Genomic DNA, 72,089 nt, shown 5'->3' with positions numbered 1-72,089 from the left:
ACGCTCACTGACATTTCCCCTATCTGAAAGTCTGATAAACGCCGGAAAAATGACAGTCCAAAAAAAAAATGTTTTCAACTTTTTTCAATTTTACCCCCGTGGGATATATATTCTACTCACACACATTTGAAACTCTCCTGGGGTACCCTCACACATATTATTCCCTCATTTAGTGGATATTTTCACAAAAAAGTGAAATTTTCAAAAATCTAGAAAATTGGCTGAAAACGACTAACTATCAAGGACTCATTGGGCGAATCGCTCTGGAACTGAAATCGGAGCGCTCACTGACATTTGCCCTATCTGAAAGTCTGATAAACGCCGGAAAAATGACTAAGTCAAAAAAAAAATGTTTTCAACTTTTTTCAATTTTACCCCCGTGTGATATATATTCTACCCATACACATTTGAAACTCTCCTGGGGTACCCTCACACATATTATTCCCTCATTTAGTGGATATTTTCACAAAAAAGTGAAATTTTCAAAAATCCAAAATATTGGCTGAAAACGACTAAATATCAAGGACTCATTGGGTGAATCGCTCTGGAACTGAAATCGGAACGCTCACTGACATTTGCCCTATCTGAAAGTCTGATAAACGCCAGAAAAATGACTAAGTCCAAAAAAAAAATTATTTCAACTTTTTCCAATTTTACCCCCGTGGGATATATATTCTACCCACACACATTTGGAACTCTCCTGGGGTACCCTCACACATATTATTCCCTCATTTAGTGGATATTTTCACAAAAAAGTGAAATTTTCAAAAATCCAGAAAATTGCCTGAAAACGACTAAATATCAAGGACTCATTGGGCGAATCGCTCTGGAACTGAAATCGGAACGCTCACTAACATTTGCCCTATCTGAAAGTCTGATAAACGCCGGAAAAATGACTAAGTACAAAAAAAAAAGTTCAACTTTTTTCAATTTTACCCCCGTGTGATATATATTCTACCCACACACATTTGGAACTCTCCTGGGGTACCCTCACACATATTATTCCCTCATTTAGTGGATATTTTCACAAAAAAGTGAAATTTTCAAAAATCCAGAAAATTGGCTGAAAACGACTAAATATCAAGGACTCATTGGGCGAATCGCTCTGGAACTGAAATTGGAACGCTCACTGACATTTGCCCTATCTGAAAGTCTGATAAACGCCAGAAAAATGACTAAGTCCAAAAAAAAAAATTATTTCAACTTTTTTCAATTTTACCCCCGTGGGATATATATTCTAACCACCCACATTTGGAACTCTCCTGGGGTACCCTCACACATATTATTCCCTCATTTAGTGGATATTTTCACAAAAAAGTGAAATTTTCAAAAATCCAGAAAATTGGCTGAAAACGACTAAATATCAAGGACTCATTGGGCGAATCGCTCTGGAACTGAAATCGGAACGCTCACTGACATTTGCCCTATCTGAAAGTCTGATAAACGCCGGAAAAATGACTAAGTACAAAAAAAAATGTTCAACTTTTTTCAATTTTACCCCCGTGTGATATATATTCTACCCACACACATTTGGAACTCTCCTGGGGTACCCTCACACATATTATTCCCTCATTTAGTGGATATTTTCACAAAAAAGTGAAATTTTCAAAAATCTAGAAAATTGGCTGAAAACGACTAACTATCAAGGACTCATTGGGCGAATCACTCTGGAACTGAAATTGGAACGCTCACTGACATTTGCCCCATCTGAAAGTCTGATAAACGCCAGAAAAATGACTAAGTCCGAAAAAAAATATTTTTCAACTTTTTTCAATTTTACCCCCGTGGGATATATATTCTACCCACACACATTTGGAACTCTCCTGGGGTACCCTCACACATATTATTCCCTCATTTAGTGGATATTTTCACAAAAAAGTGAAATTTTCAAAAATCTAGAAAATTGGCTGAAAACGACTATCAAGGACTCATTGGGCGAATCACTCTGTAACTGAAATTGGAACGCTCACTGACATTTCTCCTATCTGAAAGTCTGATAAACGCCGGAAAAATGACTACGTCCAAAAAAAAAATGTTTTCAACTTTTTTCAATTTTACCCCCGTGGGATATATATTCTACCCACACACATTTGGAACACTCCTGGGATACCCTTACACATATTATTCCCTCATTTAGTGGATATTTTCACAAAAAAGTGAAATTTTCAAAAATCCAAAATATTGGCTGAAAACTACTAAATATCAAGGACTCATTGGGCGAATCGCTCTGGAACTGAAATCGGAACGCTCACTGACATTTGCCCTATCTGAAAGTCTGATAAACGCCGGAAAAATGACAGTCCAAAAAAAAAAAGTTTTCAACTTTTTTCAATTTTACCCCCGTGGGATATATATTCTACCCACACACATTTGGAACACTCCTGGGATACCCTTACACATATTATTCCCTCATTTAGTGGATATTTTCACAAAAAAGTGAAATTTTCAAAAATCCAGAAAATTGGCTGAAAACGAATAAATATCAAGGACTCATTGGGCGAATCGCTCTGGAACTGAAATCGGAACGCTCACTGACATTTACCCTTTCTGAAAGGCTGATAAACGCTGGAAAAATGACTAAGTACAAAAAAAAAAGTTCAACTTTTCTCAATTTTACCCCCGTGTGATATATATTCTACCCACACACATTTGGAACTCTCCTGGGGTACCCTCACACATATTATTCCCTCATTTAGTGGATATTTTCACAAAAAAGTGAAATTTTCAAAAATCTCGAAAATTGGCTGAAAACGACTAACTATCAAGGACTCATTGGGCGAATCACTCTGGAACTGAAATTGGAACGCTCACTGACATTTCCCCTATCTGAAAGTCTGATAAACGCCGGAAAAATGACAGTCCAAAAAAAAAATGTTTTCAACTTTTTTCAATTTTACCCCCGTGTGATATATATTCTACCCACACACATTTGGAACTCTCCTGGGCTACCCTCACACATATTATTCCCTCATTTAGTGGATATTTTCACAAAAAAGTGAAATTATCAAAAATCCAGAAAATTGGCTGAAAACGACTAAATATCAAGGACTCATTGGGCGAATCGCTCTGGAACTGAAATCGGAACGCTCACTGACATTTACCCTTTCTGAAAGGCTGATAAACGCCGGAAAAATGACTAAGTACAAAAAAAAAATGTTCAACTTTTTTCAATTTTACCCCCGTGTGATATATATTCTACCCACACACATTTGGAACTCTCCTGGGGTACCCTCACAAATATTATTCCCTCATTTAGTGGATATTTTCACAAAAAAGTGAAATTTTCAAAAATCTAGAAAATTGGCTGAAAACGACTAACTATCAAGGACTCATTGGGCGAATCACTCTGGAACTGAAATTGGAACGCTCACTGACATTTCCCCTATCTGAAAGTCTGATAAACGCCGGAAAAATGACAGTCCAAAAAAAAAATGTTTTCAACTTTTTTCAATTTTACCCCCGTGGGATATATATTCTACTCACACACATTTGAAACTCTCCTGGGGTACCCTCACACATATTATTCCCTCATTTAGTGGATATTTTCACAAAAAAGTGAAATTTTCAAAAATCCAAAATATTGGCTGAAAACTACTAAATATCAAGGACTCATTGGGCGAATCGCTCTGGAACTGAAATCGGAACGCTCACTGACATTTGCCCTATCTGAAAGTCTGATAAACGCCGGAAAAATGACAGTCCAAAAAAAAAAAGTTTTCAACTTTTTTCAATTTTACCCCCGTGGGATATATATTCTACCCACACACATTTGGAACACTCCTGGGATACCCTTACACATATTATTCCCTCATTTAGTGGATATTTTCACAAAAAAGTGAAATTTTCAAAAATCCAGAAAATTGGCTGAAAACGAATAAATATCAAGGACTCATTGGGCTAATCGCTCTGGAACTGAAATCGGAACGCTCACTGACATTTACCCTTTCTGAAAGGCTGATAAACGCTGGAAAAATGACTAAGTACAAAAAAAAAAGTTCAACTTTTCTCAATTTTACCCCCGTGTGATATATATTCTACCCACACACATTTGGAACTCTCCTGGGGTACCCTCACACATATTATTCAATCATTTAGTGGATATTTTCACAAAAAAGTGAAATTTTCAAAAATCTAGAAAATTGGCTGAAAACGACTAACTATCAAGGACTCATTGGGCGAATGACTCTGGAACTGAAATTGGAACGCTCACTGACATTTCCCCTATCTGAAAGTCTGATAAACGCCGGAAAAATGACAGTCCAAAAAAAAAATGTTTTCAACTTTTTTCAATTTTACCCCCGTGTGATATATATTCTACCCACACACATTTGGAACTCTCCTGGGCTACCCTCACACATATTATTCCCTCATTTAGTGGATATTTTCACAAAAAAGTGAAATTATCAAAAATCCAGAAAATTGGCTGAAAACGACTAAATATCAAGGACTCATTGGGCGAATCGCTCTGGAACTGAAATCGGAACGCTCACTGACATTTACCCTTTCTGAAAGGCTGATAAACGCCGGAAAAATGACTAAGTACAAAAAAAAAATGTTCAACTTTTTTCAATTTTACCCCCGTGTGATATATATTCTACCCACACACATTTGGAACTCTCCTGGGGTACCCTCACACATATTATTCCCTCATTTAGTGGATATTTTCACAAAAAAGTGAAATTTTCAAAAATCTAGAAAATTGGCTGAAAACGACTAACTATCAAGGACTCATTGGGCGAATCGCTCTGGAACTGAAATCGGAACGCTCACTGACATTTGCCCTATCTGAAAGTCTGATAAACGCCGGAAAAATGACTAAGTCAAAAAAAAAATGTTTTCAACTTTTTTCAATTTTACCCCCGTGTGATATATATTCTACCCATACACATTTGAAACTCTCCTGGGGTACCCTCACACATATTATTCCCTCATTTAGTGGATATTTTCACAAAAAAGTGAAATTTTCAAAAATCCAAAATATTGGCTGAAAACGACTAAATATCAAGGACTCATTGGGTGAATCGCTCTGGAACTGAAATCGGAACGCTCACTGACATTTGCCCTATCTGAAAGTCTGATAAACGCCAGAAAAATGACTAAGTCCAAAAAAAAAAATTATTTCAACTTTTTCCAATTTTACCCCCGTGGGATATATATTCTACCCACACACATTTGGAACTCTCCTGGGGTACCCTCACACATATTATTCCCTCATTTAGTGGATATTTTCACAAAAAAGTGAAATTTTAAAAAATCCAAAATATTGGCTGAAAACGACTAAATATCAAGGACTCATAGGTCGAATCGCTCTGGAACTGAAATCGGAACGCTCACTGACATTTGCCCTATGTGAAAGTCTGATAAACGTTGGAAAAATGACTTAGTACAAAAAAAAATTTTTCAACTTTTTTCAATTTTACCCCCGTGGGATATATATTCTACCCACACACATTTGAAACTCTCCTGGGGTACCCTCACACATAATATTCCCTCATTTAGTGGATATTTTCACAAAAAAGTGAAATTTTCAAAAATCCAGAAGATTGCCTGAAAACGACTAACTATTAAGGACTCATTGGGCGAATCACTCTGGAACTGAAACTGGAACGCTCACTGACATTTCCCCTATCTGAAAGTCTGATAAACGCCGGAAAAATGACTAAGTCGAAAAAAAAAAATGTTTTCAACTTTTTTCAATTTTACCCCCGTGGGATATATATTCTACCCACACACATTTGGAACTCTCCTGTGGTACCCTCACACATATTACTCCCTCATTTAGTGGATATTTTCACAAAAAAGTGAAATATTAAAAAATCCAAAATATTGGCTGAAAACGACTAAATATCAAGGACTCATAGGGCGAATCGCTCTGGAACTGAAATCGGAACGCTCACTGACATTTGCCCTATCTGAAAGTCTGATAAACGCCGGAAAAATGACTAAGTCCAAAAAAAAAATGTTTTCAACTTTTTTCAATTTTTCCCTCGTATGATATATATTCTACCCACACACATTTGGAACTCTCCTGGGTAACCTCACACATATTATTCCCTCATTTAGTGGATATTTTCACAAAAAAGTGAAATTTTCAAAAATCCAGAAAATTGGCTGAAAACGACTAAATATCAAGGACTCATTGGGCGAATCGCTCTGGAACTGAAATCGGAACGCTCACTGACATTTGCCCTACCTGAAAGTCTGATAAACGCCGGAAAAATGACTAAGTCCAAAAAAAAAATGTTTTCAACTTTTTTCAATTTTACCCCCGTGTGATATATATTCTACCCACACTCATTTGGAACTCTCCTGGAGTACCCTCACACATATTATTCCCTCATTTAGTGGATATTTTCACAAAAAAGTGAAATTTTCAAAAATCCAGAAAATTGGCTGAAAATGACTAAATATCAAGGACTCGTTGGGCGAATCGCTCTGGAACTGAAATCGGAACGCTCACTGACATTTGCCCTATCTGAAAGTCTGATAAACGCCGGAAAAATGACTAAGTCAAAAAAAAAAAATGTTTTCAACTTTTTTCAATTTTACCCCCGTGGGATATATATTCTACCCACACATTTGGAACTCTCCTGGGGTACCCTCACACATATTATTCCCTCATTTAGTGGATATTTTCACAAAAAAGTGAAATTTTCAAAAATCCAGAGAATTGGCTGAAAACGACTAAATATCAAGGACTCATTGGGCGAATCGCTTTGGAACTGAAATTGGAACGATCACTGACATTTGCCCTATCTGAAAGTCTGATAAACGCCGGAAAAATGACTAAGTCCAAAAAAAAATTTTTTTCAACTTTTTTCAATTTTACCCCCGTGGGATATATATTCTACCCACACACATTTGGAACTGTCCTGTGGTACCCTTACACATATTATTCCCTCATTTAGTGGATATTTTCACAAAAAAGTGAAATTTTCAAAAATCGAGAGAATTGGCTGAAAACGACTAAATATCAAGGACTCATTGGGCGAATCGCTCTGGAACTGAAATCGGAACGATCACTGACATTTGCCCTATCTGAAAGTCTGATAAACGCCGGAAAAATGACTAAGACCAAAAAAAAAATGTTTTCAACTTTTCTCAATTTTACCCCCGTGGGATATGTATTCTACCCACACACATTTGGAACTCTCCTGGGGTACCTTCACACATATTATTGCCTCATTTAGAGGATATTTTCACAAAAAAGTGAAATTTTCAAAAATCCAAAATATTGGCTGAAAACGACTAAATATCAAGGACTCATAGGGCGAATCGCTCTGGAACTGAAAACGGAACGCTCACTGACATTTGCCCTATCTGAAAGTCTGATAAACGCCGGAAAAATGACTAAGTCCAAAAAAAAAATGTTTTCAACTTTTTTCAATTTTTCCCTCGTGTGATATATATTCTACCCACACACATTTGGAACTCTCCTGGGGTAACCTCACACATATTATTCCCTCATTTAGTGGATATTTTCACAAAAAAGTGAAATTTTCAAAAATCCAGAAAATTGGCTGAAAACGACTAAATATCAAGGACTCATTGGGTGAATCGCTCTGGAACTGAAATCGGAACGCTCACTGACATTTGCCCTATGTGAAAGTCTGATAAACGTTGGAAAAATGACAGTCCAAAAAAAAATTTTTAAACTTTTTTCAATTTTACCCCCGTGGGATATATATTCTACCCACACACATTTGGAACTCTCCTGGGGTACCCTCACACATATTATTCCCTCATTTAGTGGATATTTTCACAAAAAAGTGAAATCTGCAAAAATTCAGAAAATTGGCTGAAAACGACTAAATATCAAGGACTCATTGGGCGAATCGCTCTGGAACTAAAATCGGAACGCTCACTGACATTTGCCCCATCTGAAAGTCTGATAAACGCCGGAAAAATGACTAAGTCCCCAAAAAAATTTTTTTCAACTTTTTTCAATTTTACCCGGGTGTGATATATATTCTACCCACACACATTTGGAACTCTCCTGGGGTACCCTCACACATATTATTCCCTCATTTAGTGGATATTTTCACAAAAAAAGTGAAATTTTCAAAAATCCAGAAAATTGGCTGAAAACGACTAAATATCAAGGACTCATTGGGCGAATCGCTCTGGAACTGAAATTGGAACGCTCACTGACATTTGCCCTATCTGAAAGTCTGATAAACGCCAGAAAAATGACTAAGTCCAAAAAAAAAAATTATTTCAACTTTTTTCAATTTTACCCCCGAGGGATGTATATTCTACCCACACACATTTGGAACTCTCCTGGGGTACCCTCACACATATTATTCCCTCATTTAGTGGATATTTTCACAAAAAAGTGAAATTATCAAAAATCCAGAAAATTGGCTGAAAACGACTAAACATCAAGGACTCATTGGGCGAATCGCTCTGGTACTGAAATCGGAACGCTCACTGACATTTACCCTATCTGAAAGGTGATAAACGCCGGAAAAATGACTAAGTACAAAAAAAAATGTTCAACTTTTTTCAATTTTACCCCCGTGTGATATATATTCTACCCACACACATTTGGTACTCTCCTGGGGTACCCTCACACATATTATTCCCTCATTTAGTGGATATTTTCACAAAAAAGTGAAATTTTCAAAAATCTAGAAAATTGGCTGAAAACGACTAACTATCAAGGACTCATTGGGGGAATCACTCTGGAACTGAAATTGGAACGCTCACTGACATTTGCCCTATCTGAAAGTCTGATAAACGCCAGAAAAATGACTAAGTCCAAAAAAAAAAATTATTTCAACTTTTTTCAATTTTACCCCCGTGGGATATATATTCTACCCACACACATTTGGAACTCTCCTGGGGTACCCTCACACATATTATTCCCTCATTTAGTGGATATTTTCACAAAAAAGTGAAATTATCAAAAATCCAGAAAATTGGCTGAAAACGACTAAATATCAAGGACTCATTGGGCGAATCGCTCTGGAACTGAAATCGGAACGCTCACTGACATTTACCCTATCTGAAAGGCTGAAAAACGCCGGAAAAATGACTAAGTACAAAAAAAAATGTTCAACTTTTTTCAGTTTTACCCCCGTGTGATATATATTCTACCCACACACATTTGGAACTCTCCTGGGGTACCCTCACACATATTATTCCCTCATTTAGTGGATATTTTCACAAAAAATTGAAATTTTCAAAAATCTAGAAAATTGGCTGAAAACGACTAAATATCAAGGGCTCATTGGGTGAATCACTCTGGAACTGAAATTGGAACGCTCACTGACATTTCCCCTATCTGAAAGTCTGATAAACGCCGGAAAAATGACAGTCCAAAAAAAAAATGTTTTCAACTTTTTTCAATTTTACCCCCGTGGGATATATATTCTACCCACACACATTTGGAACTCTCCTGGGGTACCCTCACACATATTATTCCCTCATTTAGTGGATATTTTCACAAAAAAGTGAAATTTTCAAAAATCTAGAAAATTGGCTGAAAACGACTAACTATCAAGGACTCATTGGGCTAATCACTCTGGAACTGAAATCGGAACGCTCACTGACATGTGCCCTATCTGAAAGTCTGATAAACGCCAGAAAAATGATTAAGTCCAAAAAAGAAAATTATTTCAACTTTTTTCAATTTTACCCCCGTGTGATATATATTCTACCCACACACATTTGGAACTCTCCTGGGGTACCCTCACACATATTATTCCCTCATTTAGTGGATATTTTCACAAAAAAAGTGAAATTTTCAAAAATCCAGAAAATTGGCTGAAAACGACTAAATATCAAGGACTCATTGGGCGAATCGCTCTGGAACTGAAATCGGAACGCTCACTGACATTTGCCCTATCTGAAAGTCTGATAAACGCCGGAAAAATGACTAAGTAGAAAAAAAAATGTTCAACTTTTTTCAATTTTACCCCCGTGTGATATATATTCTACCCACACACATTTGGAACTCTCCTGGGGTACCCTCACACATATTATTCCCTCATTTAGTGGATATTTTCACAAAAAAGTGAAATTTGCAAAAATTCAGAAAATTGGCTGAAAACGACTAAATATCAAGGACTCATTGGGCGAATCGCTCTGGAACTAAAATCGGAACGCTCACTGGCATTTGCCCCATCTGAAAGTCTGATAAACGCCGGAAAAATGACTAAGTCCCCAAAAAAATTTTTTTCAACTTTTTTCAATTTTACCCGGGTGTGATATATATTCTACCCACACACATTTGGAACTCTCCTGGGGTACCCTCACACATATTATTCCCTCATTTAGTGGATATTTTCACAAAAAAGTGAAATTATCAAAAATCCAGAAAATTGGCTGAAAATGACTAAATATCAAGGACTCATTGGGCGAATCGCTCTGGTACTGAAATCGGAACGCTCACTGACATTTACCCTATCTGAAAGGTGATAAACGCCGGAAAAATTACTAAGTACAAAAAAAAAATGTTCAACTTTTTTCAATTTTACCCCCGTGTGATATATATTCTACCCACACACATTTGGAACTCTCCTGGGGTACCCTCACACATATTATTCCCTCATTTAGTGGATATTTTCACAAAAAAGTGAAATTTTCAAAAATCTAGAAAATTGGCTGAAAACGAATAACTATCAAGGACTCATTGGGCGAATCGCTCTGGAACTGAAATTGGAACGCTCACTGACATTTGCCCTATCTGAAAGTCTGATAAACGCCAGAAAAATGACCAAGTCCAAAAAAAAAAATTATTTCAACTTTTTTCAATTTTACCCCCGTGGGATATATATTCTAACCACCCACATTTGGAACTCTCCGGGGGTACCCTCACACATATTATTCCCTCATTTAGTGGATATTTTCACAAAAAAGTGAAATTTTCAAAAATCCAGAAAATTGGCTGAAAACGACTAAATATCAAGGACTCATTGGGCGAATCGCTCTGGAACTGAAATCGGAACGCTCACTGACATTTGCCCTATCTGAAAGTCTGATAAACGCCGGAAAAATGACAGTCCAAAAAAAAAATGTTTTCAACTTTTTTCAATTTTACCCCCGTGGGATATATATTCTACCCACACACATTTGGAACTCTCCTGGGGTACCCTCACACATATTATTCCCTCATTTAGTGGATATTTTCACAAAAAAGTGAAATTTTCAAAAATCTAGAAAATTGGCTGAAAACGACTAACTATCAAGGACTCATTGGGCGAATCACTCTGGAACTGAAATTGGAACGCTCACTGACATTTCCCCTATCTGAAAGTCTGATAAACGCCGGAAAAATGACTACGTCCAAAAAAAAAATGTTTTCAACTTTTTTCAATTTTACCCCCGTGGGATATATATTCTACCCACCCACATTTGGAACACTCCTGGGATACCCTCACACATATTATTCCCTCATTTAGTGGATATTTTCACAAAAAAGTGAAATTTTCAAAAATCCAAAATATTGGCTGAAAACTACTAAATATCAAGGAGTCATTGGTCGAATCGCTCTGGAACTGAAATCGGAACGCTCACTGACATTTGCCCTATCTGAAAGTCTGATAAACGCCGGAAAAATGACTAAGTACAAAAAAAAAATGTTTTCAATTTTTTTCAATTTTACCCTCGTGGGATATATATTCTACCCACACACATTTGGAACTCTCCTGGGGTACCCTCACACATATTATTCCCTCATTTAGTGGATATTTTCACAAAAAAGTGCAATTTTCAAAAATCCAAAATATTGGCTGAAAACTACTAAATATCAAGGACTCATTGGGTGAATCGCTCTGGAACTGAAATCGGAACGCTCACTGACATTTGCCCTATCTGAAAGTCTGATAAACGCCAGAAAAATGACTAAGTCCAAAAAAAAAATTATTTCAACTTTTTTCAATTTTACCCCCGTGGGATATATATTCTACCCACACACATTTGGAACACTCCTGGGATACCCTCACACATATTATTCCCTCATTTAGTGGATATTTTCACAAAAAAGTGAAATTTTCAAAAATCCAAAATATTGGCTGAAAACTACTAAATATCAAGGAGTCATTGGGCGAATCGCTCTGGAACTGAAATCGGAATGCTCACTGACATTTGCCCTATCTGAAAGTCTGATAAACGCCGGAAAAATGACAGTCCAAAAAAAAAATGTTTTCAACTTTTTTCAATTTTACCCCCGTGGGATATATATTCTACCCACACACATTTGGAACTCTCCTGGGGTACCCTCACACATATTATTCCCTCATTTAGTGGATATTTTCACAAAAAAAGTGAAATTTTCAAAAATCCAGAAAATTGGCTGAAAACGACTAAATATCAAGGACTCATTGGGCGAATCGCTCTGGAACTGAAATCGGAACGCTCACTGACATTTACCCTTTCTGAAAGGCTGATAAACGCCGGAAAAATGACTAAGTACAAAAAAAAAATGTTCAACTTTTTTCAATTTTACCCCCGTGTGATATATATTCTACCCACACACATTTGGAACTCTCCTGGGGTACCCTCACAAATATTATTCCCTCATTTAGTGGATATTTTCACAAAAAAGTGAAATTTTCAAAAATCTAGAAAATTGGCTGAAAACGACTAACTATCAAGGACTCATTGGGCGAATCACTCTGGAACTGAAATTGGAACGCTCACTGACATTTCCCCTATCTGAAAGTCTGATAAACGCCGGAAAAATGACAGTCCAAAAAAAAATTTTTTTCAACTTTTTTCAATTTTACCCCCGTGGGATATATATTCTACCCACACACATTTGGAACTCTCCTGGGGTACCCTCACACATATTATTCCCTCATTTAGTGGATATTTTCACAAAAAAGTGAAATTTTCAAAAATCTAGAAAATTGGCTGAAAACGACTAACTATCAAGGACTCATTGGGCGAATCACTCTGGAACTGAAATTGGAACGCTCACTGACATTTCCCCTATCTGAAAGTCTGATAAACGCCGGAAAAATGACTACGTCCAAAAAAAAAATGTTTTCAACTTTTTTCAATTTTACCCCCGTGGGATATATATTCTACCCACACACATTTGGAACACTCCTGGGATACCCTCACACATATTATTCCCTCATTTAGTGGATATTTTCACAAAAAAGTGAAATTTTCAAAAATCCAAAATATTGGCTGAAAACTACTAAATATCAAGGAGTCATTGGTCGAATCGCTCTGGAACTGAAATCGGAACGCTCACTGACATTTGCCCTATCTGAAAGTCTGATAAACGCCGGAAAAATGACAGTCCAAAAAAAAAATGTTTTCAACTTTTTTCAATTTTACCCCCGTGGGATATATATTCTACCCACACACATTTGGAACTCTCCTGGGGTACCCTCACACATATTATTCCCTCATTTAGTGGATATTTTCACAAAAAAGTGAAATTTTCAAGAATCCAGAAAATTGGCTGAAAACGACTAAATATCAAGGACTCATTGGGCGAATCGCTCTGGAACTGAAATCGGAACGCTCACTGACATTTACCCTTTCTGAAAGGCTGATAAACGCCGGAAAAATGACAGTCCAAAAAAAAAATGTTTTCAACTTTTTTCAATTTTACCCTCGTGGGATATATATTCTACCCACACACATTTGGAACTCTCCTGGGGTACCCTCACACATATTATTCCCTCATTTAGTGGATATTTTCACAAAAAAGTGAAATTTTCAAAAATCCAGAAAATTGGATGAAAACGACTAACTATCAAGGACTCATTGGGCGAATCGCTCTGGTACTGAAATCGGAACGCTCACTGACATTTACCCTATCTGAAAGGCTGATAAACGCCGGAAAAATGACTAAGTACAAAAAAAAAATGTTCAACTTTTTTCAATTTTACCCCCGTGTGATATATATTCTACCCACACACATTTGGAAGTCTCCTGGGATACCCTCACACATATTATTCCCTCATTTAGTGTATATTTTCACAAAAAAGTGAAATTTTCAAAAATCTAGAAAATTGGCTGAAAACGACTAACTATCAAGGACTCATTGGGCGAATCACTCTGGAACTGAAATTGGAACGCTCACTGACATTTGCCCTATCTGAAAGTCTGATAAACGCCAGAAAAATGACTAAGTCCAAAAAAAAAAATTATTTCAACTTTTTTCAATTTTACCCCCGTGGGATATATATTCTACCCACACACATTTGGAACTCTCCTGGGGTACCCTCACACATATTATTCCCTCATTTAGTGGATATTTTCACAAAAAAGTGAAATTTTCAAAAATCCAGAAAATTGGCTGAAAATGACTAAATATCAAGGACTCATTGGGCGAATCGCTCTGGAACTGAAATTGGAACGCTCACTGACATTTGCCCTATCTGAAAGTCTGATAAACGCCAGAAAAATGACTAAGTCCAAAAAAAAAAATTATTTCAACTTTTTTCAATTTTACCCCCGTGGGATATATATTCTAACCACCCACATTTGGAACTCTCCTGGGGTACCCTCACACATATTATTCCCTCATTTAGTGGATATTTTCACAAAAAAGTGAAATTTTCAAAAATCTAGAAAATTGGCTGAAAACGACTAACTATCAAGGACTCATTGGGCGAATCACTCTGGAACTGAAATTGGAACGCTCACTGACATTTGCCCTATCTGAAAGTCTGATAAATGCCAGAAAAATGACTAAGTCCGAAAAAAAATATTTTTCAACTTTTTTCAATTTTACCCCCGTGGGATATATATTCTACCCACACACATTTGGAACTCTCCTGGGGTACCCTCACACATATTATTCCCTCATTTAGTGGATATTTTCACAAAAAAGAGAAATTTTCAAAAATCTAGAAAATTGGCTGAAAACGACTATCAAGGACTCATTGGGCGAATCACTCTGTAACTGAAATTGGAACGCTCACTGACATTTCCCCTATCTGAAAGTCTGATAAACGCCGGAAAAATGACTACGTCCAAAAAAAAAATGTTTTCAACTTTTTTCAATTTTACCCCCGTGGGATATATATTCTACCCACACACATTTGGAACACTCCTGGGATACCCTTACACATATTATTCCCTCATTTAGTGGATATTTTCACAAAAAAGTGAAATTTTCAAAAATCTAGAAAACTGGCTGAAAACGACTAACTATCAAGGACTCATTGGGCGAATCACTCTGGAACTGAAATTGGAACGCTCACTGACATTTCCCCTATCTGAAAGTCTGATAAACGCCGGAAAAATGACAGTCCAAAAAAAAAATGTTTTCAACTTTTTTCAATTTTACCCCCGTGGGATATATATTCTACCCACACACATTTGGAACTCTCCTGGGGTACCCTCACACATATTATTCCCTCATTTAGTGGATATTTTCACAAAAAAGTGAAATTTTCAAAAATCTAGAAAATTGGCTGAAAACGACTAACTATCAAGGACTCATTGGGCTAATCACTCTGGAACTGAAATTGGAACGCTCACTGACATTTCCCCTATCTGAAAGTCTGATAAACGCCGGAAAAATGAGTACGTCAAAAAAAAAAATGTTTTCAACTTTTTTCAATTTTACCCCCGTGGGATATATATTCTACCCACACACATTTGGAACACTCCTGGGGCACCCTCACACATATTATTCCCTCATTTAGTATATATTTTCACAAAAAAGTGAAATTTTCAAAAATCCAAAATTTTGCCTGAAAACGACTAAATATCAAGGACTCATTGGGTGAATCGCTCTGGAACTGAAATCGGAACGCTCACTGACATGTGCCCTATCTGAAAGTCTGATAAACGCCAGAAAAATGACTAAGTCCAAAAAAAAAAATTATTTCAACTTTTTTCAATTTTACCCCCGTGGGATATATATTCTAACCACACACATTTGGAACTCTCCTGGGGTACCCTCACACATATTATTCCCTCATTTAGTGGATATTTTCACAAAAAAGTGAAATTTGCAAAAATTCAGAAAATTGGCTGAAAACGACTAAATATCAAGGACTCATTGGGCGAATCGCTCTGGAACTAAAATCGGAACGCTCACTGACATTTGCCCCATCTGAAAGTCTGATAAACGCCGGAAAAATGACTAAGTCCCCAAAAAAATTTTTTTCAACTTTTTTCAATTTTACCCGGGTGTGATATATATTCTACCCACACACATTTGGAACTCTCCTGCGGTACCCTCACACATATTATTCCCTCATTTAGTGGATATTTTCACAAAAAAAGTGAAATTTTCAAAAGTCCAGAAAATTGGCTGAAAACGACTAAATATCAAGGACTCATTGGGCGAATCGCTCTGGAACTGAAATTGGAACGCTCACTGACATTTGCCCTATCTGAAAGTCTGATAAACGCCAGAAAAATGACTAAGTCCAAAAAAAAAAATTATTTCAACTTTTTTCAATTTTACCCCCGTGGGATATATATTCTAACCACACACATTTGGAACTCTCCTGGGGTACCCTCACACATATTATTCCCTCATTTAGTGGATATTTTCACAAAAAAGTGAAATTTTCAAAAATCCAGAAAATTGGCTGAAAACGACTAAATATCAAGGACTCATTGGGCGAATCGCTCTGGAACTGAAATCGGAACGCTCACTGACATTTGCCCTATCTGAAAGTCTGATAAACACCGGAAAAATGACTAAGTACAAAAAAAAATGTTCAACTTTTTTCAATTTTACCCCCGTGTGATATATATTCTACCCACACACATTTGGAACTCTCCTGGGGTACCCTCACACATATTATTCCCTCATTTAGTGGATATTTTCACAAAAAAGTGAAATTATCAAAAATCCAGAAAATTGGCTGAAAACGACTAAATATCAAGGACTCATTGGGCGAATCGCTCTGGAACTGAAATCGGAACGCTCACTGACATTTGCCCTATCTGAAAGGCAGATAAACTTCGGAAAAATGACTAAGTACAAAAAAAAATGTTCAACTTTTTTCAATTTTACCCCCGTGGGATATATATTCTACCCACACACATTTGGAACTCTCCTGGGGTACCCTCACACATATTATTCCCTCATTTAGTGGATATTTTCGCAAAAAAGTGAAATTATCAAAAATCCAGAAAATTGGCTGAAAACGACTAAATATCAAGGACTCATTGGGCGAATCGCTCTGGAACTGAAATCGGAACGCTCACTGACATGTACCCTATCTGAAAGGCTGATAAACGCCGGAAAAATGACTACGTCAAAAAAAAAAAATGTTTTCAACTTTTTTCAATTTTACCCCCGTGGGATATATATTCTACCCACACACATTTGGAACTCTCCTGGGGTACCCTCACACATATTATTCCCTCATTTAGTGGATATTTTCACAAAAAAGAGAAATTTTCAAAAATCCAGAAAATTGGCTGAAAATGACTAAATATCAAGGACTCATTGGGCGAATCGCTCTGGAACTGAAATCGGAACGCTCACTGACATTTGCCCTATCTGAAAGTCTGATAAACGCCGGAAAAATGACTACGTCAAAAAAAAAAATGTTTTCAACTTTTTTCAATTTTACCCCCGTGGGATATATATTCTACCCACACACATTTGGAACACTCCTGGGGCACCCTCACACATATTATTCCCTCATTTAGTATATATTTTCACAAAAAAGTGAAATTTTCAAAAATCCAAAATTTTGCCTGAAAACGACTAAATATCAAGGACTCATTGGGTGAATCGCTCTGGAACTGAAATCGGAACGCTCACTGACATGTGCCCTATCTGAAAGTCTGATAAACGCCAGAAAAATGATTAAGTCCAAAAAAAAAAATTATTTCAACTTTTTTCAATTTTACCCCCGTGTGATATATATTCTACCCACACACATTTGGAACTCTCCTGGGGTACCCTCACACATATTATTCCCTCATTTAGTGGATATTTTCACAAAAAAGTGAAATTTTCAAAAATCCAGAAAATTGGCTGAAAACGACTAAATATCAAGGAATCATTGGGCGAATCGCTCTGGAACTGAAATCGGAACGCTCACTGACATTTGCCCTATCTGAAAGTCTGATAAACGCCGGAAAAATGACTAAGTAGAAAAAAAAATGTTCAACTTTTTTCAATTTTACCCCCGTGTGATATATATTCTACCCACACACATTTGGAACTCTCCTGGGGTACCCTCACACATATTATTCCCTCATTTAGTGGATATTTTCACAAAAAAGTGAAATTTGCAAAAATCCAGAAAATTGGCTGAAAACGACTAAATATCAAGGACTCATTGGGCGAATCGCTCTGGAACTAAAATCGGAACGCTCACTGACATTTGCCCCATCTGAAAGTCTGATAAACGCCGGAAAAATCACTAAGTCCTCAAAAAAATTTTTTTCAACTTTTTTCAATTTTACCCGGGTGTGATATATATTCTACCCACACACATTTGGAACTCTCCTGGGGTACCCTCACACATATTATTCCCTCATTTAGTGGATATTTTCACAAAAAAGTGAAATTTTCAAAAATCCAGAAAATTGGCTGAAAACGACTAAATATCAAGGACTCATTGGGCGAATCGCTCTGGAACTGAAATCGGAACGCTCACTGACATTTGCCCTATCTGAAAGTCTGATAAACGCCAGAAAAATGACTAAGTCCAAAAAAAAAAATTATTTCAACTTTTTTCAATTTTACCCCCGTGGGATATATATTCTACCCACACACATTTGGAACTCTCCTGGGGTACCCTCACACATATTATTCCCTCATTTAGTGGATATTTTCACAAAAAAAGTGAAATTTTCAAAAATCCAGAAAATTGGCTGAAAACGACTAAATATCAAGGACTCATTGGGCGAATCGCTCTGGAACTGAAATTGGAACGCTCACTGACATTTGCCCTATCTGAAAGTCTGATAAACGCCAGAAAAATGACTAAGTCCAAAAAAAAAAATTATTTCAACTCTTTTCAATTTTACCCCCGTGGGATATATATTCTAACCACACACATTTGGAACTCTCCTGGGGTACCCTCACACATATTATTCCCTCATTTAGTGGATATTTTCACAAAAAAGTGAAATTTGCAAAAATTCAGAAAATTGGCTGAAAACGACTAAATATCAAGGACTCATTGGGCGAATCGCTCTGGAACTAAAATCGGAACGCTCACTGACATTTGCCCCATCTGAAAGTCTGATAAACGCCGGAAAAATGACTAAGTCCCCAAAAAAATTTTTTTCAACTTTTTTCAATTTTACCCGGGTGTGATATATATTCTACCCACACACATTTGGAACTCTCCTGCGGTACCCTCACACATATTATTCCCTCATTTAGTGGATATTTTCACAAAAAAAGTGAAATTTTCAAAAGTCCAGAAAATTGGCTGAAAACGACTAAATATCAAGGACTCATTGGGCGAATCGCTCTGGAACTGAAATTGGAACGCTCACTGACATTTGCCCTATCTGAAAGTCTGATAAACGCCAGAAAAATGACTAAGTCCAAAAAAAAAAATTATTTCAACTTTTTTCAATTTTACCCCCGTGGGATATATATTCTAACCACACACATTTGGAACTCTCCTGGGGTACCCTCACACATATTATTCCCTCATTTAGTGGATATTTTCACAAAAAAGTGAAATTTTCAAAAATCCAGAAAATTGGCTGAAAACGACTAAATATCAAGGACTCATTGGGCGAATCGCTCTGGAACTGAAATCGGAACGCTCACTGACATTTGCCCTATCTGAAAGTCTGATAAACACCGGAAAAATGACTAAGTACAAAAAAAAATGTTCAACTTTTTTCAATTTTACCCCCGTGTGATATATATTCTACCCACACACATTTGGAACTCTCCTGGGGTACCCTCACACATATTATTCCCTCATTTAGTGGATATTTTCACAAAAAAGTGAAATTATCAAAAATCCAGAAAATTGGCTGAAAACGACTAAATATCAAGGACTCATTGGGCGAATCGCTCTGGAACTGAAATCGGAACGCTCACTGACATTTGCCCTATCTGAAAGGCAGATAAACTTCGGAAAAATGACTAAGTACAAAAAAAAATGTTCAACTTTTTTCAATTTTACCCCCGTGGGATATATATTCTACCCACACACATTTGGAACTCTCCTGGGGTACCCTCACACATATTATTCCCTCATTTAGTGGATATTTTCGCAAAAAAGTGAAATTATCAAAAATCCAGAAAATTGGCTGAAAACGACTAAATATCAAGGACTCATTGGGCGAATCGCTCTGGAACTGAAATCGGAACGCTCACTGACATGTACCCTATCTGAAAGGCTGATAAACGCCGGAAAAATGACTACGTCAAAAAAAAAAAATGTTTTCAACTTTTTTCAATTTTACCCCCGTGGGATATATATTCTACCCACACACATTTGGAACTCTCCTGGGGTACCCTCACACATATTATTCCCTCATTTAGTGGATATTTTCACAAAAAAGAGAAATTTTCAAAAATCCAGAAAATTGGCTGAAAATGACTAAATATCAAGGACTCATTGGGCGAATCGCTCTGGAACTGAAATCGGAACGCTCACTGACATTTGCCCTATCTGAAAGTCTGATAAACGCCGGAAAAATGACTACGTCAAAAAAAAAAATGTTTTCAACTTTTTTCAATTTTACCCCCGTGGGATATATATTCTACCCACACACATTTGGAACACTCCTGGGGCACCCTCACACATATTATTCCCTCATTTAGTATATATTTTCACAAAAAAGTGAAATTTTCAAAAATCCAAAATTTTGCCTGAAAACGACTAAATATCAAGGACTCATTGGGTGAATCGCTCTGGAACTGAAATCGGAACGCTCACTGACATGTGCCCTATCTGAAAGTCTGATAAACGCCAGAAAAATGATTAAGTCCAAAAAAAAAAATTATTTCAACTTTTTTCAATTTTACCCCCGTGTGATATATATTCTACCCACACACATTTGGAACTCTCCTGGGGTACCCTCACACATATTATTCCCTCATTTAGTGGATATTTTCACAAAAAAGTGAAATTTTCAAAAATCCAGAAAATTGGCTGAAAACGACTAAATATCAAGGAATCATTGGGCGAATCGCTCTGGAACTGAAATCGGAACGCTCACTGACATTTGCCCTATCTGAAAGTCTGATAAACGCCGGAAAAATGACTAAGTAGAAAAAAAAATGTTCAACTTTTTTCAATTTTACCCCCGTGTGATATATATTCTACCCACACACATTTGGAACTCTCCTGGGGTACCCTCACACATATTATTCCCTCATTTAGTGGATATTTTCACAAAAAAGTGAAATTTGCAAAAATCCAGAAAATTGGCTGAAAACGACTAAATATCAAGGACTCATTGGGCGAATCGCTCTGGAACTAAAATCGGAACGCTCACTGACATTTGCCCCATCTGAAAGTCTGATAAACGCCGGAAAAATCACTAAGTCCTCAAAAAAATTTTTTTCAACTTTTTTCAATTTTACCCGGGTGTGATATATATTCTACCCACACACATTTGGAACTCTCCTGGGGTACCCTCACACATATTATTCCCTCATTTAGTGGATATTTTCACAAAAAAGTGAAATTTTCAAAAATCCAGAAAATTGGCTGAAAACGACTAAATATCAAGGACTCATTGGGCGAATCGCTCTGGAACTGAAATCGGAACGCTCACTGACATTTGCCCTATCTGAAAGTCTGATAAACGCCAGAAAAATGACTAAGTCCAAAAAAAAAAATTATTTCAACTTTTTTCAATTTTACCCCCGTGGGATATATATTCTACCCACACACATTTGGAACTCTCCTGGGGTACCCTCACACATATTATTCCCTCATTTAGTGGATATTTTCACAAAAAAAGTGAAATTTTCAAAAATCCAGAAAATTGGCTGAAAACGACTAAATATCAAGGACTCATTGGGCGAATCGCTCTGGAACTGAAATTGGAACGCTCACTGACATTTGCCCTATCTGAAAGTCTGATAAACGCCAGAAAAATGACTAAGTCCAAAAAAAAAAATTATTTCAACTCTTTTCAATTTTACCCCCGTGGGATATATATTCTAACCACACACATTTGGAACTCTCCTGGGGTACCCTCACACATATTATTCCCTCATTTAGTGGATATTTTCACAAAAAAGTGAAATTTTCAAAAATCCAGAAAATTGGCTGAAAACGACTTAAATATCAAGGACTCATTGGGCGAATCGCTCTGGAATTAAAATCGGAACACTCACTGACATTTGCCCCATCTGAAAGTCTGATAAACGCCGGAAAAATGACTAAGTCCAAAAAAAAATTTTTTTCAACTTTTTTGAATTTTACCCCCGTGGGATATATATTCTACCCACACACATTTGGAACTCTCCTGGGGTACCCTCACACATATTATTCCCTCATTTAGTGGATATTTTCACAAAAAAGTGAAATTTTCAAAAATCTAGAAAATTGGCTGAAAACGACTAACTATCAAGGACTCATTGGGCGAATCACTCTGGAACTGAAATTGGAACGCTCACTGACATTTCCCCTATCTGAAAGTCTGATAAACGCCGGAAAAATGACTACGTCAAAAAAAAAAATGTTTTCAACTTTTTTCAATTTTACCCCCGTGGGATATATATTCTACCCACACACATTTGGAACTCTCCTGGGGTACCCTCACACATATTATTCCCTCATTTAGTATATATTTTCACAAAAAAGTGAAATTTTCAAAAATCCAAAATATTGCCTGAAAACTACTAAATATCAAGGACTCATTGGGCGAATCGCTCTGGAACTGAAATCGGAACGCTGACTGACATTTGCCCTATATAAAAGTCTGATAAACGCCGGAAAAATGACTAAAAAAAAAAATGTTTAAACTTTTTTCAATTTTACCCCCGTGTGATATATATTCTACCCACACACATTTGGAACTCTCCTGGGGTACCCTCACACATATTATTCCCTCATTTAGTGGATATTTTCACAAAAAAGTGAAATTTTCAAAAATACAAAATATTGGCTGAAAACGACTAAATATCATGGACTCATTGGGCGAATCGCTCTGGAACTGAAATCGGAACGCTCACTGACATTTGCCCTATCTGAAAGTCTGATAAACGCCGGAAAAATGACTAAGTCCAAAAAAAAAATGTTTTCAACTTTTTTCAATTTTACCCCCGTGTGATATATATTCTACCCACACACATTAGAACTCTCCTGGGGTACCCTCACACGTATTATTCCCTCATTTAGTGGATATTTTCACAAAAAAGTGAAATTTTCAAAAATCCAGAAAATTGGCTGAAAACGACTAAATATCAAGGACTCATTGGGCGAATCGCTCTGGAACTGAAATTGGAATGCTCACTGACATTTGCCCTATCTGAAAGTCTGATAAACGCCAAAAAAATGACTAAGACCAAAAAAAAAATGTTTTCAACTTTTTTCAATTTTACCCCCGTGGGATATATATTCTACCCACACACATTTGGAACTCTCCTGGGGTTACCCTCACACATATTATTGCCTCATTTAGAGGATATTTTCACAAAAAAGTGAAATTTTCAAAAATCCAAAATATTGGCTGAAAACGACTAAATATCATGGACTCATTGGGCGAATCGCTCTGGAACTGAAATCGGAACGCTCACTGACATTTGCCCTATCTGAAAGTCTGATAAACGCCGGAAAAATGACTAAGTCAAAAAAAAAATGTTTTCAACTTTTTTCAATTTTACCCCCGTGTGATATATATTCTACCCACACACATTTGGAACTCTCCTGGGGTACCCTCACACATATTATTCCCTCATTTAGTGGATATTTTCACAAAAAAGTGAAATTTTCAAAAATCCAGAAAATTGGCTGAAAACGACTAAATATCAAGGACTCATTGGGCGAATCGCTCTGGAACTAAAATCGGAACGCTCACTGACATTTGCCCCATCTGAAAGTCTGATAAACGCCGGAAAAATGACTAAGTCCCAAAAAAAAATTTTTTCAACTTTTTTCAATTTTACCCCCGTGTGATATATATTCTACCCACACACATTTGGAACTCTCCTGGGGTACCCTCACACATATTATTCCCTCATTTAGTGGATATTTTCATAAAAAAGTGAAATTTTCAAAAATCTAGAAAATTGGCTGAAAACGACTAACTATCAAGGACTCATTGGGCGAATCACTCTGGAAATGAAATTGGAACGCTCACTGACATTTCCCCTATCTGAAAGTCTGATAAACGCCGGAAAAATGACTACGTCAAAAAAAAAAATGTTTTCAACTTTTTTCAATTTTACCCCCGTGGGATATATATTCTACCCACACACATTTGAAACTCTCCTGGGGTACCCTCACACATATTATTCCCTCATTTAGTGGATATTTTCACAAAAAAGAGAAATTTTCAAAAATCCTGAAAATTGACTGAAAATGACTAAATATCAAGGACTCATTGGACGAATCGCTCTGAAACTGAAATCGGAACGCTCACTGACATTTGCCCTATCTGAAAGTCTGATAAACTCCGGAAAAATGACTAAGTCCAAAAAAAAATGTTTTCAACTTTTTTCAGTTTTACCCACGTGGGATATATATTCTACCCACACACATTTGGAACTCTCCTGGGGTACCCTCACACATATTATTCCCTCATTTAGTGGATATTTTCACAAAAAAGTGAAATTTTCAAAAATCCAGAAAATTGGCTGAAAACGACTAAATATCAAGGACTCATTGGGCGAATCGCTCTGGAACTGAAATCGGAACGCTCACTGACATTTGCCCTATCTGAAAGTCTGATAAACGCCGGAAAAATGTCTAAAAAAAAAAGTTTTCAACTTTTTTCAATTTTACCCCCGTGGGATATATATTCTACCCACACACATTTGGAACTCTCCTGGGGTCCCCTCACACATATTATTGCCTCATTTAGAGGATATTTTCACAAAAAAGTGAAATTTTCAAAAATCCAAAATATTGGCTGAAAACGACTAAATATCAAGGACTCATTGGGCGCATCGCTCTGGAACTGAAATTGGAACGCTCACTGACATTTGCCCTATCTGAAAGTCTGATAAACGCCGGAAAAAATGACTAAAAAAAAAAATTTTTCAACTTTTTTCAATTTTACCCCCGTGGGATATATATTCTACCCACACACATTTGGAACTCTCCTGGGGTACCCTCACACATATTATTCCCTTATTTAGTGGATATTTTCACAAAAAAGTGAAATTTTCAAAAATCCAGAAAATTGGCTGAAAACGACTAAATATCAAGGACTCATTGGGCGAATCGCTCTGGAACTAAAATCGGAACGCTCACTGACATTTGCCCCATCTGAAAGTCTGATAAACGCCGGAAAAATGACTAAGTCCCAAAAAAAATTTTTTTCAACTTTTTTCAATTTTACCCTGTGTGATATATATTCTACCCACACACATTTGGAACTCTCCTGGGGTACCCTCACACATATTATTCCCTCATTTAGTGGATATTTTCACAAAAAAGTGAAATTTTCAAAAATCCAGAAAATTGGCTGAAAACGACTAAATATCAAGGACTCATTGGGCGAATCGCTCTGGAACTGAAATCGGAACGCTCACTGACATTTGCCCTATCTGAAAGTCTGATAAACGCCGGAAAAATGACTAAGTAGAAAAAAAAAAGTTCAACTTTTTTCAATTTTACCCCCGTGTGATATATATTCTACCCACACACATTTGGAACTCTCCTGGGGTACCCTCACACATATTATTCCCTCATTTAGTGGATATTTTCACAAAAAAGTGAAATTTGCAAAAATCCAGAAAATTGGCTGAAAATGACTAAATATCAAGGACTCATTTGGCGAATCGCTCTGGACCTGAAATCGAAACGCTCACTGACATTTGCCCTATATAAAAGTCTGATAAACGCCGGAAAAATGACTAAAAAAAAAAATGTTTCAACTTTTTTCAATTTTACCCCCGTGTGATATATATTCTACCCACACACATTTGGAACTCTCCTGGGGTACCCTCACACATATTATTCCCTCATTTAGTTGATATTTTCACAAAAAAGTGAAATTTTCAAAAATCCAAAATATTGGCTGAAAACGACTAAATATCATGGACTCATTGGGCGAATCGCTCTGGAACTGAAATCGGAACGCTCACTGACATTTGCCCTATCTGAAAGTCTGATAAACGCCGGAAAAATGACTAAGTCCAAAAAAAAAATGTTTTCAACTTTTTTCAATTTTACCCCCGTGTGATATATATTCTACCCACACACATTAGAACTCTCCTGGGGTACCCTCACACGTATTATTCCCTCATTTAGTGGATATTTTCACAAAAAAGTGAAATTTTCAAAAATCCAGAAAATTGGCTGAAAACGACTAAATATCAAGGACTCATTGGGCGAATCGCTCTGGAACTGAAATTGGAATGCTCACTGACATTTGCCCTATCTGAAAGTCTGATAAACGCCAGAAAAATGACTAAGACCAAAAAAAAAATGTTTTCAACTTTTTTCAATTTTACCCCCGTGGGATATATATTCTACCCACACACATTTGGAACTCTCCTGGGGTACCCTCACACATATTATTGCCTCATTTAGAGGATATTTTCACAAAAAAGTGAAATTTTCAAAAATCCAAAATATTGGCTGAAAACGACTAAAAATCATGGACTCATTGGGCGAATCTCTCTGGAACTGAAATCGGAACGCTCACTGACATTTGCCCTATCTGAAAGTCTGATAAACGCCGGAAAAATGACTAAGTAGAAAAAAAAATGTTCAACTTTTTTCAATTTTACCCCCGTGTGATATATATTCTACCCACACACATTTGGAACTCTCCTGGGGTACCCTCACACATATTATTCCCTCATTTAGTGGATATTTTCACAAAAAGTGAAATTTGCAAAAATCCAGAAAATTGGCTGAAAACGACTAAATATCAAGGACTCATTTGGCGAATCGCTCTGGACCTGAAATCGAAACGCTCACTGACATTTGCCCTATATAAAAGTCTGATAAACGCCGGAAAAATGACTAAAAAAAAAAATGTTTAAACTTTTTTCAATTTTACCCCCGTGTGATATATATTCTACCCACACACATTTGGAACTCTCCTGGGGTACCCTCACACATATTATTCCCTCATTTAGTGGATATTTTCACAAAAAAGTGAAATTTTCAAAAATCCAAAATATTGGCTGAAAACGACTAAATATCATGGACTCATTGGGCTAATCGCTCTGGAACTGAAATCGGAACGCTCACTGACATTTGCCCTATCTGAAAGTCTGATAAACGCCGGAAAAATGACTAAGTAGAAAAAAAAATGTTCAACTTTTTTCAATTTTACCCCCGTGTGATATATATTCTACCCACACACATTTGGAACTCTCCTGGGGTACCCTCACACATATTATTCCCTCATTTAGTGGATATTTTCACAAAAAAGTGAAATTTGCAAAAATCCAGAAAATTGGCTGAAAACGACTAAACATCAAGGACTCATTTGGCGAATCGCTCTGGACCTGAAATCGAAACGCTCACTGACATTTGCCCTATATAAAAGTCTGATAAACGCCGGAAAAATGACTAAAAAAAAAAATGTTTCAACTTTTTTCAATTTTACCCCCGTGTGATATATATTCTACCCACACACATTTGGAACTCTCCTGGGGTACCCTCACACATATTATTCCCTCATTTAGTGGATATTTTCACAAAAAAGTGAAATTTTCAAAAATCCAAAATATTGGCTGAAAACGACTAAATATCATGGACTCATTGGGCGAATCGCTCTGGAACTGAAATCGGAACGCTCACTGACATTTGCCCTATCTGAAAGTCTGATAAACGCCGGAAAAATGACTAAGTCCAAAAAAAAAATGTTTTCAACTTTTTTCAGTTTTACCCCCATGTGATATATATTCTACCCACACACATTAGAACTCTCCTGGGGTACCCTCACACGTATTGTTCCCTCATTTAGTGGATATTTTCACAAAAAAGTGAAATTTTCAAAAATCCAGAAAATTGGCTGAAAACGACTAAATATCAAGGACTCATTGGGCGAATCGCTCTGGAACTGAAATTGGAATGCTCACTGACATTTGCCCTATCTGAAAGTCTGATAAACGCCAGAAAAATGACTAAGACCAAAAAAAAAATGTTTTCAACTTTTTTCAATTTTACCCCCGTGGGATATATATTCTACCCACACACATTTGGAACTCTCCTGGGGTACCCTCACACATATTATTGCCTCATTTAGAGGATATTTTCACAAAAAAGTGAAATTTTCAAAAATCCAAAATATTGGCTGAAAACGACTAAATATCATGGACTCATTGGGCGAATCGCTCTGGAACTGAAATCGGAACGCTCACTGACATTTGCCCTATCTGAAAGTCTGATAAACGCCGGAAAAATGACTAAGTAGAAAAAAAAATGTTCAACTTTTTTCAATTTTACCCCCGTGTGATATATATTCTACCCACACACATTTGGAACTCTCCTGGGGTACCCTCACACATATTATTCCCTCATTTAGTGGATATTTTCACAAAAAAGTGAAATTTGCAAAAATCCAGAAAATTGGCTGAAAACGACTAAATATCAAGGACTCATTTGGCGAATCGCTCTGGACCTGAAATCGAAACGCTCACTGACATTTGCCCTATATAAAAGTCTGATAAACGCCGGAAAAATGACTAAAAAAAAAAATGTTTAAACTTTTTTCAATTTTACCCCCGTGTGATATATATTCTACCCACACACATTTGGAACTCTCCTGGGGTACCCTCACACATATTATTCCCTCATTTAGTGGATATTTTCACAAAAAAGTGAAATTTTCAAAAATCCAAAATATTGGCTGAAAACGACTAAATATCATGGACTCATTGGGCTAATCGCTCTGGAACTGAAATCGGAACGTTCACTGACATTTGCCCTATCTGAAAGTCTGATAAACGCCGGAAAAATGACTAAGTAGAAAAAAAAATGTTCAACTTTTTTCAATTTTACCCCCGTGTGATATATATTCTACCCACACACATTTGGAACTCTCCTGGGGTACCCTCACACATATTATTCCCTCATTTAGTGGATATTTTCACAAAAAAGTGAAATTTGCAAAAATCCAGAAAATTGGCTGAAAACGACTAAATATCAAGGACTCATTTGGCGAATCGCTCTGGACCTGAAATCGAAACGCTCACTGACATTTGCCCTATATAAAAGTCTGATAAACGCCGGAAAAATGACTAAAAAAAAAAATGTTTCAACTTTTTTCAATTTTACCGCCGTGTGATATATATTCTACCCACACACATTTGGAACTCTCCTGGGGTACCCTCACACATATTATTCCCTCATTTAGTGGATATTTTCACAAAAAAGTGAAATTTTCAAAAATCCAAAATATTGGCTGAAAACGACTAAATATCATGGACTCATTGGGCGAATCGCTCTGGAACTGAAATCGGAACGCTCACTGACATTTGCCCTATCTGAAAGTCTGATAAACGCCGGAAAAATGACTAAGTCCAAAAAAAAAATGTTTTCAACTTTTTTCAGTTTTACCCCCGTGTGATATATATTCTACCCACACACATTAGAACTCTCCTGGGGTACCCTCACACGTATTGTTCCCTCATTTAGTGGATATTTTCACAAAAAAGTGAAATTTTCAAAAATCCAGAAAATTGGCTGAAAACGACTAAATATCAAGGACTCATTGGGCGAATCGCTCTGGAACTGAAATTGGAATGCTCACTGACATTTGCCCTATCTGAAAGTCTGATAAACGCCAGAAAAATGACTAAGACCAAAAAAAAAATGTTTTCAACTTTTTTCAATTTTACCCCCGTGGGATATATATTCTACCCACACACATTTGGAACTCTCCTGGGGTACCCTCACACATATTATTGCCTCATTTAGAGGATATTTTCACAAAAAAGTGAAATTTTCAAAAATCCAAAATATTGGCTGAAAACGACTAAATATCATGGACTCATTGGGCGAATCGCTCTGGAACTGAAATCGGAACGCTCACTGACATTTGCCCTAACTGAAAGTCTGATAAACGCCGGAAAAATGACTAAGTAGAAAAAAAAATGTTCAACTTTTTTCAATTTTACCCCCGTGTGATATATATTCTACCCACACACATTGGGAACTCTCCTGGGGTACCCTCACACATATTATTCCCTCATTTAGTGGATATTTTCACAAAAAAGTGAAATTTGCAAAAATCCAGAAAATTGGCTGAAAACGACTAAATATCAAGGACTCATTTGGCGAATCGCTCTGGACCTGAAATCGAAACGCTCACTGACATTTGCCCTATATAAAAGTCTGATAAACGCCGGAAAAATGACTAAAAAAAAAAATGTTTAAACTTTTTTCAATTTTACCCCCGTGTGATATATATTCTACCCACACACATTTGGAACTCTCCTGGGGTACCCTCACACATATTATTCCCTCATTTAGTGGATATTTTCACAAAAAAGTGAAATTTTCAAAAATCCAAAATATTGGCTGAAAACGACTAAATATCATGGACTCATTGGGCGAATCGCTCTGGAACTGAAATCGGAACGCTCACTGACATTTGCCCTATCTGAAAGTCTGATAAACGCCGGAAAAATGACTAAGTCCAAAAAAAAAATGTTTTCAACTTTTTTCAATTTTACCCCCGTGTGATATATATTCTACCCACACACATTAGAACTCTCCTGGGGTACCCTCACACGTATTATTCCCTCATTTAGTGGATATTTTCACAAAAAAGTGAAATTTTCAAAAATCCAGAAAATTGGCTGAAAACGACTAAATATCAAGGACTCATTGGGCGAATCGCTCTGGAACTGAAATTGGAATGCTCACTGACATTTGCCCTATCTGAAAGTCTGATAAACGCCAGAAAAATGACTAAGACCAAAAAAAAAATGTTTTCAACTTTTTTCAATTTTACCCCCGTGGGATATATATTCTACCCACACACATTTGGAACTCTCCTGGGGTACCCTCACACATATTATTCCCTCATTTAGTGGATATTTTCACAAAAAAGTGAAATTTGCAAAAATCCAGAAAATTGGCTGAAAACGACTAAATATCAAGGACTCATTTGGCGAATCGCTCTGGACCTGAAATCGAAACGCTCACTGACATTTGCCCTATATAAAAGTCTGATAAACGCCGGAAAAATGACTAAAAAAAAAATGTTTAAACTTTTTTCAATTTTACCCCCGTGTGATATATATTCTACCCACACACATTTGGAACTCTCCTGGGGTACCCTCACACATATTATTCCCTCATTTAGTGGATATTTTCACAAAAAAGTGAAATTTTCAAAAATCCAAAATATTGGCTGAAAACGACTAAATATCATGGACTCATTGGGCGAATCGCTCTGGAACTGAAATCGGAACGCTCACTGACATTTGCCCTATCTGAAAGTCTGATAAACGCCGGAAAAATGACTAAGTCCAAAAAAAAAATGTTTTCAACTTTTTTCAATTTTACCCCCGTGTGATATATATTCTACCCACACACATTAGAACTCTCCTGGGGTACCCTCACACGTATTATTCCCTCATTTAGTGGATATTTTCACAAAAAAGTGAAATTTTCAAAAATCCAGAAAATTGGCTGAAAACGACTAAATATCAAGGACTCATTGGGCGAATCGCTCTGGAACTGAAATTGGAATGCTCACTGACATTTGCCCTATCTGAAAGTCTGATAAACGCCAGAAAAATGACTAAGACCAAAAAAAAAATGTTTTCAACTTTTTTCAATTTTACCCCCGTGGGATATATATTCTACCCACACACATTTGGAACTCTCCTGGGGTACCCTCACACATATTATTGCCTCATTTAGAGGATATTTTCACAAAAAAGTGAAATTTTCAAAAATCCAAAATATTGGCTGAAAACGACTAAATATCATGGACTCATTGGGCGAATCGCTCTGGAACTGAAATCGGAACGCTCACTGACATTTGCCCTATCTGAAAGTCTGATAAACGCCGGAAAAATGACTAAGTCCAAAAAAAAAATGTTTTCAACTTTTTTCAATTTTACCCCCGTGTGATATATATTCTAACCACACACATTTGGAACTCTCCTGGGGTACCCTCACACATATTATTCCCTCATTTAGTGGATATTTTCACAAAAAAGTGAAATTTTCAAAAATCCAGAAAATTGGCTGAAAACGACTAAATATCAAGGACTCATTGGGCGAATCGCTCTGGAACTGAAATCGGAACGCTCACTGACATTTGCCCTATCTGAAAGTCTGATAAACGCCAGAAAAATGATTAAGTCCAAAAAAAAAATTATTTCAACTTTTTTCAATTTTACCCCCGTGTGATATATATTCTACCCACACACATTTGGAACTCTCCTGGGGTACCCTCACACATATTATTCCCTCATTTAGTGGATATTTTCACAAAAAAGTGAAATTTGCAAAAATCCAGAAAATTGGCTGAAAACGACTAAATATCAAGGACACATTGGGCGAATCGCTCTGGAACTAAAATCGGAACGCTCACTGACATTTGCCCCATCTAAAAGTCTGATAAACGCCGGAAAAATGACTAAGGCCCCAAAAAAAATTTTTTTCAACTTTTTTCAATTTTACCCCCGTGTGATATATATTCTACCCACACACATTTGGAACTCTCCTGGGGTACCCTCACACATATTATTCCCTCATTTAGTGGATATTTCCAGAAAAAAGTGAAATTTGCAAAAATCCAGAAAATTGGCTGAAAACGACTAAATATCAAGGACTCATTGGGCGAATCGCTCTGGACCTGAAATCGGAACGCTCACTGACATTTGCCCTATCTAAAAGTCTGATAAACGCCGGAAAAATGACTAAAAAAAAAAATTTTTCAACTTTTTTCAATTTTACCCCCGTGGGATATATATTCTACCCACACACATTTGGTACTCTCCTGGGGTACCCTCACACATATTATTCCCTCATTTAGTGGATATTTTCACAAAAAAGTGAAATTTTCAAAAATCCAAAATATTGGCTGAAAACGACTAAATATCATGGACTCATTGGGCGAATCGCTCTGGAACTGAAATCGGAACGCTCACTGACATTTGCCCTATCTGAAAGTCTGATAAACGCCGGAAAAATGACTAAGTCCAAAAAAAAAAATGTTTTCAACTTTTTTCAATTTTACCCCTGTGTGATATATATTCTACCCACACACATTTGAACTCTCCTGGGGTACCCTCACACATATTATTCCCTCATTTAGTGGATATTTTCACAAAAAAGTGAAATTTTCAAAAATCCAGAAAATTGGCTGAAAACGGCTAAATATCAAGGACTCATAGGGCGAATCGCTCTGGAACTGAAATCGGAACGCTCACTGACATTTGCCCTATCTGAAAGTCTGATAAACGCCGGAAAAATGACTAAGTCCAAAAAAAAAATGTTTTCAACTTTTTTCAATTTTACCCCCTTGTGATATATATTCTACCCACACACATTTGGAACTCTGCTGGGGTAACCTCACACATATTATTCCCTCATTTAGTGGATATTTTCACAAAAAAGTGAAATTTTCAAAAATCCAGAGAATTGGCTGAAAACGACTAAATATCAAGGACTCATTGGGCGAATCGCTCTGGAACTGAAATCGGAACGATCACTGATATTTGCCCTATCTGAAAGTCTGATAAACGCCGGAAAAATGACTAAGACCAAAAAAAAAATGTTTTCAACTTTTTTCAATTTTACCCCCGTGGGATATATATTCTACCCACACACATTTGGAACTCTCCTGGGGTACCCTCACACATATTATTGCCTCATTTAGAGGATATTTTCACAAAAAAGTGAAATTTTCAAAAATCCAAAATATTGGCTGAAAACGACTAAATATCAAGGACTCATTAGGCGAATCGCTCTGGAACTGAAATCGGAACGCTCACTGACATTTGCCCTATCTGAAAGTCTGATAAACGCCAGAAAAATGATTAAGTCCAAAAAAAAAATTATTTCAACTTTTTTCAATTTTACCCCCGTGTGATATATATTCTACCCACACACATTTGGAACTCTCCTGGGGTACCCTCACACATATTATTCCCTCATTTAGTGGATATTTCCAGAAAAAAGTGAAATTTGCAAAAATCCAGAAAATTGGCTGAAAACGACTAAATATCAAGGACTCATTGGGCGAATCGCTCTGGACCTGAAATCGGAACGCTCACTGACATTTGCCCTATCTAAAAGTCTGATAAACGCCGGAAAAATGACTAAAAAAAAAAAATTTTTCAACTTTTTTCAATTTTACCCCCATGGGATATTTATTCTACCCACACACATTTGGAACTCTCCTGGGGTACCCTCACACATATTATTCCCTCATTTAGTGGATATTTTCACAAAAAAGTGAAATTTTCAAAAATCCAAAATATTGGCTGAAAACGACTAAATATCATGGACTCATTGGGCGAATCGCTCTGGAACTGAAATCGGAACGCTCACTGACATTTGCCCTATCTGAAAGTCTGATAAACGCCAGAAAAATGACTAAGACCAAAAAAAAAATGTTTTCAACTTTTTTCAATTTTACCCCCGTGGGATATATATTCTACCCACACACATTTGGAACTCTCCTGGGGTACCCTCACACATATTATGCCTCATTTAGAGGATATTTTCACAAAAAAGTGAAATTTTCAAAAATCCAAAATATTGGCTGAAAACGACTAAATATCAAGGACTCATTGGGCGAATCGCTCTGGAACTGAAATCGGAACGCTCACTGACATTTGCCCTATCTGAAAGTCTGATAAACGCCGGAAAAATGACTAAGTCCAAAAAAAAAATATTTTCAACTTTTTTCAATTTTACCCCCGTGGGATATATATTCTACCCACACACATTTATAACCCTCCTGGGGTACCCTCACACATATTATTCCCTCATTTAGTGGATATTTTCACAAAAAAGTGAAATTTTAAAAAATCCAAAATATTGGCTGAAAACGACTAAATATCAAGGACTCATAGGGCGAATCGCTCTGGAACTGAAATCGGAACGCTCACTGACATTTGCCTTATCTGAAAGTCTGATAAACGCCGGAAAAATGACTAAGTCCAAAAAAAAAATGTTTTCAACTTTTTTCAATTTTACCCCCTTGTGATATATATTCTACCCACACACATTTGGAACTCTGCTGGGGTAACCTCACACATATTATTCCCTCATTTAGTGGATATTTTCACAAAAAAGTGAAATTTTAAAAAATCCAGAAAATTGGCTGAAAACGACTAAATATCAAGGACTCATTGGGCGAATCGCTCTGGACCTGAAATCGGAACGCTCACTGACATTTGCCCTATCTAAAAGTCTGATAAACGCCGGAAAAATGACTAAAAAAAAAAATTTTTCAACTTTTTTCAATTTTACCCCCGTGGGATATTTATTCTACCCACACACATTTGGAACTCTCCTGGGGTACCCTCACACATATTATTCCCTCATTTAGTGGATATTTTCACAAAAAAGTGAAATTTTCAAAAATCCAAAATATTGGCTGAAAACGACTAAATATCATGGACTCATTGGGCGAATCGCTCTGGAACTGAAATCGGAACGCTCACTGACATTTACCCTATCTGAAAGTCTGATAAACGCCAGAAAAATGACTAAGACCAAAAAAAAAATGTTTTCAACTTTTTTCAATTTTACCCCCGTGGGATATATATTCTACCCACACACATTTATAACCCTCCTGGGGTACCCTCACACATATTATTCCCTCATTTAGTGGATATTTTCACAAAAAAGTGAAATTTTAAAAAATCCAAAATATTGGCTGAAAACGACTAAATATCAAGGACTCATAGGGCGAATCGCTCTGGAACTGAAATCGGAACGCTCACTGACATTTGCCTTATCTGAAAGTCTGATAAACGCCGGAAAAATGACTAAGTCCAAAAAAAAAATGTTTTCAACTTTTTTCAATTTTACCCCCTTGTGATATATATTCTACCCACACACATTTGGAACTCTGCTGGGGTAACCTCACACATATTATTCCCTCATTTAGTGGATATTTTCACAAAAAAGTGAAATTTTAAAAAATCCAGAAAATTGGCTGAAAACGACTAAATATCAAGGACTCATTGGGCGAATCGCTCTGGAACTGAAATCGGAACGCTCACTGACATTTGCCCTATCTGAAAATCTGATAAACGCCGGAAAAATGACTAAGTAGAAAAAAAAATGTTCAACTTTTTTCAATTTTACCCCCGTGTGATATATATTCTACCCACACACATTTGGAACTCTCCTGGGGTACCCTCACACATATTATTCCCTCATTTAGTGGATATTTTCACAAAAAAGTGAAATTTGCAAAAATCCAGAAAATTGGCTGAAAACGACTAAATATCAAGGACACATTGGGCGAATCGCTCTGGAACTAAAATCGGAACGCTCACTGACATTTGCCCCATCTGAAAGTCTGATAAACGCCGGAAAAATGACTAAGTCCCAAAAAAAATTTTTTTCAACTTTTTTCAATTTTACCCCCGTGTGATATATATTCTACCCACACACATTTGGAACTCTCCTGGGGTACCCTCACACATATTATTCCCTCATTTAGTGGATATTTCCAGAAAAAAGTGAAATTTGCAAAAATCCAGAAAATTGGCTGAAAACGACTAAATATCAAGGACTCATTGGGCGAATCGCTCTGGACCTGAAATCGGAACGCTCACTGACATTTGCCCTATCTAAAAGTCTGATAAACGCCGGAAAAATGACTAAAAAAAAAAATTTTTCAACTTTTTTCAATTTTACCCCCGTGTGATATATATTCTACCCACACACATTTGGAACTCTCCTGGGTAACCTCACACATATTATTCCCTCATTTAGTGGATATTTTCACAAAAAAGTGAAATTTTCAAAAATCCAGAAAATTGGCTGAAAACGACTAAATATCAAGGACTCATTGGGCGAATCGCTCTGGAACTGAAATTGGAACGCTCACTGACATTTGCCCTATCTGAAAGTCTGATAAACGCCAGAAAAATGACTAAGACCAAAAAAAAAATGTTTTCAACTTTTTTCAATTTTACCCCCGTGGGATATATATTCTACCCACACACATTTGGAACTCTCCTGGGGTACCCTCACACATATTATTGCCTCATTTAGAGGATATTTTCACAAAAAAGTGAGATTTTCAAAAATCCAAAATATTGGCTGAAAACGACTAAATATCAAGGACTCATTGGGCGAATCGCTCTGGAACTGAAATCGGAACGCTCACTGACATTTGCCCTATCTGAAAGTCTGATAAACGCCGGAAAAATGACTAAGTCCAAAAAAAAAATATTTTCAACTTTTTTCAATTTTACCCCCGTGGGATATATATTCTACCCACACACATTTATAACCCTCCTGGGGTACCCTCACACATATTATTCCCTCATTTAGTGGATATTTTCACAAAAAAGTGAAATTTTCAAAAATCCAAAATATTGGCTGAAAACGACTAAATATCAAGGACTCATAGGGCGAATCGCTCTGGAACTGAAATCGGAACGCTCACTGACATTTGCCTTATCTGAAAGTCTGATAAACGCCGGAAAAATGACTAAGTCCAAAAAAAAAATGTTTTCAACTTTTTTCAATTTTACCCCCTTGTGATATATATTCTACCCACACACATTTGGAACTCTGCTGGGGTAACCTCACACATATTATTCCCTCATTTAGTGGATATTTTCACAAAAAAAGTGAAATTTTCAACAATCCAGAAAATTGGATGAAAACGACTAAATATCAAGGACTCATTGGGCGAATTGCTCTGGAACTGAAATCGGAATGCTCACTGACATTTGCCCTATCTGAAAGTCTGATAAACGCCGGAAAAATGACTAAGTCCAAAAAAAAAATGTTTTCAACTTTTTTCAATTTTACCCCCGTGTGATATATATTCTACCCACACACATTAGAACTCTCCTGGGGTACCCTCACACGTATTATTCCCTCATTTAGTGGATATTTTCACAAAAAAGTGAAATTTTCAAAAATCCAGAAAATTGGCTGAAAACGACTAAATATCAAGGACTCATTGGGCGAATCGCTCTGGAACTGAAATTGGAATGCTCACTGACATTTGCCCTATCTGAAAGTCTGATAAACGCCAGAAAAATGACTAAGACCAAAAAAAAACTGTTTTCAACTTTTTTCAATTTTACCCCCGTGGGATATATATTCTACCCACACACATTTGTAACCCTCCTGGGGTACCCTCACACATATTATTCCCTCATTTAGTGGATATTTTCACAAAAAAGTGAAATTTTCAAAAATCCAAAATATTGGCTGAAAACGACTAAATATCAAGGACTCATAGGGCGAATCGCTCTGGAACTGAAATCGGAACGCTCACTGACATTTGCCTTATCTGAAAGTCTGATAAACGCCGGAAAAATGACTAAGTCCAAAAAAAAAATGTTTTCAACTTTTTTCAATTTTACCCCCTTGTGATATATATTCTACCCACACACATTTGGAACTCTGCTGGGGTAACCTCACACATATTATTCCCTCATTTAGTGGATATTTTCACAAAAAAAGTGAAATTTTCAACAATCCAGAAAATTGGATGAAAACGACTAAATATCAAGGACTCATTGGGCGAATTGCTCTGGAACTGAAATCGGAATGCTCACTGACATTTGCCCTATCTGAAAGTCTGATAAACGCCGGAAAAATGACTAAGTCCAAAAAAAAAATGTTTTCAACTTTTTTCAATTTTACCCCCGTGTGATATATATTCTACCCACACACATTAGAACTCTCCTGGGGTACCCTCACACGTATTATTCCCTCATTTAGTGGATATTTTCACAAAAAAGTGAAATTTTCAAAAATCCAGAAAATTGGCTGAAAACGACTAAATATCAAGGACTCATTGGGCGAATCGCTCTGGAACTGAAATTGGAATGCTCACTGACATTTGCCCTATCTGAAAGTCTGATAAACGCCAGAAAAATGACTAAGACCAAAAAAAAAATGTTTTCAACTTTTTTCAATTTTACCCCCGTGGGATATATATTCTACCCACACACATTTGGAACTCTCCTGGGGTACCCTCACACATATTATTGCCTCATTTAGAGGATATTTTCACAAAAAAGTGAAATTTTCAAAAATCCAAAATATTGGCTGAAAACGACTAAATATCATGGACTCATTGGGCGAATCGCTCTGGAACTGAAATCGGAACGCTCACTGACATTTGCCCTATCTGAAAGTCTGATAAACGCCGGAAAAATGACTAAGTCCAAAAAAAAAATGTTTTCAACTTTTTTCAATTTTACCCCCGTGTGATATATATTCTACCCACACACATTTGGAACTCTCCTGGGGTACCCTCACACATATTATTCCCTCATTTAGTGGATATTTTCACAAAAAAGTGAAATTTTCAAAAATCCAGAAAATTGGCTGAAAACGACTAAATATCAAGGACTCATTGGGCGAATCGCTCTGGAACTGAAATCGGAACGCTCACTGACATTTGCCCTATCTGAAAGTCTGATAAACGCCGGAAAAATGACTAAGTAGAAAAAAAAATGTTCAACTTTTTTCAATTTTACCCCCGTGTGATATATATTCTACCCACACACATTTGGAGCTCTCCTGGGGTACCCTCACACATATTATTCCCTCATTTAGTGGATATTTTCACAAAAAAGTGAAATTTGCAAAAATCCAGAAAATTGGCTGAAAACGACTAAATATCAAGGACTCATTGGGTGAATCGCTCTGGAACTGAAATTGGAATGCTCACTGACATTTGCCCTATCTGAAAGTCTGATAAACGCCGGAAAAATGACTAAGACCAAAAAAAAAATGTTTTCAACTTTTTTCAATTTTACCCCCGTGGGATATATATTCTACCCACACACATTTGGAACTCTCCTGGGGAACCCTCACACATATTATTGCCTCATTTAGAGGATATTTTCACAAAAAAAGTGAAATTTTCAAAAATCCAAAATATTGGCTGAAAACGACTAAATATCAAGGACTCATTGGGCGAATCGCTCTGGAACTGAAATTGGAACGCTCACTGACATTTGCCCTATCTGAAAGTCTGATAAACGCCAGAAAAATGATTAAGTCCAAAAAAAAAATTATTTCAACTTTTTTCAATTTTACCCCCGTGTGATATATATTCTACCCACACACATTTGGAACTCTCCTGGGGTACCCTCACACATATTATTCCCTCATTTAGTGGATATTTTCACAAAAAAGTGAAATTTTAAAAAATCCAGAAAATTGGCTGAAAACGACTAAATATCAAGGACTCATTGGGCGAATCGCTCTGGAACTGAAATCGGAACGCTCACTGACATTTGCCCTATCTGAAAATCTGATAAACGCCGGAAAAATGACTAAGTAGAAAAAAAAATGTTCAACTTTTTTCAATTTTACCCCCGTGTGATATATATTCTACCCACACACATTTGGAACTCTCCTGGGGTACCCTCACACATATTATTCCCTCATTTAGTGGATATTTTCACAAAAAAGTGAAATTTGCAAAAATCCAGAAAATTGGCTGAAAACGACTAAATATCAAGGACTCATTGGGCGAATCGCTCTGGAACTAAAATCGGAACGCTCACTGACATTTGCCCCATCTGAAAGTCTGATAAACGCCGGAAAAATGACTAAGTCCCAAAAAAAATTTTTTTCAACTTTTTTCAATTTTACCCCCGTGTGATATATATTCTACCCACACACATTTGGAACTCTCCTGGGGTACCCTCACACATATTATTCCCTCATTTAGTGGATATTTCCAGAAAAAAGTGAAATTTGCAAAAATCCAGAAAATTGGCTGAAAACGACTAAATATCAAGGACTCATTGGGCGAATCGCTCTGGACCTGAAATCGGAACGCTCACTGACATTTGCCCTATCTAAAAGTCTGATAAACGCCGGAAAAATGACTAAAAAAAAAAATTTTTCAACTTTTTTCAATTTTACCCCCGTGGGATATATATTCTACCCACACACATTTGGAACTCTCCTGGGGTACCCTCACACATATTATTCCCTCATTTAGTGGATATTTTCACAAAAAAGTGAAATTTTCAAAAATCCAAAATATTGGCTGAAAACGACTAAATATCATGGACTCATTGGGCGAATCGCTTTGGAACTGAAATCGGAACGCTCACTGACATTTGCCCTATCTGAAAGACTGATAAACGCCGGAAAAATGACTAAGTCCAAAAAAAAAAATGTTTTCAACTTTTTTCAATTTTACCCCTGTGTGATATATATTCTACCCACACACATTTGAACTCTCCTGGGGTACCCTCACACATATTATTCCCTCATTTAGTGGATATTTTCACAAAAAAGTGAAATTTTCAAAAATCCAGAAAATTGGCTGAAAACGGCTAAATATCAAGGACTCATAGGGCGAATCGCTCTGGAACTGAAATCGGAACGCTCACTGACATTTGCCCTATCTGAAAGTCTGATAAACGCCGGAAAAATGACTAAGTCCAAAAAAAAAATGTTTTCAACTTTTTTCAATTTTACCCCCGTGTGATATATATTCTACCCACACACATTTGGAAATCTCCTGGGTAACCTCACACATATTATTCCCTCATTTAGTGGATATTTTCACAAAAAAGTGAAATTTTCAAAAATCCAGAAAATTGGCTGAAAACGACTAAATATCAAGGACTCATTGGGCGAATCGCTCTGGAACTGAAATTGGAACGCTCACTGACATTTGCCCTATCTGAAAGTCTGATAAACGCCAGAAAAATGACAAAGACAAAAAAAAAAATGTTTTCAACTTTTTTCAATTTTACCGCCGTGGGATATATATTCTACCGACACACATTTGGAACTCTCCTGGGCTACCCTCACACATATTATTCCCTCATTTAGTGGATATTTTCACAAAAAAGTGAAATTTTCAAAAATCCAAAATATTGGCTGAAAACGACTAAATATCAAAGACTCATTGGGCGAATCGCTCTGGAACTGAAATCGGAACGCTCACTGACATTTGCCCTATCTGAAAGTCTGATAAACGCCAGAAAAATGACTAAGTCAAAAAAAAAAATGGTTTCACCTTTTTTCAATTTTACCCCCGTGGGATATATATTCTACCCACACACATTTGGAACTCTCCTGGGGTACCCTTACACATATTATTCCATCATTTAGTGGATATTTTCACAAAAAAGTGAAATTTTCAAAAATCCAGAGAATTGGCTGAAAACGACTAAATATCAAGGACTCATTGGGCGAATCGCTCTGGAACTGAAATCGGAATGATCACTGATATTTGCCCTATCTGAAAGTCTGATAAACGCCGGAAAAATGACTAAGACCAAAAAAAAAATGTTTTCAACTTTTTTCAATTTTACCCCCGTGGGATATATATTCTACCCACACACATTTGGAACTCTCCTGGGGTACCCTCACACATATTATTGCCTCATTTAGAGGATATTTTCACAAAAAAGTGAAATTTTCAAAAATCCAAAATATTGGCTGAAAACGACTAAATATCAAGGACTCATTAGGCGAATCGCTCTGGAACTGAAATCGGAACGCTCACTGACATTTGCCCTATCTGAAAGTCTGATAAACGCCAGAAAAATGATTAAGTCCAAAGGAAAAATTATTTCAACTTTTTTCAATTTTACCCCCGTGTGATATATATTCTACCCACACACATTTGGAACTCTCCTGGGGTACCCTCACACATATTATTCCCTCATTTAGTGGATATTTCCAGAAAAAAGTGAAATTTGCAAAAATCCAGAAAATTGGCTGAAAACGACTAAATATCAAGGACTCATTGGGCGAATCGCTCTGGACCTGAAATCGGAACGCTCACTGACATTTGCCCTATCTAAAAGTCTGATAAACGCCGGAAAAATGACTAAAAAAAAAAATTTTTCAACTTTTTTCAATTTTACCCCCGTGGGATATATATTCTACCCACACACATTTATAACCCTCCTGGGGTACCCTCACACATATTATTCCCTCATTTAGTGGATATTTTCACAAAAAAGTGAAATTTTAAAAAATCCAAAATATTGGCTGAAAACGACTAAATATCAAGGACTCATAGGGCGAATCGCTCTGGAACTGAAATCGGAACGCTCACTGACATTTGCCTTATCTGAAAGTCTGATAAACGCCGGAAAAATGACTAAGTCCAAAAAAAAAATGTTTTCAACTTTTTTCAATTTTACCCCCTTGTGATATATATTCTACCCACACACATTTGGAACTCTGCTGGGGTAAACTCACACATATTATTCCCTCATTTAGTGGATATTTTCACAAAAAAAGTGAAATTTTCAACAATCCAGAAAATTGGATGAAAACGACTAAATATCAAGGACTCATTGGGCGAATTGCTCTGGAACTGAAATCGGAATGCTCACTGACATTTGCCCTATCTGAAAGTCTGATAAACGCCGGAAAAATGACTAAGTCCAAAAAAAAAATGTTTTCAACTTTTTTCAATTTTTCCCTCGTGTGATATATATTCTACCCACACACATTTGGAACTCTCCTGGGGTAACCTCACACATATTATTCCCTCATTTAGTGGATATTTTCACAAAAAAGTTAAATTTTCAAAAATCCAGAAAATTGGCTGAAAACGACTAAATATCAAGGACTCATTGGGCGAATCGCTCTGGAACTGAAATCGGAACGCTCACTGACATTTGCCCTATCTGAAAGTCTGATAAACGCCGGAAAAATGACTAAGTCCAAAAAAAAAATGTTTTCAACTTTTTTCAATTTTTCCCTCGTGTGATATATATTCTACCCACACACATTTGGAACTCTCCTGGGGTAACCTCACACATATTATTCCCTCATTTAGTGGATATTTTCACAAAAAAGTGAAATTTTCAAAAATCCAGAAAATTGGCTGAAAACGACTAAATATCAAGGACTCATTGGGCGAATCGCTCTGGAACTGAAATCGGAACGCTCACTGACATTTGCCCTATCTGAAAGTCTGATAAACGCCGGAAAAATGACAAAGTAAAAAAAAAAATGTTCAACTTTTTTCAATTTTACCCCCGTGTGATATATATTCTACCCACACACATTTGGAACTCTCATGGGGTACCCTCACACATATTATTCCCTCATTTAGTGGATATTTTCACAAAAAAGTGAAATTTTCACAAATCCAGAAAATTGGCTGAAAACGACTAAATATCAAGGACTCATTGGGCGAATCGCTCTGGAACTAAAATCGGAACGCTCACTGACATTTGCCCCATCTGAAAGTCTGATAAACGCCGGAAAAATGACTAAGTCCAAAAAAAAATTTTTTTCAACTTTTTTCAATTTTACCCCCGTGGGATATATATTCTACCCACACACATTTGGAACTCTCCTGGGGTACCCTCACACATATTATTCCCTCATTTAGTGGATATTTTCACAAAAAAAGTGAAATTTTCAACAATCCAGAAAATTGGATGAAAACGACTAAATATCAAGGACTCATTGGGCGAATTGCTCTGGAACTGAAATCGGAATGCTCACTGACATTTGCCCTATCTGAAAGTCTGATAAACGCCGGAAAAATGACTAAGTCCAAAAAAAAAATGTTTTCAACTTTTTTCAATTTTTCCCTCGTGTGATATATATTCTACCCACACACATTTGGAACTCTCCTGGGGTAACCTCACACATATTATTCCCTCATTTAGTGGATATTTTCACAAAAAAGTTAAATTTTCAAAAATCCAGAAAATTGGCTGAAAACGACTAAATATCAAGGACTCATTGGGCGAATCGCTCTGGAACTGAAATCGGAACGCTCACTGACATTTGCCCTATCTGAAAGTCTGATAAACGCCGGAAAAATGACAAAGTAAAAAAAAAAATGTTCAACTTTTTTCAATTTTACCCCCGTGTGATATATATTCTACCCACACACATTTGGAACTCTCATGGGGTAACCTCACACATATTATTCCCTCATTTAGTGGATATTTTCACAAAAAAGTTAAATTTTCAAAAATCCAGAAAATTGGCTGAAAACGACTAAATATCAAGGACTCATTGGGCGAATCGCTCTGGAACTGAAATCAGAATGCTTGCTGACATTTGCCCTATCTGAAAGTCTAATAAACACCGGAAAAATGACTAAGTCCAAAAAAAAAAAATGTTTTCAACTTTTTTCAATTTTACCCCGTGTGATATATATTCTACCCACAGACATTTGGAACTCTCCTGGGGTACCCTCACACATATTATTCCCTCATTTAGTGGATATTTTCACAAAAAAGTGAAATTTTCAAAAATCCAGAAAATTGGCTGAAAACGACTAAATATCAAGGACTCATTGGGCGAATCGCTCTGGAACTGAAATCGGAACGATCACTGACATTTGCCCTATCTGAAAGTCTGATAAACGCCGTAAAAATGACTAAGACCAAAAAAAAAATGTTTTCAACTTTTTTCAATTTTACCCCCGTGGGATATATATTCTACCCACACACATTTGGAACTCTCCTGGGGTACCCTCACACATATTATTGCCTCATTTAGAGGATATTTTCACAAAAAAGTGAAATTTTCAAAAATCCAAAATATTGGCTGAAAACGACTAAATATCAAGGACTCATTAGGCGAATCGCTCTGGAACTGAAATCGGAACGCTCACTGACATTTGCCCTATCTGAAAGTCTGATACACGCCGGAAAAATGACTAAGTCCAAAAAAAAAATGTTTTCAACTTTTTTCAATTTTACCCCCGTGTGATATATATTCTACCCACAGACATTTGGAACTCTCCTGGGGTACCCTCACACATATTATTCCCTCATTTTAGTGGATATTTTCACAAAAAAGTGAAATTTTCAAAAATCCAAAATATTGGCTGAAAACGACTAAATATCAAGGACTCATTGGGCGAATCGCTCTGGAACTGAAATCGGAACGCTCACTGACATTTGCCCTATCTGAAAGTCTGATAAACGCCAGAAAAATGACTAAGTCAAAAAAAAAAATCTTTTCACCTTTTTTCAATTTTACCCCCGTGGGATATATATTCTACCCACACACATTTGGAACTCTCCTGTGGTACCCTTACACATATTATTCCCTCATTTAGTGGATATTTTCACAAAAAAGTGAAATTTTCAAAAATCCAGAGAATTGGCTGAAAACGACTAAATATCAAGGACTCATTGGGCGAATCGCTCTGGAACTGAAATCGGAACGATCACTGACATTTGCCCTATCTGAAAGTCTGATAAACGCCGTAAAAATGACTAAGACCAAAAAAAAAATATTTTCAACTTTTTTCAATTTTACCCCCGTGGGATATATATTCTACCCACACACATTTATAACCCTCCTGGGGTACCCTCACACATATTACTCCCTCATTTAGTGGATATTTTCACAAAAAAGTGAAATTTTAAAAAATCCAAAATATTGGCTGAAAACGACTAAATATCAAGGACTCATAGGGCGAATCGCTCTGGAACTGAAATCGGAACGCTCACTGACATTTGCCCTATCTGAAAGTCTGATAAACGCCGGAAAAATGACTAAGTCCAAAAAAAAAATGTTTTCAACTTTTTTCAATTTTTCCCTCGTGTGATATATATTCTACCCACACACATTTGGAACTCTCCTGGGGTACCCTCACACATATTATTCCCTCATTTAGTGGATATTTTCACAAAAAAGTGAAATTTTCAAAAATCCAGAAAATTGGCTGAAAACGACTAAATATCAAGGACTCATTGGGCGAATCGCTCTGGAACTGAAATCGGAACGCTCACTGACATTTGCCCTATCTGAAAGTCTGATAAACGCTGGAAAAATGACTAAGTCCAAAAAAAAAATGTTTTCAACTTTTTTCAATTTTACCCCCGTGTGATATATATTCTACCCACACACATTTGGAACTCTCCTGGGGTACCCTCACACATAATATTCTCTCATTTAGTGGATATTTTCACAAAAAAGTGAAATTTTCAAAAATCCAGAAAATTGGCTGAAAACGACGAAATATCAAGGACTCATTGGGCGAATCGCTCTGGAACTGAAATTGGAACGCTCACTAACATTTGCCCTATGTGAAATTCTGATAAACGTTGGAAAAATGACTTAGTCCAAAAAAAAATTTTTCAACTTTTTTCAATTTTACCCCCGTGGGATATATATTCTACCCACACACATTTGAAACTCTCCTGGGGTACCCTCACACATAATATTCCCTCATTTAGTGGATATTTTCACAAAAAAGTGAAATTTTCAAAAATCCAAAATATTGGCTGAAAACGACTAAATATCTTGGACTCATTGGGCGAATCGCTCTGGAACTGAAATCGGAACGCTCACTGACATTTGCCCTATCTGAAAGTCTGATAAACGCCGGAAAAATGACAAAGACAAAAAAAAAAATGTTTTCAACTTTTTTCAATTTTACCGCATTGGGATATATATTCTACCCACACACATTTGGAACTCTCCTGTGGTACCCTCACACATATTATTCCCTCATTTAGTGGATATTTTCACAAAAAAGTGAAATTTTCAAAAATCCAGAGAATTGGCTGAAAACGACTAAATATCAAGGACTCATTGGGCGAATCGCTCTGGAACTGAAATCGGAACGATCACTGACATTTGCCCTATCTGAAAGTCTGATAAACGCCGGAAAAATGACTAAGACCAAAAAAAAAATGTTTTCAACTTTTTTCAATTTTACCCCCGTGTGATATATATTCTACCCACACACATTTGGAACTCTCCTGGGGTACCCTCACACATAATATTCTCTCATTTAGTGGATATTTTCACAAAAAAGTGAAATTTTCAAAAATCCAGAAAATTGGCTGAAAACGACGAAATATCAAGGACTCATTGGGCGAATCGCTCTGGAACTGAAATTGGAACGCTCACTAACATTTGCCCTATGTGAAAGTCTGATAAACTTTGGAAAAATGACTTAGTCCAAAAAAAAATTTTTCAACTTTTTTCAATTTTACCCCCGTGGGATATATATTCTACCCACACACATTTGAAACTCTCCTGGGGTACCCTCACACATAATATTCCCTCATTTAGTGGATATTTTCACAAAAAAGTGAAATTTTCAAAAATCCAGAAGATTGCCTGAAAACAACTAACTATCAGGGACTCATTGGGCGAATCACTCTGGAACTGAAACTGGAACCCTCACTGACATTTCGCCTATCTGAAAGTCTGATAAACGCCGGAAAAATGACTAAGTCGAAAAAAAAAAATGTTTTCAACTTTTTTCAGTTTTACCCCCGTGTTATATATATTCTTCCCACATACATTTGGAACTCTCCTGGTGTACCCTTACACATATTATTCCCTCATTTAGTGGATATTTTCACAAAAAAGTGAAATTTTCAAAAATCCAAAATATTGGCTGAAAACGACTAAATATCAAGGACTCATAGGGCGAATCGCTCTGGAACTGAAATCGGAACGCTCACTGACATTTGCCCTATCTGAAAGTCTGATAAACGCCGGAAAAATGACTAAGTCCAAAAAAAAAATGTTTTCAACTTTTTTCAATTTTTCCCTCGTGTGATATATATTCTACCCACACACATTTGGAACTCTCCTGGGGTAACCTCACACATATTATTCCCTCATTTAGTGGATATTTTCACAAAAAAGTGAAATTTTCAAAAATCCAGAAAATTGGCTGAAAACGACTAAATATCAAGGACGCATTGGGCGAATCGCTCTGGAACTGAAATCGGAACGCTCACTGACATTTGCCCTATCTGAAAGTCTGATAAACGCCGGAAAAATGACAAAGTAAAAAAAAAAATGTTCAACTTTTTTCAATTTTACCCCCGTGTGATATATATTCTACCCACACACATTTGGAACTCTCATGGGGTACCCTCACACATATTATTCCCTCATTTAGTGGATATTTTCACAAAAAAGTGAAATTTTCACAAATCCAGAAAATTGGCTGAAAACGACTAAATATCAAGGACTCATTGGGCGAATCGCTCTGGAACTGAAATCGGAACGCTCACTGACATTTGCCCTATCTGAAAGTCTGATAAACGCCGGAAAAATGACTAAGTCCAAAAAAAAAATGTTTTCAACTTTTTTCAATTTTACCCCCGTGTGATATATATTCTACCCACACACATTTGGAACTCTCCTGGGGTACCCTCACACATAATATTCTCTCATTTAGTGGATATTTTCACAAAAAAGTGAAATTTTCAAAAATCCAGAAAATTGGCTGAAAACGACGAAATATCAAGGACTCATTGGGCGAATCGCTCTGGAACTGAAATTGGAACGCTCACTAACATTTGCCCTATGTGAAAGTCTGATAAACGTTGGAAAAATGACTTAGTCCAAAAAAAAATTTTTCAACTTTTTTCAATTTTACCCCCGTGGGATATATATTCTACCCACATACATTTGAAACTCTCCTGGGGTACCCTCACACATAATATTCCCTCATTTAGTGGATATTTTCACAAAAAAGTGAAATTTTCAAAAATCCAAAATATTGGCTGAAAACGACTAAATATCTTGGACTCATTGGGCGAATCGCTCTGGAACTGAAATCGGAACGCTCACTGACATTTGCCCTATCTGAAAGTCTGATAAACGCCGGAAAAATGACAAAGACAAAAAAAAAAATGTTTTCAACTTTTTTCAATTTTACCGCAGTGGGATATATATTCTACCCACACACATTTGGAACTCTCCTGTGGTACCCTCACACATATTATTGCCTCATTTAGAGGATATTTTCACAAAAAAGTGAAATTTTCAAAAATCCAAAATATTGGCTGAAAACGACTAAATATCAAGGACTCATTGGGCGAATCACTCTGGATCTGAAATCGGAACGCTCACTGACATTTGCCCTATCTGAAAGTCTGATAAACGCCAGAAAAATGACTAAGTCAAAAAAAAAAATGTTTTCACCTTTTTTCAATTTTACCCCCGTGGGATATATATTCTACCCACACACATTTGGAACTCTCCTGTGGTACCCTTACACATATTATTCCCTCATTTAGTGGATATTTTCACAAAAAAGTGAAATTTTCAAAAATCCAGAGAATTGGCTGAAAACGACTAAATATCAAGGACTCATTGGGCGAATCGCTCTGGAACTGAAATCGGAACGATCACTGACATTTGCCCTATCTGAAAGTCTGATAAACGCCGGAAAAATGACTAAGACCAAAAAAAAAATGTTTTCAACTTTTTTCAATTTTACCCCCGTGTGATATATATTCTACCCACACACATTTATAACCCTCCTGGGGTACCCTCACACATATTACTCCCTCATTTAGTGGATATTTTCACAAAAAAGTGAAATTTTAAAAAATCCAAAATATTGGCTGAAAACGACTAAATATCAAGGACTCATAGGGCGAATCGCTCTGGAACTGAAATCGGAACGCTCACTGACATTTGCCCTATCTGAAAGTCTGATAAACGCCGGAAAAATGACTAAGTCCAAAAAAAAAATGTTTTCAACTTTTTTCAATTTTTCCCTCGTGTGATATATATTCTACCCACACACATTTGGAACTCTCCTGGGGTACCCTCACACATATTATTCCCTCATTTAGTGGATATTTTCACAAAAAAGTGAAATTTTCAAAAATCCAGAAAATTGGCTGAAAACGACTAAATATCAAGGACTCATTGGGCGAATCGCTCTGGAACTGAAATCGGAACGCTCACTGACATTTGCCCTATCTGAAAGTCTGATAAACGCTGGAAAAATGACTAAGTCCAAAAAAAAAATGTTTTCAACTTTTTTCAATTTTACCCCCGTGTGATATATATTCTACCCACACACATTTGGAACTCTCCTGGGGTACCCTCACACATAATATTCTCTCATTTAGTGGATATTTTCACAAAAAAGTGAAATTTTCAAAAATCCAGAAAATTGGCTGAAAACGACGAAATATCAAGGACTCATTGGGCGAATCGCTCTGGAACTGAAATTGGAACGCTCACTAACATTTGCCCTATGTGAAATTCTGATAAACGTTGGAAAAATGACTTAGTCCAAAAAAAAATTTTTCAACTTTTTTCAATTTTACCCCCGTGGGATATATATTCTACCCACACACATTTGAAACTCTCCTGGGGTACCCTCACACATAATATTCCCTCATTTAGTGGATATTTTCACAAAAAAGTGAAATTTTCAAAAATCCAAAATATTGGCTGAAAACGACTAAATATCTTGGACTCATTGGGCGAATCGCTCTGGAACTGAAATCGGAACGCTCACTGACATTTGCCCTATCTGAAAGTCTGATAAACGCCGGAAAAATGACAAAGACAAAAAAAAAAATGTTTTCAACTTTTTTCAATTTTACCGCATTGGGATATATATTCTACCCACACACATTTGGAACTCTCCTGTGGTACCCTCACACATATTATTCCCTCATTTAGTGGATATTTTCACAAAAAAGTGAAATTTTCAAAAATCCAGAGAATTGGCTGAAAACGACTAAATATCAAGGACTCATTGGGCGAATCGCTCTGGAACTGAAATCGGAACGATCACTGACTTTTGCCCTATCTGAAAGTCTGATAAACGCCGGAAAAATGACTAAGACCAAAAAAAAAATGTTTTCAACTTTTTTCAATTTTACCCCCGTGTGATATATATTCTACCCACACACATTTGGAACTCTCCTGGGGTACCCTCACACATAATATTCTCTCATTTAGTGGATATTTTCACAAAAAAGTGAAATTTTCAAAAATCCAGAAAATTGGCTGAAAACGACGAAATATCAAGGACTCATTGGGCGAATCGCTCTGGAACTGAAATTGGAACGCTCACTAACATTTGCCCTATGTGAAAGTCTGATAAACTTTGGAAAAATGACTTAGTCCAAAAAAAAATTTTTCAACTTTTTTCAATTTTACCCCCGTGGGATATATATTCTACCCACACACATTTGAAACTCTCCTGGGGTACCCTCACACATAATATTCCCTCATTTAGTGGATATTTTCACAAAAAAGTGAAATTTTCAAAAATCCAGAAGATTGCCTGAAAACAACTAACTATCAGGGACTCATTGGGCGAATCACTCTGGAACTGAAACTGGAACCCTCACTGACATTTCGCCTATCTGAAAGTCTGATAAACGCCGGAAAAATGACTAAGTCGAAAAAAAAAAATGTTTTCAACTTTTTTCAGTTTTACCCCCGTGTTATATATATTCTTCCCACATACATTTGGAACTCTCCTGGTGTACCCTCACACATATTATTCCCTCATTTAGTGGATATTTTCACAAAAAAGTGAAATTTTCAAAAATCCAAAATATTGGCTGAAAACGACTAAATATCAAGGACTCATAGGGCGAATCGCTCTGGAACTGAAATCGGAACGCTCACTGACATTTGCCCTATCTGAAAGTCTGATAAACGCCGGAAAAATGACTAAGTCCAAAAAAAAAATGTTTTCAACTTTTTTCAATTTTTCCCTCGTGTGATATATATTCTACCCACACACATTTGGAACTCTCCTGGGGTAACCTCACACATATTATTCCCTCATTTAGTGGATATTTTCACAAAAAAGTGAAATTTTCAAAAATCCAGAAAATTGGCTGAAAACGACTAAATATCAAGGACGCATTGGGCGAATCGCTCTGGAACTGAAATCGGAACGCTCACTGACATTTGCCCTATCTGAAAGTCTGATAAACGCCGGAAAAATGACAAAGTAAAAAAAAAAATGTTCAACTTTTTTCAATTTTACCCCCGTGTGATATATATTCTACCCACACACATTTGGAACTCTCATGGGGTACCCTCACACATATTATTCCCTCATTTAGTGGATATTTTCACAAAAAAGTGAAATTTTCACAAATCCAGAAAATTGGCTGAAAACGACTAAATATCAAGGACTCATTGGGCGAATCGCTCTGGAACTGAAATCGGAACGCTCACTGACATTTGCCCTATCTGAAAGTCTGATAAACGCCGGAAAAATGACTAAGTCCAAAAAAAAAATGTTTTCAACTTTTTTCAATTTTACCCCCGTGTGATATATATTCTACCCACACACATTTGGAACTCTCCTGGGGTACCCTCACACATAATATTCTCTCATTTAGTGGATATTTTCACAAAAAAGTGAAATTTTCAAAAATCCAGAAAATTGGCTGAAAACGACGAAATATCAAGGACTCATTGGGCGAATCGCTCTGGAACTGAAATTGGAACGCTCACTAACATTTGCCCTATGTGAAAGTCTGATAAACGTTGGAAAAATGACTTAGTCCAAAAAAAAATTTTTCAACTTTTTTCAATTTTACCCCCGTGGGATATATATTCTACCCACATACATTTGAAACTCTCCTGGGGTACCCTCACACATAATATTCCCTCATTTAGTGGATATTTTCACAAAAAAGTGAAATTTTCAAAAATCCAAAATATTGGCTGAAAACGACTAAATATCTTGGACTCATTGGGCGAATCGCTCTGGAACTGAAATCGGAACGCTCACTGACATTTGCCCTATCTGAAAGTCTGATAAACGCCGGAAAAATGACAAAGACAAAAAAAAAAATGTTTTCAACTTTTTTCAATTTTACCGCAGTGGGATATATATTCTACCCACACACATTTGGAACTCTCCTGTGGTACCCTCACACATATTATTGCCTCATTTAGAGGATATTTTCACAAAAAAGTGAAATTTTCAAAAATCCAAAATATTGGCTGAAAACGACTAAATATCAAGGACTCATTGGGCGAATCACTCTGGATCTGAAATCGGAACGCTCACTGACATTTGCCCTATCTGAAAGTCTGATAAACGCCAGAAAAATGACTAAGTCAAAAAAAAAAATGTTTTCACCTTTTTTCAATTTTACCCCCGTGGGATATATATTCTACCCACACACATTTGGAACTCTCCTGTGGTACCCTTACACATATTATTCCCTCATTTAGTGGATATTTTCACAAAAAAGTGAAATTTTCAAAAATCCAGAGAATTGGCTGAAAACGACTAAATATCAAGGACTCATTGGGCGAATCGCTCTGGAACTGAAATCGGAACGATCACTGACATTTGCCCTATCTGAAAGTCTGATAAACGCCGGAAAAATGACTAAGACCAAAAAAAAAATGTTTTCAACTTTTTTCAATTTTACCCCCGTGTGATATATATTCTACCCACACACATTTGGAACTCTCCTGGGGTACCCTCACACATAATATTCTCTCATTTAGTGGATATTTTCACAAAAAAGTGAAATTTTCAAAAATCCAGAAAATTGGCTGAAAACGACGAAATATCAAGGACTCATTGGGCGAATCGCTCTGGAACTGAAATCGGAACGCTCACTGACATTTGCCCTATCTGAAAGTCTGATAAACGCCGGAAAAATGACAAAGTAAAAAAAAAAATGTTCAACTTTTTTCAATTTTACCCCCGTGTGATATATATTCTACCCACACACATTTGGAACTCTCATGGGGTACCCTCACACATATTATTCCCTCATTTAGTGGATATTTTCACAAAAAAGTGAAATTTTCACAAATCCAGAAAATTGGCTGAAAACGACTAAATATCAAGGACTCATTGGGCGAATCGCTCTGGAACTGAAATCGGAACGCTCACTGACATTTGCCCTATCTGAAAGTCTGATAAACGCCGGAAAAATGACTAAGTCCAAAAAAAAAATGTTTTCAACTTTTTTCAATTTTACCCCCGTGTGATATATATTCTACCCACACACATTTGGAACTCTCCTGGGGTACCCTCACACATAATATTCTCTCATTTAGTGGATATTTTCACAAAAAAGTGAAATTTTCAAAAATCCAGAAAATTGGCTGAAAACGACGAAATATCAAGGACTCATTGGGCGAATCGCTCTGGAACTGAAATTGGAACGCTCACTAACATTTGCCCTATGTGAAAGTCTGATAAACGTTGGAAAAATGACTTAGTCCAAAAAAAAATTTTTCAACTTTTTTCAATTTTACCCCCGTGGGATATATATTCTACCCACACACATTTGAAACTCTCCTGGGGTACCCTCACACATAATATTCCCTCATTTAGTGGATATTTTCACAAAAAAGTGAAATTTTCAAAAATCCAAAATATTGGCTGAAAACGACTAAATATCTTGGACTCATTGGGCGAATCGCTCTGGAACTGAAATCGGAACGCTCACTGACATTTGCCCTATCTGAAAGTCTGATAAACGCCGGAAAAATGACAAAGACAAAAAAAAAAATGTTTTCAACTTTTTTCAATTTTACCGCAGTGGGATATATATTCTACCCACACACATTTGGAACTCTCCTGTGGTACCCTCACACATATTATTGCCTCATTTAGAGGATATTTTCACAAAAAAGTGAAATTTTCAAAAATCCAAAATATTGGCTGAAAACGACTAAATATCAAGGACTCATTGGGCGAATCACTCTGGATCTGAAATCGGAACGCTCACTGACATTTGCCCTATCTGAAAGTCTGATAAACGCCAGAAAAATGACTAAGTCAAAAAAAAAAATGTTTTCACCTTTTTTCAATTTTACCCCCGTGGGATATATATTCTACCCACACACATTTGGAACTCTCCTGTGGTACCCTTACACATATTATTCCCTCATTTAGTGGATATTTTCACAAAAAAGTGAAATTTTCAAAAATCCAGAGAATTGGCTGAAAACGACTAAATATCAAGGACTCATTGGGCGAATCGCTCTGGAACTGAAATCGGAACGATCACTGACATTTGCCCTATCTGAAAGTCTGATAAACGCCGGAAAAATGACTAAGACCAAAAAAAAAATGTTTTCAACTTTTTTCAATTTTACCCCCGTGTGATATATATTCTACCCACACACATTTGGAACTCTCCTGGGGTACCCTCACACATAATATTCTCTCATTTAGTGGATATTTTCACAAAAAAGTGAAATTTTCAAAAATCCAGAAAATTGGCTGAAAACGACGAAATATCAAGGACTCATTGGGCGAATCGCTCTGGAACTGAAATTGGAACGCTCACTAACATTTGCCCTATGTGAAAGTCTGATAAACGTTGGAAAAATGACTTAGTCCAAAAAAAAATTTTTCAACTTTTTTCAATTTTACCCCCGTGGGATATATATTCTACCCACACACATTTGAAACTCTCCTGGGGTACCCTCACACATAATATTCCCTCATTTAGTGGATATTTTCACAAAAAAGTGAAATTTTCAAAAATCCAGAAGATTGCCTGAAAACAACTAACTATCAGGGACTCATTGGGCGAATCACTCTGGAACTGAAACTGGAACCCTCACTGACATTTCGCCTATCTGAAAGTCTGATAAACGCCGGAAAAATGACTAAGTCGAAAAAAAAAAATGTTTTCAACTTTTTTCAGTTTTACCCCCGTGTTATATATATTCTTCCCACATACATTTGGAACTCTCCTGGTGTACCCTCACACATATTATTCCCTCATTTAGTGGATATTTTCACAAAAAAGTGAAATTTTCAAAAATCCAAAATATTGGCTGAAAACGACTAAATATCAAGGACTCATAGGGCGAATCGCTCTGGAACTGAAATCGGAACGCTCACTGACATTTGCCCTATCTGAAAGTCTGATAAACGCCGGAAAAATGACTAAGTCCAAAAAAAAAATGTTTTCAACTTTTTTCAATTTTTCCCTCGTGTGATATATATTCTACCCACACACATTTGGAACTCTCCTGGGGTAACCTCACACATATTATTCCCTCATGTAGTGGATATTTTCACAAAAAAGTGAAATTTTCAAAAATCCAGAAAATTGGCTGAAAACGACTAAATATCAAGGACTCATTGGGCGAATCGCTCTGGAACTGAAATCGGAACGCTCACTGACATTTGCCCTATCTGAAAGTCTGATAAACGCCGGAAAAATGACAAAGTAAAAAAAAAAATGTTCAACTTTTTTCAATTTTACCCCCGTGTGATATATATTCTACCCACACACATTTGGAACTCTCATGGGGTACCCTCACACATATTATTCCCTCATTTAGTGGATATTTTCACAAAAAAGTGAAATTTTCACAAATCCAGAAAATTGGCTGAAAACGACTAAATATCAAGGACTCATTGGGCGAATCGCTCTGGAACTAAAATCGGAACGCTCACTGACATTTGCCCCATCTGAAAGTCTGATAAACGCCGGAAAAATGACTAAGTCCAAAAAAAAATTTTTTTCAACTTTTTTCAATTTTACCCCCGTGGGATATATATTCTACCCACACACATTTGGAACTCTCCTGGGGTACCCTCACACATATTATTCCCTCATTTAGTGGATATTTTCACAAAAAAGTGAAATTTTCAAAAATCCAGAAAATTGGCTGAAAACGACTAAATATCAAGGACTCATTGGGCGAATCGCTCTGGAACTGAAATCGGAACGCTCACTGACATTTGCCCTATCTGAAAGTCTGATAAACGCCGGAAAAATGACTAAGTCCAAAAAAAAATGTTTTCAACTTTTTTCAATTTTACCCCCGTGTGATATATATTCTACCCACACACATTTGGAACTCTCCTGGGGTACCCTCACACATAATATTCTCTCATTTAGTGGATATTTTCACAAAAAAGTGAAATTTTCAAAAATCCAGAAAATTGGCTGAAAACGACGAAATATCAAGGACTCATTGGGCGAATCGCTCTGGAACTGAAATTGGAACGCTCACTAACATTTGCCCTATGTGAAAGTCTGATAAACGTTGGAAAAATGACTTAGTCCAAAAAAAAATTTTTCAACTTTTTTCAATTTTACCCCCGTGGGATATATATTCTACCCACACACATTTGAAACTCTCCTGGGGTACCCTCACACATAATATTCCCTCATTTAGTGGATATTTTCACAAAAAAGTGAAATTTTCAAAAATCCAAAATATTGGCTGAAAACGACTAAATATCTTGGACTCATTGGGCGAATCGCTCTGGAACTGAAATCGGAACGCTCACTGACATTTGCCCTATCTGAAAGTCTGATAAACGCCGGAAAAATGACAAAGACAAAAAAAAAAATGTTTTCAACTTTTTTCAATTTTACCGCAGTGGGATATATATTCTACCCACACACATTTGGATCTCTCCTGTGGTACCCTCACACATATTATTGCCTCATTTAGAGGATATTTTCACAAAAAAGTGAAATTTTCAAAAATCCAAAATATTGGCTGAAAACGACTAAATATCAAGGACTCATTGGGCGAATCACTCTGGATCTGAAATCGGAACGCTCACTGACATTTGCCCTATCTGAAAGTCTGATAAACGCCAGAAAAATGACTAAGTCAAAAAAAAAAATGTTTTCACCTTTTTTCAATTTTACCCCCGTGGGATATATATTCTACCCACACACATTTGGAACTCTCCTGTGGTACCCTTACACATATTATTCCCTCATTTAGTGGATATTTTCACAAAAAAGTGAAATTTTCAAAAATCCAGAGAATTGGCTGAAAACGACTAAATATCAAGGACTCATTGGGCGAATCGCTCTGGAACTGAAATCGGAACGATCACTGACATTTGCCCTATCTGAAAGTCTGATAAACGCCGGAAAAATGACTAAGACCAAAAAAAAAATGTTTTCAACTTTTTTCAATTTTACCCCCGTGTGATATATATTCTACCCACACACATTTGGAACTCTCCTGGGGTACCCTCACACATAATATTCTCTCATTTAGTGGATATTTTCACAAAAAAGTGAAATTTTCAAAAATCCAGAAAATTGGCTGAAAACGACGAAATATCAAGGACTCATTGGGCGAATCGCTCTGGAACTGAAATTGGAACGCTCACTAACATTTGCCCTATGTGAAAGTCTGATAAACGTTGGAAAAATGACTTAGTCCAAAAAAAAATTTTTCAACTTTTTTCAATTTTACCCCCGTGGGATATATATTCTACCCACACACATTTGAAACTCTCCTGGGGTACCCTCACACATAATATTCCCTCATTTAGTGGATATTTTCACAAAAAAGTGAAATTTTCAAAAATCCAGAAGATTGCCTGAAAACAACTAACTATCAGGGACTCATTGGGCGAATCACTCTGGAACTGAAACTGGAACCCTCACTGACATTTCGCCTATCTGAAAGTCTGATAAACGCCGGAAAAATGACTAAGTCGAAAAAAAAAAATGTTTTCAACTTTTTTCAGTTTTACCCCCGTGGGATATATATTCTTCCCACATACATTTGGAACTCTCCTGGTGTACCCTCACACATATTATTCCCTCATTTAGTGGATATTTTCACAAAAAAGTGAAATTTTCAAAAATCCAAAATATTGGCTGAAAACGACTAAATATCTTGGACTCATTGGGCGAATCGCTCTGGAACTGAAATCGGAACGCTCACTGACATTTGCCCTATCTGAAAGTCTGATAAACGCCGGAAAAATGACAAAGACAAAAAAAAAAATGTTTTCAACTTTTTTCAATTTTACCGCAGTGGGATATATATTCTACCCACACACATTTGGAACTCTCCTGTGGTACCCTCACACATATTATTGCCTCATTTAGAGGATATTTTCACAAAAAAGTGAAATTTTCAAAAATCCAAAATATTGGCTGAAAACGACTAAATATCAAGGACTCATTGGGCGAATCGCTCTGGAACTGAAATCGGAACGCTCACTGACATTTCCCCTATCTGAAAGTCTGATAAACGCCAGAAAAATGACTAAGTAAAAAAAAAAAATGTTTTCAACTTTTTTCAATTTTACCCCCGTGGGATACATATTCTACCCACACACATTTGGAACTCTCCTGGGGTACCCTCACACATATTATTCCCTCATTTAGTGGATATTTTCACAAAAAAGTGAAATTTTCAAAAATCCAGAAAATTGGCTGAAAACGACTAAATATCAAGGACTCATTGGGCGAATCGCTCTGGAACTGAAATCGGAACGCTCACTGACATTTGCCCTATGTGAAAGTCTGATAAACGTTGGAAAAATGACTTAGTCCAAAAAAAAATTTTTCAACTTTTTTCAATTTTACCCCCGTGGGATATATATTCTACCCACACACATTTGAAACTCTCCTGGGGTACCCTCACACATATTATTCCCTCATTTAGTGGATATTTTCACAAAAAAAGTGAAATTTTCAAAAATCCAGAAGATTGCCTGAAAACAACTAACTTTCAAGGACTCATTGGGCGAATCACTCTGGAACTGAAACTGGAACCCTCACTGACATTTCCCCTATCTGAAAGTCTGATAAACGCCGGAAAAATGACTAAGTCGAAAAAAAAAAATGTTTTCAACTTTTTTCAGTTTTACCCCCGTGGGATATATATTCTTCCCACACACATTTGGAACTCTCCTGGTGTACCCTCACACATATTATTCCCTCATTTAGTGGATATTTTCACAAAAAAGTGAAATTTTCAAAAATCCAAAATATTGGCTGAAAATGACTAAATATCAAGGACTCATTGGGTGAATCGCTCTGGAACTGAAATCGGAACGCTCACTGACATTTGCCCTATCTGAAAGTCTGATAAACGCCAGAAAAATGACTAAGTCCAAAAAAAAATTTTTTTCAACTTTTTTCAATTTTACCCCCGTGTGATATATATTCTACCCACACACATTTGGAACTCTCCTGGGCTACCCTCACACATATTATTCCCTCATTTAGTGGATATTTTCACAAAAAAGTGAAATTTTAAAAAATCCAAAATATTGGCTGAAAACGACTAAATATCATGGACTCATTGGGCGAATCGCTCTGGAACTGAAATCGGAACGCTCACTGACATTTGCCCTATCTGAAAGTTTGATAAACGCCGGAAAAATGACTAAGTCCAAAAAAAAAATGTTTTCAACTTTTTTCACTTTTACCCCCGTGTGATATATATTCTACCCACACACATTTGGAACTCTCCTGGGGTACCCTCACACATATTATTCCCTCATTTAGTGGATATTTTCACAAAAAAGTGAAATTTTCAAAAATCCAGAAAATAGGCTGAAAACGACTAAATATCAAGGACTCATTGGGTGAATCGCTCTGGAACTGAAATCGGAACGCTCACTGACATTTGCCCTATCTGAAAGTCTGATAAACGCCGGAAAAATGACTAAGTCCAAAAAAAAAATGTTTTCAACTTTTTTCAATTTTTCCCTCGTGTGATATATATTCTACCCACACACATTTGGAACTCTCCTGGGGTAACCTCACACATATTATTCCCTCATTTAGTGGATACTTTCACAAAAAAGTGAAATTTTCAAAAATACAGAAAATTGGCTGAAAACGACTAAATATCAAGGACTCATTGGGCGAATCGCTCTGGAACTGAAATCGGAACGCTCACTGACATTTGCCCTATCTGAAAGTCTGATAAACGCCGGAAAAATGACAAAGTAAAAAAAAAAATGTTCAACTTTTTTCAATTTTACCCCCGTGTGATATATATTCTACCCACACACATTTGGAACTCTCCTGTTGTACCCTCACACATATTACTCCCTCATTTAGTGGATATTTTCACAAAAAAGTGAAATTTTAAAAAATCCAAAATATTGGCTGAAAACGACTAAATATCAAGGACTCATAGGGCGAATCGCTCTGGAACTGAAATCGGAACGCTCACTGACATTTGCCCTATCTGAAAGTCTGATAAACGCCGGAAAAATGACTAAGTCCAAAAAAAAATGTTTTCAACTTTTTTCAATTTTACCCCCGTGTGATATATATTCTACCCACACACATTTGGAACTCTCCTGGGGTACCCTCACACATAATATTCTCTCATTTAGTGGATATTTTCACAAAAAAGTGAAATTTTCAAAAATCCAGAAAATTGGCTGAAAACGACGAAATATCAAGGACTCATTGGGCGAATCGCTCTGGAACTGAAATTGGAACGCTCACTAACATTTGCCCTATGTGAAAGTCTGATAAACGTTGGAAAAATGACTTAGTCCAAAAAAAAATTTTTCAACTTTTTTCAATTTTACCCCCGTGGGATATATATTCTACCCACACACATTTGAAACTCTCCTGGGGTACCCTCACACATAATATTCCCTCATTTAGTGGATATTTTCACAAAAAAGTGAAATTTTCAAAAATCCAAAATATTGGCTGAAAACGACTAAATATCTTGGACTCATTGGGCGAATCGCTCTGGAACTGAAATCGGAACGCTCACTGACATTTGCCCTATCTGAAAGTCTGATAAACGCCGGAAAAATGACAAAGACAAAAAAAAAAATGTTTTCAACTTTTTTCAATTTTACCGCAGTGGGATATATATTCTACCCACACACATTTGGATCTCTCCTGTGGTACCCTCACACATATTATTGCCTCATTTAGAGGATATTTTCACAAAAAAGTGAAATTTTCAAAAATCCAAAATATTGGCTGAAAACGACTAAATATCAAGGACTCATTGGGCGAATCACTCTGGATCTGAAATCGGAACGCTCACTGACATTTGCCCTATCTGAAAGTCTGATAAACGCCAGAAAAATGACTAAGTCAAAAAAAAAAATGTTTTCACCTTTTTTCAATTTTACCCCCGTGGGATATATATTCTACCCACACACATTTGGAACTCTCCTGTGGTACCCTTACACATATTATTCCCTCATTTAGTGGATATTTTCACAAAAAAGTGAAATTTTCAAAAATCCAGAGAATTGGCTGAAAACGACTAAATATCAAGGACTCATTGGGCGAATCGCTCTGGAACTGAAATCGGAACGATCACTGACATTTGCCCTATCTGAAAGTCTGATAAACGCCGGAAAAATGACTAAGACCAAAAAAAAAATGTTTTCAACTTTTTTCAATTTTACCCCCGTGTGATATATATTCTACCCACACACATTTGGAACTCTCCTGGGGTACCCTCACACATAATATTCTCTCATTTAGTGGATATTTTCACAAAAAAGTGAAATTTTCAAAAATCCAGAAAATTGGCTGAAAACGACGAAATATCAAGGACTCATTGGGCGAATCGCTCTGGAACTGAAATTGGAACGCTCACTAACATTTGCCCTATGTGAAAGTCTGATAAACGTTGGAAAAATGACTTAGTCCAAAAAAAAATTTTTCAACTTTTTTCAATTTTACCCCCGTGGGATATATATTCTACCCACACACATTTGAAACTCTCCTGGGGTACCCTCACACATATTATTCCCTCATTTAGTGGATATTTTCACAAAAAAAGTGAAATTTTCAAAAATCCAGAAGATTGCCTGAAAACAACTAACTTTCAAGGACTCATTGGGCGAATCACTCTGGAACTGAAACTGGAACCCTCACTGACATTTCCCCTATCTGAAAGTCTGATAAACGCCGGAAAAATGACTAAGTCGAAAAAAAAAAATGTTTTCAACTTTTTTCAGTTTTACCCCCGTGGGATATATATTCTTCCCACACACATTTGGAACTCTCCTGGTGTACCCTCACACATATTATTCCCTCATTTAGTGGATATTTTCACAAAAAAGTGAAATTTTCAAAAATCCAAAATATTGGCTGAAAATGACTAAATATCAAGGACTCATTGGGTGAATCGCTCTGGAACTGAAATCGGAACGCTCACTGACATTTGCCCTATCTGAAAGTCTGATAAACGCCAGAAAAATGACTAAGTCCAAAAAAAAATTTTTTTCAACTTTTTTCAATTTTACCCCCGTGTGATATATATTCTACCCACACACATTTGGAACTCTCCTGGGCTACCCTCACACATATTATTCCCTCATTTAGTGGATATTTTCACAAAAAAGTGAAATTTTAAAAAATCCAAAATATTGGCTGAAAACGACTAAATATCATGGACTCATTGGGCGAATCGCTCTGGAACTGAAATCGGAACGCTCACTGACATTTGCCCTATCTGAAAGTTTGATAAACGCCGGAAAAATGACTAAGTCCAAAAAAAAAATGTTTTCAACTTTTTTCACTTTTACCCCCGTGTGATATATATTCTACCCACACACATTTGGAACTCTCCTGGGGTACCCTCACACATATTATTCCCTCATTTAGTGGATATTTTCACAAAAAAGTGAAATTTTCAAAAATCCAGAAAATAGGCTGAAAACGACTAAATATCAAGGACTCATTGGGTGAATCGCTCTGGAACTGAAATCGGAACGCTCACTGACATTTGCCCTATCTGAAAGTCTGATAAACGCCGGAAAAATGACTAAGTCCAAAAAAAAAATGTTTTCAACTTTTTTCAATTTTTCCCTCGTGTGATATATATTCTACCCACACACATTTGGAACTCTCCTGGGGTAACCTCACACATATTATTCCCTCATTTAGTGGATACTTTCACAAAAAAGTGAAATTTTCAAAAATACAGAAAATTGGCTGAAAACGACTAAATATCAAGGACTCATTGGGCGAATCGCTCTGGAACTGAAATCGGAACGCTCACTGACATTTGCCCTATCTGAAAGTCTGATAAACGCCGGAAAAATGACAAAGTAAAAAAAAAAATGTTCAACTTTTTTCAATTTTACCCCCGTGTGATATATATTCTACCCACACACATTTGGAACTCTCCTGTTGTACCCTCACACATATTACTCCCTCATTTAGTGGATATTTTCACAAAAAAGTGAAATTTTAAAAAATCCAAAATATTGGCTGAAAACGACTAAATATCAAGGACTCATAGGGCGAATCGCTCTGGAACTGAAATCGGAACGCTCACTGACATTTGCCCTATCTGAAAGTCTGATAAACGCCGGAAAAATGACTAAGTCCAAAAAAAAATGTTTTCAACTTTTTTCAATTTTACCCCCGTGTGATATATATTCTACCCACACACATTTGGAACTCTCCTGGGGTACCCTCACACATAATATTCTCTCATTTAGTGGATATTTTCACAAAAAAGTGAAATTTTCAAAAATCCAGAAAATTGGCTGAAAACGACGAAATATCAAGGACTCATTGGGCGAATCGCTCTGGAACTGAAATTGGAACGCTCACTAACATTTGCCCTATGTGAAAGTCTGATAAACGTTGGAAAAATGACTTAGTCCAAAAAAAAATTTTTCAACTTTTTTCAATTTTACCCCCGTGGGATATATATTCTACCCACACACATTTGAAACTCTCCTGGGGTACCCTCACACATAATATTCCCTCATTTAGTGGATATTTTCACAAAAAAGTGAAATTTTCAAAAATCCAAAATATTGGCTGAAAACGACTAAATATCTTGGACTCATTGGGCGAATCGCTCTGGAACTGAAATCGGAACGCTCACTGACATTTGCCCTATCTGAAAGTCTGATAAACGCCGGAAAAATGACAAAGACAAAAAAAAAAATGTTTTCAACTTTTTTCAATTTTACCGCAGTGGGATATATATTCTACCCACACACATTTGGATCTCTCCTGTGGTACCCTCACACATATTATTGCCTCATTTAGAGGATATTTTCACAAAAAAGTGAAATTTTCAAAAATCCAAAATATTGGCTGAAAACGACTAAATATCAAGGACTCATTGGGCGAATCACTCTGGATCTGAAATCGGAACGCTCACTGACATTTGCCCTATCTGAAAGTCTGATAAACGCCAGAAAAATGACTAAGTCAAAAAAAAAAATGTTTTCACCTTTTTTCAATTTTACCCCCGTGGGATATATATTCTACCCACACACATTTGGAACTCTCCTGTGGTACCCTTACACATATTATTCCCTCATTTAGTGGATATTTTCACAAAAAAGTGAAATTTTCAAAAATCCAGAGAATTGGCTGAAAACGACTAAATATCAAGGACTCATTGGGCGAATCGCTCTGGAACTGAAATCGGAACGATCACTGACATTTGCCCTATCTGAAAGTCTGATAAACGCCGGAAAAATGACTAAGACCAAAAAAAAAATGTTTTCAACTTTTTTCAATTTTACCCCCGTGTGATATATATTCTACCCACACACATTTGGAACTCTCCTGGGGTACCCTCACACATAATATTCTCTCATTTAGTGGATATTTTCACAAAAAAGTGAAATTTTCAAAAATCCAGAAAATTGGCTGAAAACGACGAAATATCAAGGACTCATTGGGCGAATCGCTCTGGAACTGAAATTGGAACGCTCACTAACATTTGCCCTATGTGAAAGTCTGATAAACGTTGGAAAAATGACTTAGTCCAAAAAAAAATTTTTCAACTTTTTTCAATTTTACCCCCGTGGGATATATATTCTACCCACACACATTTGAAACTCTCCTGGGGTACCCTCACACATAATATTCCCTCATTTAGTGGATATTTTCACAAAAAAGTGAAATTTTCAAAAATCCAGAAGATTGCCTGAAAACAACTAACTATCAGGGACTCATTGGGCGAATCACTCTGGAACTGAAACTGGAACCCTCACTGACATTTCGCCTATCTGAAAGTCTGATAAACGCCGGAAAAATGACTAAGTCGAAAAAAAAAAATGTTTTCAACTTTTTTCAGTTTTACCCCCGTGGGATATATATTCTTCCCACATACATTTGGAACTCTCCTGGTGTACCCTCACACATATTATTCCCTCATTTAGTGGATATTTTCACAAAAAAGTGAAATTTTCAAAAATCCAAAATATTGGCTGAAAACGACTAAATATCTTGGACTCATTGGGCGAATCGCTCTGGAACTGAAATCGGAACGCTCACTGACATTTGCCCTATCTGAAAGTCTGATAAACGCCGGAAAAATGACAAAGACAAAAAAAAAAATGTTTTCAACTTTTTTCAATTTTACCGCAGTGGGATATATATTCTACCCACACACATTTGGAACTCTCCTGTGGTACCCTCACACATATTATTCCCTCATTTAGTGGATATTTTCACAAAAAAGTGAAATTTTCAAAAATCCAGAAAATTGGCTGAAAACGACTAAATATCAAGGACTCATTGGGCGAATCGCTCTGGAACTGAAATCGGAACGCTCACTGACATTTGCCCTATGTGAAAGTCTGATAAACGTTGGAAAAATGACTTAGTCCAAAAAAAAATTTTTCAACTTTTTTCAATTTTACCCCCGTGGGATATATATTCTACCCACACACATTTGAAACTCTCCTGGGGTACCCTCACACATATTATTCCCTCATTTAGTGGATATTTTCACAAAAAAAGTGAAATTTTCAAAAATCCAGAAGATTGCCTGAAAACAACTAACTTTCAAGGACTCATTGGGCGAATCACTCTGGAACTGAAACTGGAACCCTCACTGACATTTCCCCTATCTGAAAGTCTGATAAACGCCGGAAAAATGACTAAGTCGAAAAAAAAAAATGTTTTCAACTTTTTTCAGTTTTACCCCCGTGGGATATATATTCTTCCCACACACATTTGGAACTCTCCTGGTGTACCCTCACACATATTATTCCCTCATTTAGTGGATATTTTCACAAAAAAGTGAAATTTTCAAAAATCCAAAATATTGGCTGAAAATGACTAAATATCAAGGACTCATTGGGTGAATCGCTCTGGAACTGAAATCGGAACGCTCACTGACATTTGCCCTATCTGAAAGTCTGATAAACGCCAGAAAAATGACTAAGTCCAAAAAAAAATTTTTTTCAACTTTTTTCAATTTTACCCCCGTGTGATATATATTCTACCCACACACATTTGGAACTCTCCTGGGCTACCCTCACACATATTATTCCCTCATTTAGTGGATATTTTCACAAAAAAGTGAAATTTTAAAAAATCCAAAATATTGGCTGAAAACGACTAAATATCATGGACTCATTGGGCGAATCGCTCTGGAACTGAAATCGGAACGCTCACTGACATTTGCCCTATCTGAAAGTTTGATAAACGCCGGAAAAATGACTAAGTCCAAAAAAAAAATGTTTTCAACTTTTTTCACTTTTACCCCCGTGTGATATATATTCTACCCACACACATTTGGAACTCTCCTGGGGTACCCTCACACATATTATTCCCTCATTTAGTGGATATTTTCACAAAAAAGTGAAATTTTCAAAAATCCAGAAAATAGGCTGAAAACGACTAAATATCAAGGACTCATTGGGTGAATCGCTCTGGAACTGAAATCGGAACGCTCACTGACATTTGCCCTATCTGAAAGTCTGATAAACGCCGGAAAAATGACTAAGTCCAAAAAAAAAATGTTTTCAACTTTTTTCAATTTTTCCCTCGTGTGATATATATTCTACCCACACACATTTGGAACTCTCCTGGGGTAACCTCACACATATTATTCCCTCATTTAGTGGATACTTTCACAAAAAAGTGAAATTTTCAAAAATACAGAAAATTGGCTGAAAACGACTAAATATCAAGGACTCATTGGGCGAATCGCTCTGGAACTGAAATCGGAACGCTCACTGACATTTGCCCTATCTGAAAGTCTGATAAACGCCGGAAAAATGACAAAGTAAAAAAAAAAATGTTCAACTTTTTTCAATTTTACCCCCGTGTGATATATATTCTACCCACACACATTTGGAACTCTCCTGTTGTACCCTCACACATATTACTCCCTCATTTAGTGGATATTTTCACAAAAAAGTGAAATTTTAAAAAATCCAAAATATTGGCTGAAAACGACTAAATATCAAGGACTCATAGGGCGAATCGCTCTGGAACTGAAATCGGAACGCTCACTGACATTTGCCCTATCTGAAAGTCTGATAAACGCCGGAAAAATGACTAAGTCCAAAAAAAAAATGTTTTCAACTTTTTTCAATTTTTCCCTCGTGTGATATATATTCTACCCACACACATTTGGACCTCTCCTGGGGTAACCTCACACATATTATTCCCTCATTTAGTGGATATTTTCACAAAAAAGTGAAATTTTCAAAAATCCAGAAAATTGGCTGAAAACGACTAAATATCAAGGACTCATTGGGCGAATCGCTCTGGAACTGAAATTGGAACGCTCACTGACATTTGCCCTATCTGAAAGTCTGATAAACGCCGGAAAAATGACTAAGTCCAAAAAAAAATTTTTTTCAACTTTTTTCAATTTTACCCCCGTGGGATATATATTCTACCCACACACATTTGAAACTCTCCTGGGGTACCCTCACACATAATATTCCCTCATTTAGTGGATATTTTTTCAAAAAAAGTGAAATTTTCAAAAATCCAGAAGATTGCCTGAAAACAACTAACTTTCAAGGACTCATTGGGCGAATCACTCTGGAACTGAAACTGGAACCCTCACTGACATTTCCCCTATCTGAAAGTCTGATAAACGCCGGAAAAATGACTAAGTCGAAAAAAAAAAATGTTTTCAACTTTTTTCAGTTATACCCCCGTGGGATATATATTCTTCCCACACACATTTGGAACTCTCCTGGTGTACCCTCACACATATTATTCCCTCATTTAGTGGATATTTTCACAAAAAAGTGAAATTTTCAAAAATCCAAAATATTGGCTGAAAACGACTAAATATCAAGGACTCATTGGGTGAATCGCTCTGGAACTGAAATCGGAACGCTCACTGACATTTGCCCTATCTGAAAGTCTGATAAACGCCAGAAAAATAACTAAGTCCAAAAAAAAATTTTTTTCAACTTTTTTCAATTTTACCCCCGTGTGATATATATTCTACCCACACACATTTGGAACTCTCCTGGGGTACCCTCACACATATTATTCCCTCATTTAGTGGATATTTTCACAAAAAAGTGAAATTTTAAAAAATCCAAAATATTGGCTGAAAACGACTAAATATCAAGGACTCATTGGGCGAATCGCTCTGGAACTGAAATCGGAACGCTCACTGACATTTGTCCTATCTGAAAGTTTGATAAACGCCGGAAAAATGACTAAGTCCAAAAAAAAAATGTTTTCAACTTTTTTCACTTTTACCCCCGTGTGATATATATTCTACCCACACACATTTGGAACTCTCCTGGGGTACCCTCACACATATTATTCCCTCATTTAGTGGATATTTTCACAAAAAAGTGAAATTTTCAAAAATCCAGAAAATTGGCTGAAAACGACTAAATATCAAGGACTCATTGGGCGAATCGCTCTGGAACTGAAATCGGAACGCTCACTGACATTTGCCCTATGTGAAAGTCTGATAAACGTTGGAAAAATGACTTAGTCCAAAAAAAAATTTTTCAACTTTTTTCAATTTTACCCCCGTGGGATATATATTCTACCCACACACATTTGAAACTCTCCTGGGGTACCCTCACACATAATATTCCCTCATTTAGTGGATATTTTCACAAAAAAGTGAAATTTACAAAAATCCAGAAGATTGCCTGAAAACGACTAACTATCAAGGACTCATTGGGCGAATCACTCTGGAACTGAAACTGGAACGCTCACTGACATTTCCCCTATCTGAAAGTCTGATAAACGCCGGAAAAATGACTAAGTCGAAAAAAAAAAATGTTTTCAACTTTTTTCAGTTTTACCCCCGTGGGATATATATTCTTCCCACACACATTTGGAACTCTTCTGGGGTACCCTCACACATATTATTCCCTCATTTAGTGGATATTTTCACAAAAAAGTGAAATTTTCAAAAATCCAAAATATTGGCTGAAAACGACTAAATATCAAGGACTCATTGGGCGAATCGCTCTGGAACTGAAATCGGAACGCTCACTGACATTTGCCCTATCTGAAAGTCTGATAAACGCCGGAAAAATGACTAAGTCGAAAAAAAAAAATGTTTTCAACTTTTTTCAATTTTACCCCCGTGTGATATATATTCTACCCACACTCATTTGGAACTCTCCTGGAGTACCCTCACACATATTATTCCCTCATTTAGTGGATATTTTCACAAAAAAGTGAAATTTTCAAAAATCCAGAAAATTGGCTGAAAACGACTAAATATCAAGGACTCGTTGGGCGAATCGCTCTGGAACTGAAATCGGAATGCTCACTGACATTTGCCCTATCTGAAAGTCTGATAGACGCCGGAAAAATGACTACGACAAAAAAAAAATGTTTTCAACTTTTTTCAATTTTACCCCCGTGGGATATATATTCTACCCACACACATTTGGAACTCTCCTGTGGTACCCTTACACATATTATTGCCTCATTTAGAGGATATTTTCACAATAAAGTGAAATTTTCAAAAATCCAAAATATTGGCTGAAAAGGACTAAATATCAAGGACTCATTGGGCGAATCGCTCTGGAACTGAAATCGGAACGCTCACTGACATTTCCCCTATCTGAAAGTCTGATAAACGCCGGAAAAATGACTAAGTCGAAAAAAAAAAATGTTTTCAACTTTTTTCAATTTTACCCCCGTGTGATATATATTCTACCCACACTCATTTGGAACTCTCCTGGAGTACCCTCACACATATTATTCCCTCATTTAGTGGATATTTTCACAAAAAAGTGAAATTTTCAAAAATCCAGAAAATTGGCTGAAAATGACTAAATATCAAGGACTCATTGGGCGAATCGCTTTGGAACTGAAATCGGAACGATCACTGAAATTTGCCCTATCTGAAAGTCTGATAAACGCCGGAAAAATGACTAAGTCCAAAAAAAAATTTTTTTCAACTTTTTTCAATTTTACCCCCGTGGGATATATATTCTACCCACACACATTTGGAACTCTCCTGTGGTACCCTCACACATATTACTCCCTCATTTAGTGGATATTTTCACAAAAAAGTGAAATTTTAAAAAATCCAAAATATTGGCTGAAAACGACTAAATATCAAGGACTCATAGGGCGAATCGCTCTGGAACTGAAATCGGAACGCTCACTGACATTTGCCCTATCTGAAAGTCTGATAAACGCCGGAAAAATGACTAAGTCCAAAAAAAAAATGTTTTCAACTTTTTTCAATTTTTCCCTCGTATGATATATATTCTACCCACACACATTTGGAACTCTCCTG

This window comes from Phyllobates terribilis, unplaced genomic scaffold (genome assembly GCF_046119375.1).
Source record: "Phyllobates terribilis strain yellow unplaced genomic scaffold, ASM4611937v1 Scaffold_8__6_contigs__length_399053987, whole genome shotgun sequence".
Lineage (NCBI taxonomy): Eukaryota > Metazoa > Chordata > Amphibia > Anura > Dendrobatidae > Phyllobates > Phyllobates terribilis.
This window is presented reverse-complemented; position numbering follows the sequence as displayed.